Source organism: Crinia signifera, chromosome 19 (assembly GCF_055691185.1).
Source record: "Crinia signifera chromosome 19, ASM5569118v1, whole genome shotgun sequence".
Taxonomy (NCBI): Eukaryota; Metazoa; Chordata; class Amphibia; order Anura; family Myobatrachidae; genus Crinia; species Crinia signifera.
Genome location: NC_139226.1, coordinates 64,188,322 through 64,260,410, shown reverse-complemented (window position 1 = coordinate 64,260,410; position 72,089 = coordinate 64,188,322). Strand labels below are relative to the sequence as shown.

At 43.8% G+C, this 72,089-nt stretch overlaps 1 protein-coding gene across 1 annotated transcript; it reads right to left on the bottom strand.

Moving 5' to 3' along the window:
- Nucleotides 1-45,909: 45,909 nt before the first annotated feature.
- On the bottom strand, nucleotides 45,910-48,283 carry LOC146041553 (uncharacterized). Its single transcript, XM_083161509.1, has 3 exons — nucleotides 48,133-48,283; nucleotides 46,585-46,991; nucleotides 45,910-46,500 (listed from the first exon to the last, which is right to left on the bottom strand). The coding sequence occupies exons 1-3, from the start codon at nucleotides 48,281-48,283 to the stop codon at nucleotides 45,910-45,912; spliced, it is 1,149 nt and encodes a 382-aa protein (XP_083017635.1).
- Nucleotides 48,284-72,089: the final 23,806 nt, after the last annotated feature.

Below are 72,089 nucleotides of genomic sequence, written 5' to 3'. Positions count from 1 at the left end.
TATTTTTTGGTCACATGTGAGGCATTGCCGTACTCGGGAGAAATTGGGGCACAGATTTTGGGGTGCTTTTTCTCCTTCATACCTTCTGAAAATGAAAAATTTTGAGCCAGAACTGCATTTTTGTGTAAAAAAATGTAATTTTTCATTTTCACTGCCCAGTTGTATCAAAATTGGTAAAACCCCTGGGGGTTTGAAATGTACACTATACCCCTAGATGAATTCCCTGAGGGGTTTAGTTTGCAAAATGGGGTCACTTGTGGGGGGATTCCACTGTATTGGTGCTTTGGGGGTCTTGCTAATGCGACATAGCACCCACCAACATTCCACCAGAATCTGTGCTGCAAAATCCAAATATCACTCCTTCGCTTCTGAGTCCTGCCACTTTTTGGTCACACATGAGGCATTGCCGTACTTGGGAGAAATTGGGGCACAGATTTTGGGGTGCTTTTTCTCCTTCATACCTTCTGAAAATGAAAAATTTTGAGCCAGAACTGCATTTTTGTGTAAAAAAATGTAATTTTTCATTTTCACTGCCCAGTTGTATCAAAATTGGTGAAACCCCTGGGGGGTTTGAAATGTACACTATACCCCTAGATGAATTCCCTGAGGGGTGTAGTTTGCAAAATGGGGTCACTTGTGGGGGGGTTCCACTGTATTGGTGCTTTGGGGGTCTTGCTAATGCGACATAGCACCCACCAACATTCCACCAGAATCTGTGCTGCAAAATCCAAATATCACTCCTTCCCTTCTGAGTCCTGCCACTTTTTGGTCACACATGAGGCATTGCCGTACTCGGGAGAAATTGGGGCACAGATTTTGGGGTGCTTTTTCTCCTTCATACCTTCTGAAAATGAAAAATTTTGAGCCAGAACTGCATTTTTGTGTAAAAAAATGTAATTTTTCATTTTCACTGCCCAGTTGTATCAAAATTGGTGAAACCCCTGGGGGGTTTGAAATGTACACTATACCCCTAGATGAATTCCCTGAGGGGTGTAGTTTGCAAAATGGGGTCACTTGTGGGGGGTTTCCACTGTATTGGTGCTTGGGGGGTCTTGCTATTGCGACATAGCACCCACCAACATTCCACCAGAATCTGAGCTGCAAAATCCAAAAATCACTCCTTCCCTTCTGAGTCCTGCCATGCACCCAAATGGTATTTTTTGGTCACATGTGAGGCATTGCCGTACTCGGGAGAAATTGGGGCACAGATTTTGGGGTGCTTTGTCGCCTTCATTCCTTGTGAAAATGAAAAATTTTGAGCCAGAACTGCATTTTTGTGTAAAAAATGTAATTTTTCATTTGCACAGCCCAGTTGTACCACAATTGGTGAAACCCCTGGGGGTTTGAAATGTACACTATACCCCTAGATGAATTCCCTGAGGGGTGTAGTTTGCAAAATGGGGTCACTTGTGGGGGGGTTCCACTGTATTGGTGCTTGGGGGGTCTTGCTAATGCGACATAGCACCCACCAACATTCCACCAGAATCTGAGCTGCAAAATCCAAAAATCACTCCTTCCCTTCTGAGTCCTGCCATGCACCCAAATGGTATTTTTTGGTCACATGTGAGGCATTGCCGTACTCGGGAGAAATTGGGGCACAGATTTTGGTGTGCTTTGTCTCCTTCATTCCTTGTGAAAATGAAAAATTTTGAGCCAGAACTGCATTTTTGTGTAAAAAATTTAATTTTTCATTTTCACTGCCCAGTTGTACCACAATTGGAGAAACCCCTGGGGGTTTGAAATGTACACTATACCCCTAGATGAATTCCCTGAGGGGTGTAGTTTGCAAAATGGGGTCACTTGTGGGGGGGGTTCCACTGTATTGGTGCTTGGGGGGTCTTGCTAATGCGACATAGCACCCACCAACATTCCACCAGAATCTGAGCTGCAAAATCCAAAAATCACTCCTTCCCTTCTGAGTCCTGCCATGCACCCAAATGGTATTTTTTGGTCACATGTGAGGCATTGCCGTACTCGGGAGAAATTGGGGCACAGATTTTGGGGTGCTTTGTCTCCTTCATTCCTTGTGAAAATGAAAAATTTTGAGCCAGAACTGCATTTTTGTGTAAAAAATGTAATTTTTCATTTGCACAGCCCAGTTGTACCACAATTGGTGAAACCCCTGGGGGTTTGAAATGTACACTATACCCCTAGATGAATTCCCTGAGGGGTGTAGTTTGCAAAATGGGGTCACTTGTGGGGGGGTTCCACTGTATTGGTGCTTGGGGGGTCTTGCTAATGCGACATAGCACCCACCAACATTCCACCAGAATCTGAGCTGCAAAATCCAAAAATCACTCCTTCCCTTCTGAGTCCTGCCATGCACCCAAATGGTATTTTTTGGTCACATGTGAGGCATTGCCGTACTCGGGAGAAATTGGGGCACAGATTTTGGTGTGCTTTGTCTCCTTCATTCCTTGTGAAAATGAAAAATTTTGAGCCAGAACTGCATTTTTGTGTAAAAAATTTAATTTTTCATTTTCACTGCCCAGTTGTACCACAATTGGAGAAACCCCTGGGGGTTTGAAATGTACACTATACCCCTAGATGAATTCCCTGAGGGGTGTAGTTTGCAAAATGGGGTCACTTGTGGGGGGGTTCCACTGTATTGGTGCTTGGGGGGTCTTGCTAATGCGACATAGCACCCACCAACATTCCACCAGAATCTGAGCTGCAAAATCCAAAAATCACTCCTTCCCTTCTGAGTCCTGCCATGCACCCAAATGGTATTTTTTGGTCACATGTGAGGCATTGCCGTACTCGGGAGAAATTGGGGCACAGATTTTGGGGTGCTTTGTCTCCTTCATTCCTTGTGAAAATGAAAAATTTTGAGCCAGAACTGCATTTTTGTGTAAAAAATTTAATTTTTCATTTTCACTGCCCAGTTGTACCACAATTGGTGAAACCCCTGGGGGTTTGAAATGTACACTATACCCCTAGATGAATTCCCTGAGGGGTGTAGTTTGCAAAATGGGGTCACTTGTGGGGGGGGGGTTCCACTGTATTGGTGCTTGGGGGGTCTTGCTAATGCGACATAGCACCCACCAACATTCCACCAGAATCTGAGCTGCAAAATCCAAAAATCACTCCTTCCCTTCTGAGTCCTGCCATGCACCCAAATGGTATTTTTTGGTCACATGTGAGGCATTGCCGTACTCTGGAGAAATTGGGGCACAGATTTTGCGGTGCTTTGTCTCCTTCATTCCTTGTGAAAATGAAAAATTTTGAGCCAGAACTGCATTTTTGTGTAAAAAATTTAATTTTTCATTTGCACAGCCCAGTTGTATCAAAATTGGTGAAACCCCTGGGGGTTTGAAATGTACACTATACCCCTAGATGAATTCCCTGAGGGGTGTAGTTTGCAAAATGGGGTCACTTGTGGGGGGGTTCCACTGTATTGGTGCTTGGGGGGTCTTGCTAATGCGACATAGCACCCACCAACATTCCACCAGAATCTGAGCTGCAAAATCCAAAAATCACTCCTTCCCTTCTGAGTCCTGCCATGCACCCAAATGGTATTTTTTGGTCACATGTGAGGCATTGCCGTACTCTGGAGAAATTGGGGCACAGATTTTGCGGTGCTTTGTCTCCTTCATTCCTTGTGAAAATGAAAAATTTTGAGCCAGAACTGCATTTTTGTGTAAAAAATTTAATTTTTCATTTTCACTGCCCAGTTGTACCACAATTGGTGAAACCCCTGGGGGTTTGAAATGTACACTATACCCCTAGATGAGTTCCCTGAGGGGTGTAGTTTGCAAAATGGGGTCACTTGTGGGGGGGTTCCACTGTATTGGTGCTTGGGGGGTCTTGCTAATGCGACATAGCACCCACCAACATTCCACCAGAATCTGAGCTGCAAAATCCAAAAATCACTCCTTCCCTTCTGAGTCCTGCCATGCACCCAAATGGTATTTTTTGGTCACATGTGAGGCATTGCCGTACTCGGGAGAAATTGGGGCACAGATTTCGGGGTGCTTTGTCTCCTTCATTCCTTGTGAAAATGAAAAATTTTGAGCCAGAACTGCATTTTTGTGTAAAAAATTTAATTTTTCATTTTCACTGCCCAGTTGTACCACAATTGGTGAAACCCCTGGGGGTTTGAAATGTACACTATACCCCTAGATGAATTCCCTGAGGGGTGTAGTTTGCAAAATGGGGTCACTTGTGGGGGGGTTCCTAACTTTTAGCATCTTATGGTGCCTAGAAACCTACATGGTGCCTAAAAAATAATCTCATAAAAAGGAGGCTCCAAAATCAAGTAGGTGCTCCTTCTATTATGAAGCCTGTGGTTTGGTCAACGTGCACACTAGGGCCACATATAGGATATTTATGAAAACAAAAGAATTGGGGGAATCAATTTTCAGTCACATTTCTCTAGTAAAATCTACTGTGTTCCTTAGAAAAATGTATTAAAATTGCAAACCTGAAAAAAAAATGAAATTTTGAAATTTCACCTACACTTTGTTTTAATTCCTGTGAAACACCTAAAGGGTTAACAAACTTCCAAAATGCTGTTTTGAATACTGTGAGGGGTGCAGTTTTTGAAATGGCATCATTTATGGGGGTGTCTCACATACAAGTCCCTCAAAGTCACATCAGAACTGAACTGGTCCCTAAAAAAATCAGTGTTTGAAATTTTCTTGAAAATTTGAAAATTTGCTATTCATATTGTAAGCCTCCTAGTGTCCAAAAAAATTAAAAGGAAGTTGAAATAATGATGGAAACATAAAGTAGACATATGGTCTATGTTAGTTATTAACTATTTTGAGTGGTATGATTATTTGTCTCACAAGCAGAAAATTTAACATTTTGCAAATTGCTAAATTTTCCATTTTTTTACGACATTTTGGTATTTTTCACAAAAAAACACAGACTGTATCGACCCAAATTTACCACTAATTTGAAGTACAATGTGTCACGAGAAAACAATCTCAAAATCACTGGGATAAGTAAAAGCAAAAAAAAGTTATCCCCACTTAAGTGATACATGTCAGATTTGAAAAAAAGGGCTCTGTCAGGAAGGCAAAAACATGCTGTGTCAGGAAGGGGTTAAGCACACTCCATTATCCAACCCTCATTATCCAACCCTCCCCTGTATAAAACACCACCTACCTCCCTGGAAGTAATTTACAAGGGACCCTTCATACAGCTCAGTGCCCCCTTCCACACGTTAGAGTTCTCCCTCCCACCACCTGTGCAGTAAAGGAGTAATTAGCAGAAGTTACTGCTCCAGGTCCTACATGTTGAATGGAAGATAGCACACCCCCTGCCACCCGTGGGACATCAAAGCTGCTGCTGATAGCACCCCCCACCCCTAGGAGGGGAGAATGGGTAAGGGCCCCAGTGCATTGCTTTGCCCAGGGGCCCACACTGCTGTTAAGACGGCCCTGGCCATGGCCTACTCTGCAGTTGCAGTATTGGGATAGGGAATGTCCCACACATAAACTGCACACAGGCCCACTCCGCCTCTGCTAGTATCCCCCTGTAGTCTCATCCCCAATGGTATTAGATTTTCTCGACAGCACTGCAGAGGAATGTTAAACAAGTATATAAGAAAAAATGTAAGTCAGTTGCCATTCTAAGCATATATAATATGAACTGTGTAACCCAATTATTCTCTATTTTGCATCTCACTCGCAAGAGACAGGATGGTATCATACGCTGGTGAGGCTAATGTTACATTCAATTTGGGTGAATGTTTTTTGCATGTAAATGTTGTTGACATGTTGAACATACGTCTCCTGGGTTCACAGACTCAGATGACTTCACACCTTCTATATTTTATCTTATCCCGCTATCGAGTGATGATTTCTGCCATGTGAATCCCTGTCAAATACTGGCTGTGAGCGAAACATAAGTTCCTTTTACAGACACATTGCAAAGTGATGACAGAGAGATCTCTATTCACCCCATTGGGAAAGGCAAGGTGTGAGAAGACATTCCAGTTCTGACACATCTTCACTGAGAAATGTTGACCTCCAGCATCTGTCTGGCTAATAGGCAAGACTGGCAGGAGGAAATAAATAAACTGTTTGGGTATCTACGGCTTTTGCTAGGTTCTCTCAGGTTCTGGGCAGACAATTGTGCTCCCAAACTTCATTGCCCTAAAAGTTGCTCATGCAAGTTGCAGAAAAGAATTTGTCTTGTAAATGAATGCCATTTTCAAAAAAGCATCTTAGTTTGGCCAGTACCCCACACCTTCGACATACTCTGCCCTAAAATACTGAAACTAAGAATATATTCTTGAACAATTTAACATAGTAGGGGCCAAGTGATAAAATGGAGAGTGATAAGCAGCCAGCCAAGCAGCTCCTACCTGCCATGTTACAGGCTGGGTTTGAAAAATATCAGACAGGAGCTGATTAGCTGGCTGTTTATCACTCTCCATTTTATCACTTTTGAAGCTTAGTGCATCTGGCCTAACTGAACTGAAAGTGATCAAAGTGAAAATTCAGAATTTGATACATTTTTAAAGACATTGGGCATAATTTAGACTTCACTGCAGGGCACATTTGTTCTCAAAATAGGCAAAAACCTGCTGCACTGCAGGTGGGGCAAGTGTAACATAATAATATTAACAATGATAATTAAATTTATATAGTGCTCTTTCTCCAATAGGACTCAAGACGCTAAACCGATACAGTACAGGAACAATTAAGGACAGAAACGCTTTACATAGACTACAGTTAGCATGTAGATATTAAGGGAATTACAGAAATGCTTGAATAAACAGGAAAGTCTTGAGTCTATTTTTGAAGGATTCTAGAGTGGGGGCCTCTTGAACTGTGTGAAAAGTGAGTTCCATAGAGTCAGAGCTGCATGGCTAAAAGTTTGATCCCCATATGAATTACAGTAGATTCTAGGTATTGCTAATAGTCTTTGATTTACAGGTTGCAGTATTTGGGTGGGACAGTATGGGATCAGAAGCTGCTTTAGGTACATTGGGCCTTGGTCATATATGGGTTGTAAACTCAGTAAGTTAATCTTGAAGATGATTCACCATCTTATAGGCAGCCAGTGGAGGGAGAAGAGAATGGGAGTTATGTGGCTAGAATGGTAGAGGGCATTGCAGTAATCTAATCGAGATGATACAAATTACTTTTGGCTGATCTTTAGAGGAAATTAAATGTTTCATGTTTGCTATGTTTCTCAGATGAAAGAATGAATATTTGATTGTGGCTGATTATCTGATGTGCAAGTGTCATTCATGCCTCTATCCAGGACAAAGCCAAGATTCTGCACATGATCACAGTTTTGTAACTCTGTACCCCCAAATGTCAGTCTAGTTGGATGACTATGCTACAGTCTTGTCCTTTGATGTTGAGGCCCTATGATAAGGACTTCTGTTTTATCAGGATGTAGTGTCTGCCAACTGGTACTCATCCAGTCCCGGAGCCCAGCTAGACACCATTTAGGGTTGTTTTTGGGTTCTCAGTGCCTGGCACAAAAGACAATTACAGTTGTGTATCATCTGCATAGCAGTGGTTGACCAGGCCATGGCCCCTAATTATTTTACCCTGTGGCAACATGCACACATGGTCACCACATGGCAGTGGAAGTGATGGTGATGAGTATACTCCAGATGACACTTTCTGTGACCTGAAAGAGATAAATTATTTGAACCAGCTTAGTACTGTGCCATCCAGTCCACATACATTTTTACAGGCGCTCAGAGATCTGCAGGATCAGCAGTATCTCTGACTCTTGCCATCAGAAGATCGTTTAGCACATATACTAGGGCTATTTCATAGTTATGTTTTCTCCTAAATCCTGATTGGAATGGACGACACATATTGTGAGTTGTCAGGTGGGTTTCCAGTCAATTTGCAACCATTTTGTCAATGACCTTTCCTAGAAAAAGAAAGATTGATACCATCTGTAGTTGGTAATGCAGCTGGGATCTAAATTAGTTTTTTAAAGAAGAGGTCTAACAATTCCTTTAGGATGTTGAGGATAAATTCCTGCCTGCAAAAGAGAATTAAACAATTTTTGCAAAGACAGGGCCAGTGGTACCCATGCAACCTATTGGGAGCTAAGTTGAGGCAAGATCCAAGTCACAGGTAGTGAGCTGCATAATCAGGGCAATTCAGCAATGTTCTTTATGTCCATTGGGTCAAAGCTGGTCCATGAGGATAGGTGGTTTACATTTTCAGGCTTGGTAGTTTGGCACTCCTTTGATGGCACTGTGGAGAGTCGAGCCCTGGCGGTGGATATTTTATCTGCAAAGAATTTTGTGAACTCGTTGCATCTTGCCTGGAAGAGTCTTTGATCAGGCTGCAGGCATACCAGCTTGCAAAGCATTTCCACTGTGTGGAAAAGTTGAGCAGGGCTATTTTTTGCTGCCGTGATCTCATTTGGCAGGAACTCTGATCTCTTATGGGTTATTGTCTATTGATATTCTTCAATATGTTTTGTTAGTTTTGTCTTTTATGTCCTTCAAAAGGTTAGACTTCCTCCATTGTCTTTCCATTCTATGGCCAGTATTCAATGAGAAAAATTTGCCTTGTTTTATGGCGAGTTTGTGCTGTTTTCACGTTGGAAGGAGCATTTTTCTCTCCAAAAGTGAACCACCCTATTCAATGTGATATTTTCACCGTCTTTTTAAGTGATTTTCGCCGTGTCTCTCTATATAGCAATTCTCCATCTTTTCATGGAGAACTGGAATGTGAACTTTTAAACTAAAAAGTTTTTTTTTTTAATTTTGGTGTAAAAAAATCAGGATTTTTTTTTGTGAAGGGGCATGTTATTTTTATTCATGTGCTTATATCACATGAATATATATTTAATAAAAAAATATATATTTTTGTAATTTTTTTTTTTTTTACACAGAGCAGCCAGCAGGGGGCCGGAGCTCTCGAGCCGCTCATTAGATATTCATATATTCACTGTATCCGATCATTACATATGCACGATCGGGTGCAGTGAATACTGGGTCCCCCGCTGGCTATAGGGGGGCAGCTTGTGCTGCCTGGGTCCCGGGGAGCCCACCTCCCCTCCACATATGTTCTGGGGCAGCCAGGGAGACTTTAATCTCCCTGGCTGCCACCGTCCCCCGGCTCCCTGCCAGCTCCCTGCCGCGGACGCTCGTCTGCTGCAGGGGTTAAGACTCGCCGCGAGTGGCGGCGAGTCTTAACCATATTGAATAGTGGGAGCAGGAGAGGCAGCGAGCCCTCCGGAACAGGGCGAGTGCATGGCGAGAGAAAAAATCTCTCGCCATGCACACGGAGAATTTTTCACGTTGAATACTGCCCTATGACCTCTTTTCTTGAGCTTGTTGTTGTCAAACCAGGGGGCTTGACAATGTGGTTTGCGATGTTGCATACCTCCCAACTTTCTTGTCCCCGGACCCGGGACACTGCTGATGCGCGCCGAAGGCGCGTTGGAAATTTCGGGGGGGGGGGTGACCTAATTCTGGGGGCGTGGCCTATACTCGCAGCTCCCCCGCGAGGCCACCACCCATTTTGCCGCTATGTGGGCATGACCCAGAGGCTCTGTGAGCCTCTAGCCATGCCCCCAGCCCCCTGGCTGCGGGAATAGATGCTGTGGGCATGCGAACAGCGTTTATTCCCCGCTGCTTAGCAGCCGACAGGGGGGACTCCCAACAGCCCCCCTCACCGCTGGACACTGCCGCCCGCGGGTGGGACAGCGGGACAGGCCCTAATAATCGGGACTGTCCCGCTGAAATAGGGACTGTTGGGAGGTATGCTGTTGTATAAGCACAGGGGGAGGTATGCTGTTGTATAAGCACAGGGGCTATAATATCAATTGTGGCCATCATATCCCTATTATAGTAATGGACTTAGTAACATGGATCTTTACAAGCTGCTAGTATTGCAGAGTGATCCAGATTTGTGTTAGTTGCCGTCGGCAGTCACATCAGGTTGCTATGGCAACCCAGATGCGGCCACAATGCTGGAGCTAACTTTGGTCTGGTCAGGCCACCATCCTGCTCTGACATCAGACCAGGAAATGTGTGGGCGGCGGCAGGGTATTTCAGGGAGGCTTTTGCTGCAAACAGGTGCTGCTGATATTTCCTGCTTTCACTTAGGTGTCAGAATTGTCTGTAGTCAGTTAGCCTTATCCTGTGTGATTATTCCTGTGTGATTAATTAGTCAGCCTGTACTTAGTTGAAATCTTGTCTAGTCAGTCAGTTAGCAGTATTAGAGAAGCAATTTGTGAGACTTTAGTCAGATAGTCAGCCAGTTTATCTGTGTACAAATTGTTAGACTAATCCTGCTAGTCTGTTCTCTGAGAGGGATTTTCAGCCTGAGACTAGAACGCTGAACTGTAACAGCTGCAGAGAGTTCCAGCCTTTACCTGTATGTGAGCTTTGGAGTGGTGTGTTCTCCCTGCCATTACTCCTTAGGCTGGTTTCACACACTCCGGCTCCTGCCGGACGGTGAAATCCCGCACGGCCAGGGAGCCGTGCCGCACACATTAGTTGTGAATGGACACTATTGTGTCCATTCACACGGGACGGCCACTGCCCGGCCGCACGGCTGCAGCCGGATCCCACCACTGGAAGGGACGGATGCCGGGCTGTGGCCATCCCTTCCATGATAAACTAGTGTGTGCGGCACGGCTCCCTGGCCGTGCGGGATTTCACCGTCCGGCAGGAGCCGGAGTGTGTGAAACTAGCCTTAGTGTCAGTACAGGTAAGCCTGCAGCTGAGCGATTCAGTGGAGCTGGTGGTTCTGCCGACAGTCGGTTCTGATACTTCCAGTCGGTCTCATCAAATCTGGTAACACACTACTCCATCTGGTGTGTTCCAGATTATATACTGTGTAAAACACCACACATTTATTTGGTAGGGATCTGTATACATCAGGGTGATTATTTCATCTTTGTCATCTCTGGTGTAGTATCAGATTCACTACTTATACCATCCTACGTATTGTTTACGAGATCAGTAATATTACCTACATCTCTGTACCAGGTACATCATTTGCTATCTCTAGGTACATCATTTGTGTGTCATCTTTTACGTATTGTTACGTGTGGCCAGTTGTGAGTAAACAACCTTGTCTCATCCATGCAGGTTACAGTACTGTATCTGTCAAACCAGCTAGCTCCCTGCTAACAATTTGCTGCAAGAGCCTGTGGCGTCGTAATGCTCCTTGAGGTGCAGAGAGAGTTAGATTTGGGTAGGGGTCGTTCAAACTGAAAACTAAATTGCATTGTAAAAACGAAACAAGAATTACTATGCTTTATAATACCTCATATCATATGTGATATAATATATATTAATTACCACTTGCTCTTTAACTATTAACCAAGAGGCTAATTTCTTAATTATTATTTATTTAACATTCAATGTCTTAAAAGACCCACACACACTCGCTGATGCCGACAGGGAAAGAAGCAACAACGAGGGGGCGTCAGGGGGAGCCTCATGAGTACATGTTCAGACAAGGGAGGGGGTCATTAACAATGCACTGGAGCATGCATTGTTAATGATGTTACGTGTACACACTGGACGATATAGTAATAGATATCGCTCTGAAGGGACCTTCTGGGCAATATCTTTTACTATCTTGTCTAGTGCGCATGGGGCTTAACTCTCTCTGCACCTGTTACATCTGCCCCACCTGCAGTGCACATGGTTATGCCCATTCTGAGAACAAATTTGTTCTGCGATCAGGTCTGAATTAGGCCCATTGGGCCTTATCTAATGACCAGTACAGGAAAAGTCAGAGTCCATTCAGTCTGTCCCACACCTGTTCTGTCTGTCTCCTAAACCTTTATCCTCTGCACTGAAACCCTGCATTTACTAATGCTTATGCTTCCATCAACCACTGTACTTCCCTCCACTCCAGCCTCCCCTTGCTCCAATATATATACCTGATGGCTGGTCGGCCAATCCATGTATAAGAAGCACCAGAATTATCCTAAGTCATCTACAGATTTGTTGTCATCAGCGGCGTAACTATCATTTCGGCGCCCCCCCCCCCCCCCCCGCCGATAATAAAACACGCCCCCCCTCACCCCACCACCACTCCAGACGCCCATGCCCCCCCATCCCCCGCATACTTACCTGTATTCGCTGCGCTGGTCCCGGCTCCCATCCTGGCTTCATTCTGATATGAAACACGGACCATCACAAAATGGCCGCCCCCATACAGCAGACAGTTTCAGAGAACTGGCTGCTATATGAGGGCGGACATTTTATGATAGCCCGTCGCAATAGCAGAATGAAGCCAGGGGAGAAGGGACCACCGCAGCGAATATAGGTAACGCTGTGGGGGATGGGGCATTACAATAGCACCGCAGCCCCCCGGCGCTCGCACTTACCCAGAGCCTCCCCACGACCGCGGGGGCTGCGGTGCTGTAGTTACGCCACTGGTTGTCATACATCTAGCCTCAATACATCGTGCACTGCAAGATACCTGGCTGAATAAGTCAGCAGTTCCAGTGCAACTCTGCTATCATAAGATGCACAGACAGACCTTGCTGAATAAAATGATATGTGGCATGCCTATATTCTGTGTGTGACTGCAGCGGTATCTGCATAAAAATGGCTTGTTTTCCTGGAAAACATATGTAACGTAGCAATTTGTATGCAGATACACCCACAATGGTGTGCTTTTGTGAATCCGGCTGGAGGTCATGTGAGCCGTCAGGTTTTGAGTGAGGCTTTTTGTCGTTTTGCAGGTCGGATATATTTCTTGCTTCTTTTTGTTGCCTTATTTTTTCAGTGCTCTTTATATCTAATCGGCCTAGTTTTTTCCATCTCTTAATACAATTGTCTCTCTCTATGGGCCTGATTCACACATGGATGAAAATGTTGTTCATGCCCATGTTTTATTGTGTTAAACAAGAGATGCACAGCCAAACTCTTCTTCTTTTATCCGGAGCAGCTGTAAACGTTATTGTCATACAGTGCTTTCAACTTTACTGTTGACAACTGGTGTGGCACAGAAATGAACTAGTGTGTGGCACAGAAGGTTTGTGTAGGGGCATAGCCAAAACCTTGTGGGCCCCATAGTAAAGGTTTCCCTGTCCCAACACTTCCAGAGAGACATGTAACAAATAACCATGGGTCCGGTTCAGACATGTTCGCACGGGTCTGAAATCGGCCTTGTTATTGATGGTGGGGTGGTCTGCGCATGTGTGTATTTGTGCATGTGCCTACCCACTGTGCGAACACCTTTGGCAATTATCGCACTCACATGGGCAGGAGAGGGAGGAGGGTGGGCAGGGGGTGGCATCAGGGGAACTCCCAGCATTTTATGGGCATCCGCATGAAAATGCTGGGCATTCCTCTAGGAACGCAGGCGTTGCATTCCCTGACCGGGGTGGGTGGCTGAGATCATGCTAGCAAGGGGATCCGGGCAGCGGGGGCAACATGTGTTGGGAGAGGGTGTGAGGGCATTCAACAGGGGTGCTTACCTGTTCGCTAGACTTCATGTATATGCAGCCTAGCGAACAGGTCTGAATCAGGCCCCATTTGTCTAATTCTGGTTGCAGTTTTTCAAGGATTTACAAAACTACAACCCGGGGTGGTAGCATGCAGGGGGCCACCGAGCATAGGGCAAACGTAGGGTACAGACCTACGATTCAAATGTTCAATTATGTATGCATAACTTTTGTGCGAGCACTTGACTATAAACTACCTGCAACCCTCTGGTGCACAGCCTAGCTGCACAGCCATATGCGGGCAGCCATTTTTGGGTTTCAGCAGCTGTGTGTGACATCACACCCCCTCCTTTTTAATGTTACTTTTATTTAGTAACTATTATTTTTTGTATATTGTGCAGAAGAGTTTTTGTGCAATTTGTATTTGATAGTTATTCATTGTCATACATGACATATACAGTGTTTATTCTGCTGTAGCTGTTGGTACTTTCCCATGGAATCATTACAAACAATAAGTAATGATGATGACGATGAGTGAGTCCTTACAGTGAGCACTAGTAGCGCTAAAATGAGCAGTAGTCATCAAGCGTAGCTTCATTCCCATAACAATCAGCAGATACATCATCATCATCATCACAAGGACAATATACAATTATCATTGTCAGTATTATTTTTGGAAGCGCCATTTGCTTTGTCTGGTCCTGCATATTTCTCCCAAAGGAGACTATGATGCTTTTCCATATGTTGGATCAGCACCAACATTCCGAGCTTTGTTCCCTGGTGGCCTGCACTGACCCTTTGTGCACATACTGGGTTCTTGGCCATTGTTGTGCTATTCTTGTAACTGAAAGCATTTCCAAATGAATGATTTTTGGCTTGCACCAATGTCTGGTCTTCTACATAATGTTTGCTTTATATTTTGTGAATTAGGGACTTTCATTTACTTTTTTCAAAGTGGCAGGTGCTGTACAACTAGCAACTTTTCAGTATTATTAACTAGAAAATGATAACGTATTCTTCTATAGTAGCATAGGTAAAACATCATGGACTAACATCCTCCAGGACTTGGAGAACCACAAGACCCAGCATGCGGGGCATTAAAGGGCACAGAGACCGGCCTGTGTGTCTTATCACAGGCCACTCTCATCTGTAGCTACTGCTGCTGCTGCTGATACAGAATCCCTTGTGGTTCTCCAAGTCCCTGCATGTAGGGGAGGCTTGATGAGACTTATAATTCCACTGCACAAACCAAGGTTAAGTGTTCTATCTTATTTTTACACACCAACATCCACCAATAAGGGAAGCTGGGGACATCCTGGGGGGGGGGGTGAAGCCTGGGGTAGGGGGGCTTTATGGGGGGATCCCAACTCCCCCAGGCATCCCGTCCAGGTCTGACTATGTAGTAGGCATGGTTCAGCCGGGGGGCCTTGTATAAAAAGTGTCCCCCGGCTGTGGCATGTCACCGCTGACTGTTGGAGCCCGGTGCTGGTTCCAAAATATAGGGGCCCCCCAGTCTTCTTATCCCTATATATTTGGAACCAGGACCGGTCCATCCAAAACATGCAATTTTTACTGAGAATTTTTACATGTGCAGTTTTTCGTAAAGGTGCAATTTTGGAAGTTTTTTGCATAAAAATAAATGTTAGAAACTCGTACCTTACTGTTGCGCACCGCCGCCCGGGCTGTGAGGCACCCGGACGGATAGCGGATGCTGTACGCTGTGACGCAGCCGGGGACGTTGCCCGGCAGCGTCTCAAGCCTCCTTCTGACGGGGAGCGTCGGGACGTTGCTAGGCAACGTTCCCGAGCGTCCGTCCAGCGGCAGGGGACACGCGCGCGCCTGACGTCAGTCAGGCGGCGCGAAAGTTCAAATAAAAAGCCGGCGTCTGCTGGGCACAGACGCCGGTTATAGCTGCTAGCTTAGTTAACCTTAAGCTTTCTGCCCCGCTTTGCAGATTACTCTGCACTCCGGTCCCCTGGGCTTCCCAGCCCACTGCCCTCGTCCTGTTCCCCTTGCTTCCTGTGTCTGCTTCCTCAGTCTTCCGTGGAGCGTCCTGTCCAGGAATCCTGTCTGCAGCCAAAAGACCTGCTTCATCCTGAGCCTGCGTCTGGCCCACTGTCTTTATCTCTCGTGGGTCACGTAAGTGCTCCAGTGGAGCCTCGGTCTTATTCTGTGTTTCCAGTGGCCCGCCGTGGCCGTGCCCCTCCGTGGGCTCTTTCTCCTTTTCTTCCATCCATCTCCAGCGGCCCGCCGTGGCCGTACCCCTCCGTGGGTTCACCCTCTTTTTCTTTCTCATCTCCAGTGTCCCGCCGTGGTCTATCTCCTCTGTGGGTATATTCTTTTTATCTTTCTTTAGTATCCTTCTAGTAGGGAGTGCCCTCTAGTTCTAGCCTGGTTTTGAGGAGTCGCCGTACCTGGGGCTTAGCCTGCTGGGGACTCCTCTTCCCTTTCTCTTGTGTCTGTGACTTGGTCGCATCCCGGTTTGGCCCGGTGCCGGCAGTCAGGGGTTATCTCCCAGCTAGGTCCGGTAGTTAGCAGTCCTCTTGTGTACCTTTAGGCGATCGTTTACCCCTTGTCAAATCATAAGACCTGGCTGCATCGGGGTCGGAGCGGGCTTAACTTGCTCCTTTGGACGCGGCGGCCACAGGTGAAGCCTAGCTCTGCAGGGGTTTACCATCTGCCTCAGGGACTCAACAGAGTTAGAGTAGCATCCGCTGTGGCCGTCCTAACCGGCGGTCAAGGCTACGGGCTCACGCCTGACCACCTGTCTACATCCGCCTACCGTTTCTCCTTGTGCCATAGTAGGCACCGTAACACCTTACTATATTTGGCCCCACTTTGTCTATTTAAATCTTTTATTATTTCTATGTAACAATACAGTATATCAAATTCTAAAATAAATAAAATCAGAGCAAAATTAGAATTAAATTAAAGCCTATCAATACGGATGGACATTACCAGGGTAGTGAACTTGACTGTCCTTGCTAGGGGTTAATATACCTGCTTTTTGGCCCAATGGACAGCATGATGCCGGCACTTACAGTTTTTTCTAATTGCAAATACTGTACACACATCAGCATTACTGTAGCCTGCAGTATCCCAGTGTTAGATGGTCTGGCAGCTCTGCACATGTCGCAAGCCTGCAGAAATAATGTTGCCTTGTTTCCCACTTCCTCCCACTAGCCTATCCCTCCTCCTCCTAACCTCTTTCGCTCCTCCTATCCTGCCTACCCTACCCCTTCATCCGTTCCCATCCGTTCCTACTTATCCTATTGTTTTTCGTTCGTCCACTCACCTCCTTTTAGTCTGTTAACTCTTATGAGTAGGACCCTTCTTCCTCATGTACTCACCCTACCTCATTACCTCACCAGTGCTCCTGTCCTGTTCTTCCCTTCCTCTACTTCATATTCAATCTCCTCGACAATTTCCACACCTACTTCAGAACTGATGCTGATTTTAGTTCTACCAGCTATACCCCTATTTATGCTTTATTTTATCAACACACCCTGTACGTTACCTGGTAATTAGTTTTTTTGTTTGCTATGTACGGCGCTGCGGACACTTTGTGGCGCCTTATAAATAAACAAACTATTACTATTAACTTATGTTAATAGTGATGCCTTCTTCTGTTCCTTTTCCTAGTCCATAATGTCAGTTGTTTTGTCTCCTCCGCATGGGGTCATTTTGTTGAGGACATTCCTATTCAGTTAAAACCTTATTGGCAGCTGCATAGGGGGCTCCCTTCTCTACTCAGACCTGGGACCTAACTGACGGCGACCCTGCTGGGAAGGATCCAACTGGATTCCTTAGTGGAACTTTGCAAAGATAACAAAGAGACTTCTATTAGGCTATACCATCTACAAATGCTATTGCCTTTTACATCCAAGCTCTGGAAAGTTTAGCTTTCTGTAGCTTGATGCATATGGAAAATGTGGTCAAAACGAAGAAAACAGCATTTTTTGAGGTTTAACCATAGAGTACAGTATATACTTTTGATATGATTACTGCTGTACAGTTATAACTGTAACAGGTAATTGGTGTTCATTGAGCACTGATCAACTGCCATTATACAGACTGTTGCATCGTCCCTAAAAACAGTGGGAAGAGGGCGCAACATAGGAGGGTGCACTCAAAAAATGGAGATGGCAGGGTATGTATGGGCTTGCTGCTCCTCAGAGGAGGCGATGTTCCTGTGCACACAGGCCCCACCTAGCATTAATACACTCATGGCCTGTTGTATCTTATATTACGTTGTTAAATAATACATTATAAAAAAGATTATCACTTAACTGAAATCCTTATACAGCAGCCCACAGTCTGGGGTACTTAAACTAAAACAGGGTGATAGCAAGTGTGGGTTCTCCCAGCCATAGGCGCTGATTCCGTGGGTGCTCCTATATATATATATATATATATATATATATATGTTACAACATCTCACTCACACTAATTTGAAGATGAGTGCTTCAGCTGACCTGGGTTCACCGTCACCGAGGATGACATTGCTGTCATGTAAGTTATAGTAATGGTGGACACCAGAGTGAAATACAATACTTGTATCAAGAAATGTATTATACATCTCGCATTAAGCCATCTTATTCCAAATCTCAGCACAGATACTGATCAACATCAAATCAGGAGCTACCAAATATGGTCTTTAATCTGGCTGTATAATAAATCCACCAGGTGTGCAGTCATCTATTACTGTAACTAATGGCCTCTAGACCCGATGCAAAATATGAGCTGGTTTCTCTAAATGGTTTTGTCTCCACCCTTTTTTTTCAACATGATAAACAACACAGACTTCAGAACATTGGTTGGCCAAGATATAATTATCGTAGTTCTGGCATTATATCAGAGTACTGATCAGGGGCGGATTGGGGACTAAAAGTGGCCCTGGAAAATATCTGAAAGTGGCCTCATGTGGCGGAGCCAGCATAACAATAGGCGGCGCCACAACCAGCAGCACTGGGCCGAATATTTACTGCAGTTTATGGGGCGAAGGAGGTGGGGTGGGAGGAGGTGGGGCCGCATCCATCAGCGGGGCCCTGTGCGGCATTGCTGCCACTGATACATTGCCTTCAGGGGTGGCTCCAGAAAAAAATTACAGGGGGACACCATAACAGGGAAGGGAGGGGGGGGGGTTTATGCATGTTCCCAGAACAGTTGGCAAAGGGTGGCTACAGGGAGAGACATAGGGAGCTAGGGAAGGGAAGGTGGACGGAGGGATGGGAGTGAGAGTGGGTGAGAGGTACAGGAGATGGGGAGAGGGAAGAAGAGTCAGTGAGGCACAGAGAGCGAGGGGAGAGTGAGATGGAGGGGAGAGAAGAGGTTAGTGGAAGAGAGAGAGGGGGAGAGAAATAGGCCGGGAGAGAGGGGACGGGGATGGTGTGAGAGACAAAGAATAAGTGAGAGACATAAAAATAGGGGAGAGATAGGGAAGACAGAGAGAATGTAAAGAACGAGAGGGTGCATGAGAGAGGAGAGTAAGTGAGATTTGGTGAGAGAGGTTACAAGAGAAGAGGGGGTAGGTGAAAGGAGGAGAGAGGGGGGCAGAGGGACTGAGTGAGGGGAAAATGAGTCACAGGTATAATAGGGGGAGGGGAAGTCAGAGAGAGGAGGGATAGTGAGAAAAGGAAGAGAGAGAGAAAGTGAGAGGGGGTGCATGAGAGGGGTAAGTAATGGAGAGGGGGTAAGAATGGTGGAAAAAGAAAGAGAGGTAGAGAAGGAGAGGGGGTGGTAGAGAAGGCAGAGCAGAAGCAGGCAGGTGTTTGAAAGTTACAAAAAATTACTCCTAATTCTTCCTCCCCCTCAAAGTGGCGAGTGTACCTCAGGTAGCTCTACCTCTCTTCAGCGTCGGGCCTCTTGTCTGCGGTCCCCTGGTGCAGAGCCTCAACCTCCTATCTGCGGTGCCGGGCTTTTTCTTGTGATGCCTGGCGCTGGGCCTCCTCTGTCCAATCCACGCTGACAGGCTTCCTCTCCGCCATCCACAGCAACAGGCCTCCTCCTGATCCACGGTGCTGGTAAAAGAGGGCTGCATCTCCTTGTTAGAGGAGGAGACTGGGTTGTAGAGGAGGAGACGGGGGTTAGAGGAGGAGAGGGGGTGGTAAAAGAGGAGAGGAGATGGTAAAAGAGGAGGAGAGGGGGTTGTATAGGAGAGGGGTAGAGAGGGGGTGTAGGGGAGGAAACAGGGGTTAGAGGAGAATACATGGGGTGGTAGAGGAGAGGGGGTTTAGAAGAGGAGGAGAAGGGGGGTGGTAGAGGAGGAGAGGGGTGGTGTAGGGAGATGGGATGGTGTAGGGGGAGTGGCGATGATATGAGGAGATGGGGTGGTAAAGGAGGATGAGAAGGGGGTGGTAGAGTAGGAGGAGAAGGGGGTGGTAAAGGAGGAGGAGAAGGGAGTGGTAGAGTAGGAGGAGAGGGGGGTGGTAGAGAAAGGAGAGTATGCAGGTGTTACATAAATTACTTTGCGTCTCCTAATCCTTCCGAGTGAAAAGATGGGTCGATTCAGACACGTTATTTTGGATCCAAATTCGGCCCTATCCCTGATGGTCGGAGTCTGCACAAGTGCAAGGCGCGAGCATGCGCAGACCCTGGGAGCCTATGAGAGGGGGGGGGGGGGCTGCAACAGGCATCACTGTATCTCTACACACGCCCAGCAGAGGTATACATGTGCTGAACCAAACCTCTCTACCTCCCCTCACAATGCGGGGTACCCCTGTCACTAATGCTTTCGGAAGCTGGAGTATCTGTAATTAGCATCGACGGCAGTGTCTCCCATAATCAGTGCAGCAACGACAGCGGGTCCCTGTCATTAGCGCCGGCGGCAGCGGGGGTTCCTTAATAAGCAACGGCAGTAAGTACCTGTCACAAGCGCAGACCCGTTATTAATGCAGGCGGCAGTGTGTCCTATCTTTAGCACTGCAGCCGCAGGTACCAGTCATTAGCGGCAGTGGGGGTACCTGTCATCAGGGGCATAAGTAGCACTTTTTGGACCCCATAGAAAAATTTTCAAGGGGCCCCCCTTACACTTAATAGGCATTCTCTACATACATACACTACTGCTCTCATTCATATATACATGCACTGCCGTTCTCATTCATACATACATACACTGCCACTTTCATTCATACATACATGAGCTTATACATACATACACTACTGCTCTCATTCATACACACATGCACTATCCCTATCATTCATACATGCACTGCCATTCTCATTCATACATACAATGCTGCTCTCATTCATACACACATGCACTGTGCTCTTATACATACATACATACATACATACATACACTACTGCTCTCATTCATACATACATGCACTGCCATTCTCATTCATGCATACATGCACTGTCGCTCTTATACATACATACACTACTGCTCTCATTCATACATACACGCACTGCCGCTCTCATTCATACATACATGCACTGCCATTCTCATTCATACACACATGCACTGCCCCTATCATTCATACATACACTGCTGTTCTCATTCGTACAAACATGCACTGTTGCTCTTATACATACATACATGCACTGCCCCTATCATTCATACATACATGCACTGCCGCTCTTATACATACATACATACATACATACATACACTACTGCTCTCATTCATACATACATGCACTGTCGTTCTCATTCATACATATATACACTCGATCTCTCATTCATACATACACTACCGCTCTCATTCATATATATACATGCACTGCCCCTATCATTCATATTGTACATACACTGACCCATTTATACAGACATACATTCTGACACTCTCTCTCTCTCTCTCATTCATACATACATACACTACCATGCTCAATCATACAAATATGTACTGATGCTCTCATTCATTCGTACATGTACTGCCGCACTCCTTCATACATATTTGCACTGCCGCTCTGATTCATACATACATACTTAAACCGCCACCTCATTCATGCATACAGGTACTGCCGCTTTGATTCATACATACATACTTACACCGCCACTCACATTCATGCATACATGTACTGCCGCTCTGATTCATACATACTTACACCGCCACTCTCATTCATGCATACATGTACTGCCGCTCTGATTCATACATACATGCTTACACCACCACTCTCATTCATGCATACATGTACTGCCGCTCTGATACAGACATAAATACATGCAGGGACAGCCTCATTCATACATGCACTGTCACTCTCATTGAACTATACATACACGCACTGACTGCCTCATTCATACATACAATGAGATTTTTTTTTCTTATCCAACTTTGTGACTTTATTGATGGGTCGGCCACTTTATACTCCTAGATATCACTAAACTGTGTACAATTAGGAACTGAACATTATAGGAGAGCGAGAAAGAAAAATTAAACAAAGCAGACCTGTCTGGAATAGCAAATGTCATAGTTAGCATAGTGTTCTCTCGGCGCTCATAACGTAGTAGGGATGGCCATCGGCACATCCCCCATCGATGGCTTCTAGAGCAGGAACCATCGATGGCTATAAACCATTCTACCTCACACCATCGATAGTTCCTGCCATTGCTTAGCCGCGCAGAGCAACGGGAAGGGTTGCTGCGGGCAGCATGCCCGGCCAGGATCCGCACGCATGCGCAGAAGAAACTTTAGCCATCAATCCAGTTTCATTTTCTTTTCCGGCAGGGCGGGCCGCCTGCAGCGATGCAGCTGGATGCAATGAAGCTGCGCTCGCAGTGCGCATGTGCCCCCAACTTTTATCATCGGAAGCCATCCATCGATGGCATAAAACTATTCGACCATCCACTATCGATGCCCAAAACATCGAGCACTAGGTCCCAACCATCGATGTTTTTGGAACATTGATAGTCGATGGCCATCCTTACGCGGTGTACACAAGAGCATAATCTTCAGGTGGATCGAGTTAGAAGTTACATCTATACAGACTAACCTTTAAAAGTTTAATTTTCCCTCCTCGTCTGTGAATCTGTTTTAGGGGCCCATTTATCAAGCAATATGTGCGGTTAAATCCCCGAAAACTGATGTTTTCGGGGGTTAATCGCAAATATTAAGTATCCCCTAAATGTATGAAAGGGGGACCGCAGCAAGAATATCTCATCCCTGCTGCGATCCCCCCCTGCACTGCTGCCGGCCGCATCCCCCATAGGTTTGTATGGGGGATGCGAAGCTGCCCGATGTATCAACATCGGGCAGCCCGGTATCGCACCCCTGGGCTATCGCCATTCTGATATGGCGATAACCCATTATAGCCTATGGCTGCGGGATCGCAGTGCTGAGCGGGGCAGTGTGGTCAGAGGGGTCGGCGGGGGTCAGCGCATTCTGGGTCAGGGCTTCGCAGGGACGGGCTCCTTTCGGAGCCCTGTCCCTGCGCCCTGGTAATAATACATCCAGGCGGTATAATTCAACACCGCAATGCGATGCCCGGCGATGTCATCACGCCGGCATCGCTGTATATTGATAAATCCGCCCCTTAAAGCCTTTCAGTTGCTGGAGAGGGCGAGACATATATATATATATATATATACATATATATATATATATAATATATACATATGTACATATATACATACATATATATACATATATAATATATACATACATATATATATACATATATAATATATACATACATATATACATATATGTATATCTCTTGTCCAGCAGGAAAGGAAATCTAATACCTCGCAATCACTCTGAGGCACCCAGCAACATTGAAAAAGCCTTCGGTATTTACCGCTGAGTGGGTGGGTTGATGTGCTGCTGGCTGCTGCTGACATCCCCGGCCGGCCACAGCACATGTAGATGCTGACATCCCCGGCGCGGCTGCTGATATCCACGGCCGGCCCCAGCACATGATGTAGATGAGTTGCTGACATCCCCGGAACCGCTGCTGACAATCCCGGCCAGCGCTGCAGCTGAGCCTGACATCCCCACGAGGCCGCGCTGCTGCTAGAGGAGGGGGCGGGGCAGCGGCGACTCTTGAAAGCGGGCGGGAGGAGGCTGGGACTCATTCAGCAGCAGGGCTGCTGCTGAATTAAAAATTACACGGGGGGTACTGTATTTCGGCGGCGGCCTCACTATGATCGGCCTCCCGGGAATCTTCCCGGTAGACATAATGGCCAATCCGCCCCTGGTACTGATAAAAAATAGTTTCCCCTACTTACATTATGCTACACGGTAGTGCTCCTACATAATGACTGTACTAACCTTTTTGTAAATGCTTTCATCGATGGCTTCTCCTTTCTCTTCTGTAGTTTTTCCTAGCAGTGGCTCCGCCTGTCAACAATGGTGGTTCTTCACTACATAAAGTGCTAAGATATCATTGACTTCAGAAACACTTAAAGTCAGAATGCCCCATGGAGCCTGGCCCACCTCTCAAATGTATGGAAGGGATGAGTCACCCTCTTGCCCTTGATACAGAAAAACACAGAGGGCGAAATGTAATAGGGTGGGATTTTTTAGACATGTGTGATTTTTGGTTAAAAACGGCAGAATTTGCAAGTTTTTCAAAAATCGCACATGTAATAGGGTGCGATTCGTGGCAAAAAAATGTCCAAAAATCACCCCTATTACATTTCGCCCAGAGGGTCAGATGTATCAACTTCGAAAAGTGATAAAATGGAGAGTGATAAATAACTAGCCAATCAGCTCCTACCTGTCAATTTTCAAACAGAGCCTGTAACATCACAGATGGGAGCTGATTGGCTGGTTGTTTATCACTCTCCATTTTATCATTTTTTTGAAGCTTGATACATCTGGCACATAATCTTTAATTGTTTATCTGAGTGTTTATTTCTACAAATCTATCAGACCTTCTCTTACGGAAGAACTCCATTCTTAAAATATTTTACTACCTCCAAAGTTAGAGAAGTCAGATGCACCTCTTGGTACACTGTAGCGTTCTGGCAGTTCTCTACCTGTTAATGCTCCTGTTTGCAATGAGCAGATAACATTTCATGCTAACTGAACAAATGAAAACATAAGCCACCAGCCGATTAGAACAGTCTTATCTCCACTATGAATATTTCTTGCCTCTATACTCCCACTCCTCAAACAGCTGCACACTCTATACAACACTATTTTGCAGATCGTTGTAAAAGAAAGATAGAACACATATTATTGACAGACCCTGGGGCTGGGGACTTCAGAGTGTCAGCATATGCAGACAAACTTGAGACCCCTGTTGAGAAGAAATTCATATACAGTATGACAGTCTTATCTTCAACAAGTATGCTTCCTCATGGGACTTCTATATTGATGAGCTGTCCACTATCTGGACATTGGACACACATACACTAAGAGCAGTATTCAACTGCATGGCGAGCGTGGTTCAGCGTGCACCGTTTTGCACACGTCCTGCTTGCGCCATGCTTCCTGTCTGCCACCAGCCTGCCCGTCACCCTAAACAACGGGTCAGAGGTTTGCCACCCCTGACAGCAAATATCAGCTAATCCGGTGCACCAGGTGGAAAGGCGGAGGGAGTTTGCCTTCCTTCAATTGTGCGCTTTTAAAATGGAGTTTCCCACCATGCGAGCTGCAGTGGTGACCCAAATCGGTGTTATTTGCTGCACCCCAGGAGCCAGAATCCAGGAGTGAAGATGACAGTTTTGTTTTTTTGCAGGTGAGCTAATCTGGGGACATGTGTGGCAAGTTTTCAAGTGTTGTGTGTTTTATGTGGTGCAATGTATTTAGCGATGCAGCATGGCTTTTGGGGGTGCAGGGGTGAGGTCGGGGTGCCCCTGTTGGTTCAGGAACACTAAGTCCTGGTGGGTTGGGATCATTTGGTCTACAGCATGATGGTCGACAGTCATTAGGTCGACACGGGAAAATGTCGACATGTTTCTAGGTCGAAAGGTCATTAGTGCAGAAGGTCTTTAGTTCGACTAGTCATTAGACAATATCTAGGTCGACAGTCAAACGGTCGACATGTGATTTTTCAGGTTTTTTACCTGGATGTCAACACAGTCGACATGGACACAGTTTAAAGTGCACCGCATCCCCTCGCATCGCTCGCTTTGCGTCTGGCACGGTGCCTCACTACGCTCGGCACACTATTTTATTCTCCCACACCGCCCTAGTGGATGGTAGGGCATGAAATACCGCCTGTCGGCACATGTCAGCTCAAAAAACAGTGAAAAACCCCATGTTGACCTTTTGACTGTCGACCTAGGCAATGTCGAACTAATGACCTGTTGAACAAATGACCTTTTGACCTAAAAGCATGTCGACCTTTTCATATGTCGACCTTTTCGCGTGTCGACCATCATGCTGTAGACCAAATGACCGTATCCCGTCTGGGTAGGTTTATGCTAACAATGAAGTGCAAAATGTCAGTCAATGGAAGGTGACGTGCAGTAATCCAATGACTTTGAATGTCTGCGTTGTAACTCCAATGCACAATGCATCTTCAATATGGGCCTTATTAGAGTATTCTGTTCAAAGCAGCAACATAAAAGGACCAGAGTCAGAGGTGTACACAGATGTGGCCATGGCTGCATCTCCTGCATATTCATGCTAATTCCGCATCCAATTATGGGCACCTTTACATGTATGTATTGGTTGCAAAATAGAAACACTAACCCCATGGCAGCAGTATCTCCATATGAGTATTGCCTTTCTGGAATCTCATCTTGGATGTCATCTGACCATACCTTACACAAGCCTCTGCAAATACTGTAGTCCATGCTCATTATCTCCCACACTTACTGCAATCGTCTCCATACTGGTCTTACCACTAAGAGACTCTCACCCCTACAATCCATCCTGAATGCAGTTATTGCTGGCTAGAAGTTTATTGTCTGCTGGACCTCTGTGTCAGTTCCATAGGTGGTTACCTGTAGTCTGCGGTATTCAATATAAAACACAACAACATTAACTGTGTACACTAATGTACATCTATTCACTTGTCTTAGAATATACAGTATTCCATCTAGAGATGTGCAGACTCGGATTCCAGAGATCCGAGCCACCACGAGCGTCATCATTCCGAGCCCGGTTCCGAGAAGAGCTCGGAGATTTCCGCCTGACTCGGGTCCGTCCGCGTGGTCAGAACGTCATCTCCCGGCGCCGGATTTCGTGAGGCTTTAAATAGCGGCTGCTGCGCCCGCCATCTTCACTCCAGTCTAGTAGTGGGTTGGGAGAGGGTGTGTTGGTGCTGCTGCTGGGGCTTAAACTTGAGCTTGAACGCAATATTTTTATTCGCTGGGGCTGTCTCTCAGTGCTGCTGTGTAGTCTTACTGTGTACTTGTAGTACTACTGTCTCCTCTGTGCGGTCTACCTCTGGTGTGCTGTGCTGTAATTATTTTATTCGCTGGGGCTGTCTCCCTCAGTGCTGCTGTGTACTCTGTTCTCCTCTCTGCTTAGGGTGGGCTCTCCCTAGCAAGGAGGACAGTCTAACTGTGTACTTGTAGTACTACTGTCTCCTCTGTGCTGGGGCCTACCTCTGGTGCTGTGCTGTAATATATATTATATGAATAATTAATTATATTATATATAGTCCACTGGTGCTGCCTGCACTGAATCTGCCAGTATTATTTAGTTACTCAGTCCACTGTTGCCACTGGCAGTGCTACTGCCTACCTAGTGTACCTACCTAGTACATACTAGGCTGCTACAGGTATATCTAATTTAATTAAAAAATAATACTTGTGCTGTGTGGGACTGTAAAAAATTATTCCATGACGTGTGCCACTGAGTGCCACTGCCAAGCAGTACCTAATAATAAAATTAATTATTATAAATTCTGCTGGTGCACTGCATAAAGCTACTGGTGGTGTGTAATATAACTACCTTTTGTGGTGACCACTGGCAGTGCTACTGCCTGCCTGCCTACCTACCTAGTAGTTTATTTTCTCTACCTACTAGGCTGCTATATTATTAATACTTAATTAATTGAATTATATATAGTCCACTGGTGCTGCCTGCACTGAATACTGTGAATAGAGGTTGCCAGTATTATTTACTCAGTCCACTGTTGCCACTGGCAGTGTTACTGCCTAAGTGTACCTACCTAGTAATACAACTACATACTAGGCTGCTATATCTAATTTAATTAAAAAATATAACTTGTGCTGTGTGGGACTGTAAAAAATAATTCCATGCTGCTGGTGCACTGACGTGTACCACTGAGTGCCACTGCCAAGCAGTACCTAATAATACAATTAATTATTATAAATTCTGCTGGTGCACAATACTAGTATTGCTGACGTATCTACCTGTCTTGTGCCTAGTACTGCCATATCTACCTGTCTGGTGCCTAGTACTGCCATATCTACCGTCTGGTCTGGGGCTCACTGCCTAATACTGGCGTATCTACCTGTCTGGTCTGGGGCTCACTGCCTAATACTGCCGCATCTACCTGTCTGGTCTGGGGCCCACTGCCTAATACTGCCGTATCTACCTGTCTGGTCTGGCGCTCACTGCCTAATACTGCCGTATCTACCGTCTGTTTTGGGGCTCACTGCCTAATACTGGCATATCTATCGTCTGGTCTGGGGCTCACTGCCTAATACTGCCATATCTACCTGTCTGGTCTGGCGCTCACTGCCTAATACTGCCGTATCTACCTGTGTGGTCTGGCGCTCACTGCCTAATACTGCCGTATCTACCTGTCTGGTCTGGGACTCACTGCCTAATACTGCCGTATCTACCGTCTGTTTTGGGGCCCAATGCCTAGTACTGCCGTATCTACCGCTGCAGTGCCACTCTTACATGAGCCACGTGTTTGTGCCGCACACTTGTGTGGCTTAGCATAGTTATCCAGCTACCTCCGTGCAACCTTTTGCCCTAAAAACAATAATGTGAGGTGTTCAGAATAGACTGGAAATGAGTGGAAATTAATGTTATTGAAGTTTAAGATAGCGTAGGAGCAAAAAAAACACCCAAATTTTGTGATTTTAGCAGTTTTTATGCTTTTTTAACAAAAAAATCAGAACCCAAAACCCCAAAAATCCAAACACAAAACACTTAGGAGGTGTTTTGCCAAAACCCATTAGAACCCAAAACCTCAAGGTAATCAGAACCCAAAATCCAAAAAGTGGCCGGTGCACATCCCTAATTCCATCCGAACCTCTTCACAAGATCTACATCTCTCATCTGTTCTAATTATTCTCTCGCTTTCATGTTTGTAGGATTTTCTTCAGGCTGCACCTACTCTGTGGAATACTCTCCCATGCACAATAAGGCTCTCTACTCTCCAAACCTTCAAAGGTTCCCTGAACACTTACATCTTCAGGCAACACGCCTACATAACTACATAACCTTTATTAACTTTCATAACTAATTACATCCCCCTGTAGAGGTATGGGTCATTACGTAGACCAAACAAAGGTCGACATGCATTAGATCAACAACTGAAGGTCAAAATAGGCCTGAGGACGACACATGAAAAAGGGCGACATGGCTTTAGGTCGACATACGCATTAGGTCAACATTGGGAAGTTCGACAGTCAAAAGGTTGATATGCCCTTGCATGGCTCGCTACGCTCGACACACTATTATATTCTCCCTCCATGCCCTAGTGGATGGTAGGGGAACAAATATTGCCTGTCAGCACATTTCAGGTTTGAAAAAAAGCAAAAGAAAAACATCGGCCAACTGCATGAATATCATAGTGCAATACCGTTTAGCACTGTTGTGGGTCATCCCTGGTCATTGTGACAGCCGACCAACAAATCCCTTGTATAATTGTCTGTACCTTCTTCAATTCTACTTAAAAAAATAAATTGTTGCAGGTGTACATTAGAAAAAACCTATGGGATTATCACCAGATAATATACTATGAGTAAGGAAACATATTTTATGAACACACATGAAAGAAATCTTGCCATGATTCCCTCACTAGATGCAAGTGTGAGGATACGACCCACTATTGAATACACTTAAACGAAACCTTGATGAAATTAGCTTGTTCCCCGCTCATGTAAGTGAGGTATTCCATCTCATTACTAATTGAAACTTCAGCCAAACTGACATGTATTTTCCCAACAACCATAAAGAAACCTTGATGAGATTACTTCACTTGACTTGTATCAAGTATAATATCTAAAAATACATTATTCCATTAACAGATTTATTAAACAGAGGCCTTGATTAAAATGTATGCATTTTAAACAAATCATACTAAACATTGGTTTACATTTTTTTTCCAATGATGAGGACGACCAATCAGAATATCGAGGTCCAAAGTCTGAGTTACATAGTTACATAGTAGGTAAGGCTGAAAAAAGACTTGCGTCCATCTAGTTCAACCTGGTATAGATATCCATTGCTGATTTGGTAGGTTCTGGTATTTTACAGACAAATTATATTTCTTATTTGTACCCATGGATGGTTTTCTCCAGTAAATGTTTGTCCAACTTTGCCTTGAACGCATTTAATGAGCCAGCCGTTACCACCTCTCTGGGAAGAGAGTTCCAGAGTTTGACTGTTCTGACCGTAAAGAAATTCTTTCTACTAGCTGAATGAAATCTTTTTTCTTCTAATCTATACTCATGCCCTCGCATCCTAGATTCCTTTCTAGTAGAAAAGAGGGTGTAAGACAGTTCCTTATATTGGCCCTTGATATACTTGTACATGTTGAGCATGTCCCCCCTTAAACGTCTCTTTTCTAATATAAATAGGCCCAAATTGCTTAATCTCTCCCCGTAGCTTAAATTTTCCATTTCCTCTAATAAGCTTTGTTGCTCGCCTTTGGACTTTTTCTAATTCTATGATGTCCTTTTTATAGTGTGGGGCCCAGAACTGTACTCCGTACTCTAGGTGAGGTCTCACCAATGCTTTATATAGTGGCATAATTACCCTTGAGTCCCTAGTTTCCATTCCCCTCTTAATACATGCCAGAATTTTGTTGGCCTTTTTTGTAGCTACATTACAATGGGCACTACATCCTAGTTTGCTGTCTATTTGGACTCCTAGATCCTTTTCAAGTATGAAATTACCCAGTTCCTCTCCGCTAAGGTTGTAACTTGCACACTGGTTGTGTCTCCCAAGGTGCATAACCTTACATTTATCTACATTGAACCTCATCTTCCATTTTTTTGCCCACTCATCTAAAATTGCAAGATCATTTTGAAGCATGGTGACATCTTCTGATGATTTGATGACTTTGCTAAGTTTTGTATCGTCCGCAAAGATGGTTACATTGCTGAGTAACCCTATCCCAATATCGTTAATAAAAATGTTAAACAAAATGGGCCCCAAAACAGAACCCTGGGGCACTCGGTATCATATCTGATATGGCACCATTCACAACCACTCTTTGTTCTCTATTACATAGCCAATTCCCTACCCATCTGCAGATATTTTCACCCAATCCTAGGTTCTCCATTTTATTAATCAATCTCTTGTGTGGGACAGTATCAAATGCTTTAGCGAAATCTAGGAAAATCACATCTACAGCATTTCCATTATCGAGGTTTTTGCTAACCTCTTCATAGAACCCTAGTAGATTAGTTTGGCATGAACGATTTTTCACGAACCCATGTTGGTTAGTACTGAGTAGACGGTGATGATCTAAATATTCCTGGATACCATCCCTTAAAAATCCTTCAAATAGTTTACCCACAATTGATGTTAAACTAACGGGTCTGTAATTAGCGGGATCTTCCTTTTTTGAATATTGGCACTACCTTTGCTTATCTCCAATCTTTTGGTACTATACCTGACGATAGTGACTTGCTAAAGATATAATGTAGGGGGGTAGCTAGTTCATCCCTTAATTCCATTAATACCCTCGGATGAATCCCATCTGGCCCTGGTGATTTATTTGTTTTGAGTTTGCTTAGCCTCAGTATTATTTCCTTCGGCGTGAAATCCACAATGAGATCTGGCTTATTTGTCCCGTTTGTGGTAAATGTTCGTTCCACAGTCTGCTCTCCCTTAGTAAATACTGATGAGAAGAACTCATTTACCAGTTTTGCTTTTCCCTTGTCCTCAGTAACACTTTTTTCACTAGTATCAGTTAGTGGGCCTATGTTTTCCTTAATTAAACGTTTACTATTTATGTATTTAAAAAACTTCTTTGGGTTGGTTTTGCTTTCAGTGGCTATGCACTCTTCATATAATATTTTAGCTGCTTTGATTACCCCTTTACAAGTTTTGTTTGATTCTTTGTATTTTGCGAACGCCTCCTCATTCAAGTTATTTTTATAGAATTTAAAGGCTCTGGTTTTATTGTTGATAGCTGACCTTACTTCTTTGTCCAACCATGGTGGCTTTTTTTTTGTTGAATTTACCTTTAGTTACTTTAGGAATGTATTCAATAGTTAGTGAATCAAACACCTTTTTTAGAGTATCCCACATTTCCTCTGCATTTTTTCCCTCCATAACCGTTTCCCACCCAATTCCTGTTAGGGCTTCCCTGAATAATTCAAAGTTCGCTTTTCTGAAGTTTAGTATTTTTGCAGATCCTTTTGGACTGATACTGGAGACATACTTTATTTGTACTAAATCTACAAGTGACATATGCAACAAAATATTAAACTGCAGCCAAACCATTCATTATTGCATGTACCAGCTACAGATTGGCTGGGTCACCAGCATACAAGAGGTGGGAGAACCAACACTGCCACACGTTGCAGCAATTTTCCACAAAACAGCCTCACATGAGCACCTTCCTTCCTTTCTATGTATTTGGCATAGTAATTGTTTGTCTCAGTGAAGCTCTGCAATGAGATCTGCTTATGCCAAACAACCAAATGATTCCAAGTTCAAGTTCCTCTGAGGTGACCTATGGGCCAATGAATACCGAGGGCGATGATGATATTTAGCTGCTTTCACACTCAATGTGCAGCTCAGCACCACCTGTTACCTGATTTCTTCCGCTAATCAGTATGATATTTGACTCCTTTTATAGGCGACACCGATATGACAGCACAGCGTCTTTGTACATCTTAAGAAGCTAATGAGGGCTCTTTTGCTTCGTAATGAATAGCTGTCTTTTTTTGGTAGCTCTTGTTTTACAGGACAATCATTACAAAAAAGAGAAAGTATATTTTATAATGATAATAAGTAGAGACAGGATTATATGCAACATAAAAAGCTTGAAATATGCATGCAAATATGCATGAAAAATACTTAAAATATGCATGAAAAGTGTTAAAATATACTACATTAAATAATAAAAAAACTAATTTTGAACTTATTTATTTAAAAATCAGCATACAATTAGTTGCAGTAAACCTCAAAAATAGGCCCACAGCATCTGCAGATGTCTAGTGCTGTACACAGGATTTGTTTTCTTCCTGGATGCTACAGCAGACTGCATCGTCCAAAGCTCTTCTTGCATCAACTACACGGACCCTCATCTCCAGCGTCGATGGATCAAATGTCAGCATAGCGTGTGAGGGCGGCGCAGTGGAAGGCTTCCTCCCTGCACCGCATACTCACTGTGACACAGCATTTCCTCCACGCCACGTGATGTCACAACCCTTCTGCCCACCTCCTCTGCTGCAGAAGTCTGTCTCTTGGTGTAAAGTCCCAGGCCAGGGGCAGGCAAAGGTTCAGGAGCTTCGTAATGGCATCCGCCCTGACTGACTTTTATCGACATGGATTGGCAGCCTAGATAAGTGTTAGACATATCGTACATCCAAGGTTCCCCACACTGCGCACATATTGCCCCAGCCTGCACACTCTACCACTACCTGGCCAGCAGCAGCAGGGCAAAGCAGTGCTGTGACTCGCGGGTGGAACGGGGGCAGGGCCTAAAATATGCACCATCACAAGATTTTAGGTAAAATATGCAATAACCAGTGAGAATGGGCAAAATATGCAAATGCATATGCAAATATGCAAATGCATATGATCCTGTCTCTAATAATAAGGAAGAGAAACTTGTGAGATAATAAAAATAATAAGTACAAGCATCCTTACATCATGTGGTATCATCATGTTTTTTCTTTGTGCATTTTACCAAAAATGTTTCACTTTTGTATTTTGACAATTTGTTTTCTCTTCTCATTACATTAAATGTATTTCTATATAGAACATTAAGGTATTATTATGTCTGTTCTCATTTTGTTGTATGTTGTTACCTCCTACAGTAGTTATCATACAGATTGTACAGTACTGATACAGTGGGAATTATTTCTCTACCATGTAGTAATAACAAAGATCAATACTGTTCATTGGTAGCTACATTTACATAGTTACATAGTAGGTAAGGCTGAAAAAAGACTTGCGTCCATCTAGTTCAACCTGGTATAGATATCCATTGCTGATTTGGTAGGTTCTGGTATTTTACAGACAAATTATATTTCTTATTTGTACCCATGGATGTTTTTCTCCAGTAAATGTTTGTCCAACTTTGCCTTGAACGCATTTAATGAGCCAGCCGTTACCACCTCTCTGGGAAGAGAGTTCCAGAGTTTGACTGTTCTGACTGTAAAGAAATTCTTTCTACTAGCTGAATGAAATCTTTTTTCTTCTAATCTATACTCATGCCCTCGCGTCCTAGATTCCTTTCTAGTAGAAAATAGGGTGTGTGACAGTTCCTTATATTGGCCCTTGATATACTTGTACATGTTGAGCATGTCCCCCCTTAAACGTCTCTTTTCTAATGTAAATAGTCCCAAATTGCTTAATCTCTCCCCGTAGCTTAAATTCTCCATTCCCCTAATAAGCTTTGTTGCTCGCCTTTGGACTTTTTCTAATTCTATGATGTCCTTTTTATAGTGTGGGGCCCAGAACTGTACTCCGTACTCTAGGTGAGGTCTCACCAATGCTTTATATAGTGGCATAATTACCCTTGAGTCCCTAGTTTACATTCCCCTCTTAATACATGCCAGAATTTTGTTGGCCTTTTTTGTAGCTACATTACAATGGGCACTACATCCTAGATTGCTGTCTATTTGGACTCCTAGATCCTTTTCAAGTATGGAATTACCCAGTTCCTCTCCGCTAAGGTTGTAACTTGCACACTGGTTGTGTCTCCCAAGGTGCATAACCTTACATTTATCTACATTGAACCTCATCTTCCATTTTTTTGCCCACTTATCTAGAATTGCAAGATAATTTTGCATTTTAAAGCATGGTGACATCTTCTGGTGATTTGATGACTTTGCTAAGTTTTGTATCGTCCGCAAAGATGGATACATTGCTGAGTAACCCTATCCCAATATCGTTAATAAAAATGTTAAACAAAATGGGCCCCAAAACCGAACCCTGGGGCACTCCACTTAGTACCGGTATCATATCTGATACGGCACCATTCACAACCACTCTTTGTTCTCTATTACATAGCCAATTCCCTACCCATCTGCAGATATTTTCACCCAATCCTAGGTTCTCCATTTTATTAATCAATCTCTTGTGTGGGACAGTATCAAATGCTTTAGCGAAATCTAGGAAAATCACATCTACAGCATTTCCATTATCAAGGTTTTTGCTAACCTCTTCATAGAACCCTAGTAGATTAGTTTGGCATGAACGATTTTTCACGAACCCATGTTGGTTAGTACTGAGTAGATGGTGATGATCTAAATATTCCTGGATACCATCCCTTAAAAATCCTTCAAATAGTTTACCCACAATTGATGTTAAACTAAAGGGTCTGTAATTAGTGGGATCTTCCTTTTTTCCTTTTTTAAATATTGGCACTACCTCTGTTATTCTCCAATCTTTTGGTACTATACCTGACGATAGTGACTTGCTAAAGATATAATGTAGGGGGGTAGCTAGTTCATCCCTTAATTCCATTAATACCCTCGGATGAATCCCATCTGGCCCTGGTGATTTATTTGTTTTGACTTAGCCTCAGTATTATTTCCTTTGGCGTGAAATCCACAATGAGATCTGGCTTATTTGTCCCGTTTGTGGTAAATGTTCGTTCCACAGTCTGCTCTCCCTTAGTAAATACTGATGAGAAGAACTCATTTAACAGTTTTGCTTTTCCCTTGTCCTCAGTAACACTTTTTCCACTAGTATCAGTTAGTGGGCCTATGTTTTCCTTAATTAAACGTTTACTATTTATGTATTTAAAAAACTTCTTTGGGTTGGTTTTGCTTTCAGTGGCTATGCACTCTTCATATAATATTTTAGCTGCTTTGATTACACCCCTTTACAAGTTTTGTTTGATTCTTTGTATTTTGCGAACGCCTCCTCATTCAAGTTATTTTTATAGAGTTTAAAGGCTCTGGTTTTATTGTTGATAGCTGACCTTACTTCTTTGTCCAACCATGGTGGCTTTTTTTTGTTGAATTTACCTTTAGTTACTTTAGGAATGTATTCAATAGTTAGTGAATCAAACACCTTTTTTAGAGTATCCCACATTTCCTCTGCATTTTTTCCCTCCATAACCGTTTCCCACCCAATTCCTGTTAGGGCTTCCCTGAATAATTCAAAGTTCGCTTTTCTGAAGTTTAGTATTTTTGCAGATCCTTTTTGATGTAATTTACTGAAGTTGATTTCCAGTGAAACCATATTGTAATCACTATTCCCTAATTGTTCAATTACTTTTGTGTTTGAAACTAAGTCTGTGTTATTTGTTAATACTAAGTCCAAGAGCGCCTCATCACGAGTTGGAGTTTCTACCGTTTGTGTAATAAACTGGTCTTTAAGTAAGCTTAAGAACCCATTGCTTCTTGCTGATTTACCTGTTTCGTTTTCCCAATCAATGTCGGGTAAATTAAAATCCCCCATAATTAATACCTGACCCTGATTTGATGCTTGTTTGATTTGGTTTAAAAGAAGAGACTCTTCCCTTTCACTTATATTTGGTGGTCTATAGCATACCCCTATTATAAATTTGTTTTTTGGTTTCTTATTATTGTCGGTTATCTCTGCCCACACTGTCTCCGAGTTGTCGTCTTCCAGGTCTGTGCTCATATTTTTCTCACATGATGTTAAGTTATTATTACATATAGGCACACCCCCCCCGCCCCTTCTATTTTCCCTGTCTTTCCTGTAGAGTGTATATCCCTCCATGTTTAATGCCCAGTCATGCGACTCATTACACCATGTTTCTGTAATACCAATGATGTCGTAGTCATCCCTACTGATCACCGTTTCAAGCTCCCCAATTTTACTCACTAAGCTTCTTGCATTAGCCAGTAAGCATTTTAATTTATGTTTATTTTTAGATATGGCTCTAATATTGTGATTAGTTTCACCCCAGGACCCATTTGAATTCTTTACTAGCTTCCTCTTTCCCCTCTCCCCTTCAATAGACTCTCTACAGGCCTCCCCACCATGCACACTGCCTGCCCTCTCCATAGTTCCGGGAATTCTTCCTCTGTCATTCCCTCCTTCCCGTATATTTTATATTACTTGGCAAAGGTGACTATTATAAATTGAGGACCAGTGGTATTAACTATAAATTTTGCTCCCCCAAGCCAAAATTGTTTCAGGCGCCCCCCCAATAATGCCCCATACACATTACGCCACACACCATAATGCCACTTACACTATACACCACACAACCTAATGCCCCTTACACTAAATGTCACACCGTAATGCCCCTCACATTATACGCCACACACTGTAATACCCTTCACACTATACGCTGCACACCACAGTGCCACTTACACTATATGCCACACATCATAATGCCACTTACACATTACGCCAAGCAGCAATGTGACCCCGTACACATTATGCCACACACCGCAATGCCCTGTACACATTACATCACATTCTGTAATGCCCCTCACACATTATATACATAGATATATTCACACTGTTACTACCACCCTCTTAGATGAGGGTAATGTGGAGGTAGAAACACAGAAACATAGAATTTGACTGCAGATAGGAACCACTTGGCCCATCTAGTCTGCCCCTTTTTTTAAACATGTTCCCTCAAACCATATTTGATCCTTATGTCTTTGTAAGGATATCAATATGCCTATCCCAAGCATGTTTAAATTGTTCTACTGTATTTGCTTCTACCACCCCTGATGGGTAGGTAGTATACATAACATTAACTACTTTTCGATACAATTCAAATGTAGCAGGATATTTTTGCGATGTAGAGGCAATACAATACATGGACTATAATTAGAACATAGCATTTTTTAATACAGACTTGTCCATGATGTAGAGCAGTGATTATCAACCCCCCCCCCCCAAGCAGAGATACAGCACATACTCGCAAAAAAATCCTAGTATACGCAAGTATACATGGCCAATAAAGTTGATACGCCACACACTATTCTAAATCTAAATAAACCTGTCCCTGCAGCAACTTTAGCACAGAGTTGAGGCCCTCACTAGTGGCCCTCATGCCACCCTAAAGCAGCACTGGCTGAGTGACTGTGTGCTTCAGCATAATATAGCCAGTCCCTGAGTGTGCACTGCACACACTCTGTTTCCAAACAGGCAGGCTGTGGTGCAGCTACATTATTAAGCCCTATTAGCACTGGAAGCCAGGCAAGACACAGTAGGAAGAGAGGCTTTGACAAGTAGGGCCCCGATTAGGTCTTGGTCAGAAGTTGAAGTTGACATCACGTTACGAATTTCTCTTAACTATTCACAACCAGAATAGTCAATCAGGCGCAAATGAGGGGAGTATTATGTGCAAATTTAGAATAGGACGTTAATCTATATATGGGCTGCTCTCAAATAACAACCAGAAAAGTTGATAAAATAGAAGCTAAACAGAAAAATATATACAAAGACAGAGAAGTTACGAATTTCCGGTTGATATTGGACATGGCTGTTGCAGCACTGCCTGCAAATCCACTTAATTTCTGGAAATAAATTCAGGACTGGACCCCAACTCACACTTCAAGGGTGAAAAGCAGCATCCAATGGCAAATGGGTAGGCTTTTTGTGGTCAGCAGGTTTGGTTGTACCATAACACAGTGACAGCTGCATTTCTATTTATAAATTGGGAAAAGGCATACACCGTGTAAGACGACTGTAGAGGAGGCCCCTTTATCTATTAGAGAGGACTCCTTGCTGGTAAAACCACAAACAATTCAGGTTTCAAACCCAGTGCAGCCTGAATGAGAAGATGTACTGGTTGTGAATGGAGGCCTTTACCTGCTGCATTCATCCTCAAAACTCATCTTTCCTACGTATATCACAGAACATGTAACTAGGTAAGCACAATTTGATATCCAGGAGGATTTACACACATATGCCTTGTCGCGGAAGTCGCTGGGACGGGCATTTTTGTTGGAATTACTGTGCAGGGCTGTGGCGGTGATGGAATTCCCCTACCATTAGAGGTGGTTCCACCCCACCCAAACACACACACACACACACACCCACTACAGTGGGGCACAAAAGTTGCTGTCCAAATACTTTTTTGCACCACTGTACATTTGGGTGGAGGGTGTACGTCGTATAGATATCTACCATATATTGCAGTGTAAAAATAAAGCAGCAAGTATTTGCCCTGAATAGAATAATTCACCCAAATTTAACTCTCACAACGTTACATCTTTTCCCACCAGCAGTGCACGTGGTTTTGTCCATTAGCAAAACAAATCTGCTTTGCAGAGCAACCTGAATGAATCCTACAATACACAAGTCACACAGACATAAAAGAAAGCCTTCAAAACACAGTACGCACAATGTAGTGTTGGTGCAGCTATTTTGGATAATAACTTCCACTGGTTGTGTATTCCACCCTAAGGTACCAGGTTAAGCAGCCATCTTTGGCGGACTGCGTAGGATTACCCTGGGTGAAATAGGTCACCCCTAGAAGAAATTACACAAAATGGGGTTATTGCAGTGCAAAGTAGTGTCCCAACAAGACGCTCAAGGTCCATGTATTTTTCATCCCATCCACAAGTGCACCAGGCATGTTGGGCGCACTACGAAGGTTACACTGGAAGATGAACCATGAACCATACACGGGCCCAATGCATATAATGGAAAGTGGATTGCTTGTGTAGTTAAAACATGGGTGCTGTGTGTGGGCCCGACCTGGGGTTAGGGGCCCATGTGATCCATTCACATTGCACCCATTATAGAAATACCTATGAGAGATATAAGTCCAAATATGTTCAAATTAAAGATATTTTGTTTACTTATAAACCACAATAAATTGTCATAAAAAACATTATTGGTAAAAAAAACATTAATTATAAATAAATCAGTCCTGGTACAGATAGATAAGTTTGACCGTTTTCTGGTTCATCCACTACCAAGCAGCTTCTTCTCTATTTTTACACTTTTTTCTTACACGATTTGGTCCATTTTCACCCAATTTCGACGGATTAGACAGCGTAATCTAGTGTAAACTGCCAAATTGTATGTGTTTCACATCTGCCCCGGGTACATCAGTTCGTAGCTGGAGAACTTTAGTGTTGCACTATATTGTATGTAAAAGGACCGCATGCGATCCTGCCATCCAGAAAAACTGCCGGGTCACTTGCCAGGGTGCCTCGGCCAAGTACGGTATATGAGTTAAGATTTCCCCTTTCTACCTAGACCTGCGATTTTTTTATCCTTAGCTTTAAAAGTAACCTTTTAGGGATTAACCACTTTCTCATAGGCCAGCACATTATATAATTACCCCCTTCAGACTAAAATTTATGAGCCAGCCCCTAGAGTGGCCCCCCAAGGAACTGCATCTCAACTTTTCTTTTATTATTAATGCCATCTTCCTCCATTTAAGCAAGAGAGAGCATTTGAGTTTGACACATTGTTGAGATGGCGAGATATTTGGGCACCTTTTAAGATTCACCAGATGTCACAATCTCTGACAAGTGAGTGATTTGCCAACTGATCCTCGTAATTCTTACTTCATGTGACATCTGAGCTGATAGCTTATCCACGAGAAGCTGTTTACATTTCTTTACCTCTATGTTTGTTGGAAACAAAGACATTGAACGTTCCTAAACTTGGGATAAAGCATGGTTGTTAAAAGTGCTCAGGTTTCATTGAGTAAATAAAGAACTTGATCCACTAGGCTAAGGGCTATGGGTCATGTATTAGGTGCACAGTAATTAGGTCGACAGTCAATAGTTTGACAATTATGGTTGAAAGTCAGACACATGAAAAAGTCGACATGCATTAGGTCGAAATGGCGAAAAGGTCGACACTAGCAATATGTCAAAATGGAAAATGTCGACATGTTTTCATGTACATGAACACCGTATAAGTTTACCGCATGCACGGTAAAAGTGTACCGGTGCCTTGCTGCGCTCGGCAAACTATTATATTCTCTCTCTGTTCATGAGGATAGTTGAGTATGAAAAACCGTCTTTTTGAAGAAAAAAAAAAACATGAAAAAATCATGACCTTTTCCATGTCAACCAATTGCTTATATTGATTTTCTTGCTGAAGAAACAAAGAAGACTGGAAACGTGACTTAATCAATTTGGCATGAACAGGACCAGCCACCGTATCAGATGGAAGGCTAGAAACATCAAAGACAGCAAGGTATCTTTTGAGAGCATGGTTATGTAAAGTGTTACAGGTGTCACGTTAGTGGTTTTTTGGGGACTTGCCTGAAAGTTTTGATTTCTGAAAATTGAAATTCGGAAGCTGTCGTTTTTGCAGGATTTATGTAGCGCTTGTGCATCAATAGTAGGGATGCCAGTAACTAGTGAAACAGGTTGATGTGACCCAGGGCAGGGGTTCGGAGGCTAACATGACGGGTGGTCTTGAGACTTAAGAATATATCCAGAGAATGACCAGATGAGTATACCGGAACTGGAGACTGAGGAATACTGATTTATCTGTCCAAACTGTCTGGTGTAAATGAAAATCTTGTAAGTATTGGAGTAAATTACTATCAACCATTTACTCCCAAATGCTGGAAAACAGGTAATGTCATTCAGACAAATTGATATAACCAATTTGATCTAACAGATTTGATCAAACAATCGTTGTTGTCCATTATCCAGCGCAGGGGTTCCCAATCTTTTTCAAATGACGGCACCCTAGATTATCAGAACTTTTCCACGGCACCCCTAGGCCCAAAAAAACATATATAAAATGAAGTAGATTGTGTTTATATGTGCTTCTTAGGTTCAGTTATTATTATTATTATTAACAGTTTCTTATATAGCGCATACAAATTCCGCAGCGCTTTACAGAGCATAGTTATGAGCAAACACAAAACAAATTACAGTACAAGACAGTTTAGGACAAGTACATGGTTAATACAGATAGTTGCATCAGGGGACAGGACACTGAAGCAATTATCAGGGTGGCAGTGGTTTATATATTCTAAGAAAGGCACATGAGGAGAGAGGGCCCTGCTCGTGAGAGCTTACATTCTAAAAGGAGAGGGTTAGACAGACAGGGGTGACACAGAAGGGAAAGAGGTGAGCATAAACAGGTTAGGATGAGAGATGGTCAGGTTTTATGCAGGAGGGTCAGAAGAGGTCAGCTTAGTGTTTGATATTTTAAGTCTAAAATAGCGCTGGGTCATCCAAGAGTAGACAGCAGAGAGAGAGTTGGAGATATGAGTTAGGATGGAAGGAGAGCGATCAGGAAACGAGGGGTAGATTTTAGTATTTTCGGCATAGTGGAAGTCGAGTGAACAAATAAGTTCACCCAGAGAGGACATGTAGAGATAGAGAAGAGGGCCAAGAATAAAATAATCAGGGACACCTACTCTCAATGGAACAGCAAGAGAGGTAAAGTCATTAAAGGTACAGCTGGGCATTTTCAAAACTGACAGTGCAAGTACAAGCATAAAGAGTGATATTCAAAAAGTTTTAGCAGATCAAGAAATGGTGATATCACAGCTGAATAGGCAGATTAAGCAGCCAGGAGTAGTATGATGTGAGAATGAAGTGAGCTCACTCAAAGCAGTCTCTTGGTTTTCTGGGTTGCTGGTGTCTTTCTGAGTCACTTTGATACGAAGATGTTAAGTTGGTTGGCAGTTTAAGTCCAGAATAAGTCCAAGTTTTAATCTATGTAACTGTTTTTGCCCTACTTAAAAATATTCCTACTTTAAAATATGACAAACTAACAATAGTCAGCTTGCAATAGTCAGCCAGGCTGAGGTCAGCCTTGTGTTCACAATATATACTAAAAGCTGTTTCTAAGTTAATTGATTGAGACCCCACCCAGCCAGAGCCCCTCTTCCACTAGCAATAAAACTAAGATAACAGTTATGTGGTAAAGGGCAGGATTTGCTTCTGATTGTACACATATTTTACGTTTGGCAGCCACCAGCACTGGTTTTGTCTGTAAATAATTGATCATAAATCATTTTAATTGGTCCTGGACCACCAACCTGGGGCGCCCCTTCAAGTGTCTCGAGGCACCCCAGGGAGCCACGGCACACAGTTTGGGAACCACTGATCCAGCGTTTGGGTGTAAATGGTTCATTGTCAGATGCTTTCATTCATTTGTTCGTACCAGATAGATTAGACAGAAATTATTTGAGATACAAGGGTTACATAGTTACATAGTAGATACGGCTGAATAAAGACCTGCGTCCATCTAGTTCAACCTAAACCTGCATCCATCTAGTTTAACCTAAACCCGTGTCCATTTAGTTCAACACCCCTTCTTTTTTTGTTGCTGCTAGGCAAAGCAGTAAATTTACAGGCGCCGTATCCAGATATCTAGGTATCTGTTGTTTCCATTAGACAGAAACTATAGCTGTGTACCCAACTTTATAGGGGGAGATGTTATTGTGCACTGGCCAAAACCACATGGCACTAACACCAAAAAACTCTGAACAGACCCTTCATGATTTTCAACCCCAGGCCCAAGTGTCCTTCATCTGACTCTAAAGGTGCGTACCCACGGTACGATTCATGTTTCGTCCGATATCGTATGCGATGTCACGGGAACGCACTATAGGCTAAAAACCATCAGATTTGGACTGAAAATAATGTACGATCTGCAAACGATATGGTATACGATCTGACGTCACAGCTACTTGGCTAGATCCTGGACGATCACAGTGTTTGCATAATGGGCAGGGATTTAAAAAAAATAACAAACCCCTCATTGGCAGCCTGTAGAAGTGGGTGTTTGCAGGGTTGTATAAAGGCTCAGCAGCCATTTTACAATTATTGCATTTGTGCAGAGTGACTAGTTTGTATTCCCTCATCAGGTTATTGCAGCTAGTGTGCTAATCAACCTTTTCCAAGGTCAATAATGGATACTTTTCATTGCAATATGCTGGCAGCATATGCAGGAGCTGCTGTGATAGCAGAAAGGGAGAGCTCTAATGATGAGAGAGGAAAAGGCCCCAATAGGGCAAGGCGATCCTGCTGGACCAAGCATTGGCTTTTACAGAGGGAAACTCTCTCTCATATGCCACTACTTGTCCAGATTCGTGAAAACAACCCAGTAGACTACCGTAACTACCTGCGGATGGATGACAGTACATTCCAGGAACTGCTGGGACTGGTGAGGCCCTATATCCAAAGACAGGATACCACCATGCGGAGGGCAATACCTGCAGAGGACAGGCTGATCGTCACTCTGCGTTTCCTGGCAACAGGTAGATCCCTAGCGGATCTGAAGTTTGGGTCCTTGATTTCTCCTCAGGCTTTGGGCCGTATAATTCCTGAAACCTGCAGGGCCCTATATGCTGTCCTCAAGCCACAATACTTGAAGGTAAGGACAATTTAAAAGTCACATTAGTTGTAAATATGTATTCACAGCATCCTCCGTAGAGTATATGTTAATGCACATGGTCCCATTGTGTTCCCACTTAATTGCTTTATTTGAAGTGTCCTTTGTTCTCTATGTGTGCTCCCCGCATGCTCTGAAAGCAGCAGCAGACATATACCTAGAGAAATGAGCACACACCAAATACATTGTTTAATTTTGTAAAATCTGAATTAAACCAGACACCGCTTAAGATTGCTGACCACCCCAGCGACAAGGCTTACGGAGACGAGGAGGGGGAGAGTTGGGGTGGGGTGGCCCGTAACTGTGTGGTGGCTTTTTTATGGGGCAGGAGAAATCTGCCCAGGTTGGTTTGTTGTAACCCAGTAAAACACAACAAGCATGGGCTTAATACAGGCCTGGCCAACCGCTGCCTCTCAAGATGTTGTGCAACTACAAATCACATCATGCCTTGCCACAGTTCAGCAATAAAGAAAGGTAGTGTTTAAACTGTGGCAAGGCATGGTCGCATTTGTAGTTTGGCAACATCTGTCCATCCTTAATATATATCATACATGGTTTGCAAAGTATAATTATGTGTAGAAGTGTGTACTGCCAATCAATTGTCCTCCTTGGGAAGGCTCAATTGTGAGCATCAACAATGAAATATGCTATAAAGTGATGTAAATATAAACCTCAAATGAAAATCATTTTTCTTCAACCTTTTTTTCTAGTTTCCTACTACCCGTGAGGAATGGCAGGGTATTGCGGCCGATTTTGAGACCAGATGGAACTTTCCAAACTGCGGAGGGGCCATCGATGGGAAGCATGTCCGCATTACACAGCCACCCAAATCTGGTTCCTTGTACTATAACTATAAAGGGTTTTTTAGTGTAGTACTGCTGGCGATAGTGGACGCCAATTATGAATTTGTTTATGTGGATGTGGGTAAAAATGGCAGGGCATCAGATGGAGGTTCACTGAAAGACACTCTTTTTTACCAGCACCTTGCCACAAAGCGCCTCAACCTCCCTTCTAGTGATGATTGCCAAAATGGACTAAATTTTGTTTTCCTAGCTGACGAGGCATTCGCACTCCATGAGCACATCATGCGTCCCTATCCTCAGAGAGTGCTTAATCAGGAGCGTCGTATTTTTAATTACAGGCTTTGCAGGGCGCGACGCACTGTGGAAAATGCCTTCGGCATAATGAGCAACAAGTTCAGGATTTTCCACAGTGCAATCAATATGCGCATCGACAAAATCCAATGGATAGTGCTTGCATGTTGTGCGCTGCATAATTTTTTGAGGCGCAAATCAAGACACGAATTACCTGTAGTGTCAGAACCGGAACCAGCACAGCAGTCTCAGGACATCGATGGGTGGACCTCCCTTAATGCAAACCCACTGGCACATGGGTCATCACAGCGTGCAAAGCAGGTCAGAGACCAATACCTGGCCTACTTCAATGGAGAGGGTGCATTGGACTGGCAGCTTCAAGCAATTGCCTGATACTGAACCTGCTATTTGTACATATTTGTTTAAGATACATTACTTTGACTGCAATGTCCAAAAAATTTGCATGTGTTGTATTTTTGGAACAAATGCTATGTTTCAAGTATTAAATAAGTTTATTGTATGTTACCCAAATGTATATTGTTTTTATTGAAAACCCAACTGTGATAGCTGAATGGTAGTGTACACAGATTGTGACGTACTTATCAACACCTTTGGGGAAAGCAGTAATTTATGAGAACAACAAAGTTTTGCAGAAAACAATATTTATTGCCCTTTCCACAAAAAATTGCAACCAGGCAATGTAGATTTTTTCTTTACAAAATAAAATGTGGTCCTTTCCACAAAAAATTGCAACCAGGCAATGTAGATTTTTTCTTTACCAAAAAAAATGAGGTATGATTTGTTTGCGGATCATAAAAACTATACTTAAAAGTAATGTGTTACAACAACTTTCCATCAAGCCACATATCACTACTTCCTAACGGCTCAGCATTAACTTCTAGATATCAGGAACAGAGATATCTTAACTACCCAAAGGGACTGCATATATTATAACATTTACAACTTGAACAGATCAGGCTCACAAAGGAGAGTGGCCTGTGCACCCACCCATACAGAGGGGGTACCACTCGGGCCGGGAGTGGAAGTTTGATATTGGGGCTGTGATGAGGTAGCACTTGGGCTGCAATACAAGGGTGGGCTTGTATGTTCAATAAAACTTGGTGGTGGGTATGATGTGCGAGATGGGTATTGGTTAGGGGGAGGACGTTGGCCTTGCTGCGTTGTATATGATGCTGATGATGCAAGGTTAATATCACGCCTTAATTCGCCACTGCGACCCCGTATCATCAGATCATATACAATCCTCTTGAAATGGATGCGCTGGTCTGGTACCATTGCCTCCAATTCCTGTGCAACATGTGTACCAAAAGCATTGAATTCATTGGGTAACTTATGCAGAACCTCCTCTGCACTTTGGAGAAACCGCTCGGCACGGTTTGGTGCTGAACTTGAGGAAGCTCTAGACTTGATTGTGGTGAGGGTCCTCTTGGGTCTTGACGGAGGTGTGCTTTCCACCACCACAGCAGTCTGCTCGGCTTCGGTTTGTTGGGTGTTGGGTGGCTCTGTCTCCGCATCCGAAAGAGTGACCTTGAATGTGCACAAAAATAAACTGTCAATAACAAATTACATCAAGCTAAATAACACAGTAAATAATATTATGTATACACTCACCACGTTGCTATTATCTGTTTCCTCCTCTGGCAATAGCCCTGGAGAGACTTCCATCATTGAACACTGTGACTGACTTAGGGGGTCTTGATCCTGTAGGAAATGGAGCTGATCATAGTACCATAAAGATGGTTTTTCAATCTCCTCTACCCCGGCTCCAGAGCGTTTGGAATCCTCATATTTCTTGCGTTCTTTTAAGTATACTGTACGGAAATTTTGAATCTTCTTTTTCACAAACTTTATGTCGGCAGAAGCATTTATGCCTTTGACGTATGTCAGCATTTCCTGCAGTGCCTTGTTGCGTTTCTCCTTATTAGCATAATTTTTGTCCTTGACCCGCCACAGACACTCATTCGCCTCATACATGTCCAGAAATCCTGTCCAAAATTCCTGGTTTGGGGTTGCCATTTCTTTAAAAAAAAAAAAAAAAAAATTAATATCAACACAACACTGACATCACATATACTGTAATAAAGCACTTTGTTCACGCAGCTCTCCATCCCCTGTGATAATGCAGCCTCACCCTCCATCCCCTGTGATAATGCAGCCTCAGCCTCCATCCCCTGTGATAATGCAGCGTCACCCTCCATCCCCTTCATGCAGCCAGGTCTCCCATCCCCAACCAAGCACCATTTTCATGCAGGCACCCCCACCTACCCCTTGATGTATGCAGGCGACCCCTCCCAACCAAGCACCATTTTCATGCAGGCTCCCCCATCTACCCCTTGATGTATGCAGGCGACCCCTCCCTACCAAGCACCATTTTCTTGCAGGCTCCCCCATCTACCCCTTGATGTATGCAGGCGACCCCTCCCTACCAAGCACCATTTTCTTGCAGGCTCCCCCACCTACCCCTTGATGTATGCAGGCGACCCCTCCCTACCAAGCACCATTTTCTTGCAGGCTCCCCCATCTACCCCTTGATGTATGCAGGCGACCCCTCCCTACCAAGCACCATTTTCATGCACGCACCCACACCTACCCCTTGATGTATGCAGGCGACCCCTCCCAACCAAGCACCCTTTTCATGCACGCACCCACACCTACCCCTTGATGTATGCAGGCGACCCCTCCCAAACGAGCACCATTTTCTTGCACGCACCCACACCGCAGCTGAAACACCCATGACAAAATGTACTTGCTTTTTGTGCCTGTCTCCAGCTCCTCGTGCCTCCTCTGGGTGTGTGCGTGCGTTGTGCTTTTTTCCCCTTGCTCCAGCTCCTCGGGCCTCCTCTGGGTGCGTGTGCGCCGCGGAATGGCTGATGGGGAGTGTCTGGGCAGTGTCCAGGAAGTGGCCAGGGCGTGCCGCTGATGACGCGCATTGCTTGCTAGAAAGCATACGATACAGTGTGCCGTACGATATGCACTGTATCTTATGCTTTCTAGCCAAAATTCAGTTGCATGCTCACCCGACCAGCTCCCTCCCAGACGACCGGCGGGAGCGCGCATCGTACGTCGGATAGTGCGTACACACGGTAAGATATAGTGCACTATCTAGCATGCTATTCGAAACCAGCTAGATAGTGTGCTAGATTTTGCACTATATCTTACCGTGGGTACGCACCTTAACCTTAGCAGCATTGGTTTCCAGTCCCCATTCACTAGTCTGACTTGTCCTAAGGACAAGTCGTACCAAATTCCCCTTGAGCTCCCGCGGCAGCTCCTCAGGAGGCTCACTTATGATTTCCACTAGATGTGCCATTTTTACATGTGATAAATCGCATGTGACTTATAACATATAAAACTCCTGGGGAGCTGCAGCAGTGGCAGGGGACACCTGGATGGCCGCTGATTGGCTGAGATAATTCACTCAGCCAATCAGTGGCCGACCAGTCTTTTCAAAGTGTTTTTTAAAATTCTGCTGCCGCTTCCCACCCCGCCTCCCCGCACCTGCCACTTACTGCTGTTTGGCACCTGCCATTGTCTTTCCCAACGCTCACTGCTGCCTGGCATCTGCTGCTGCTCATTGCTGTCTGCCCGCCACTTCCCGTTGCTCATAGGTGTATGCACTGCTTCACCTATGGAATCAGACCCAATACATTGTGGGTGCTGATGGGTCCAATCCAATAGATTTTATGTGCAGGTGGTTCAATTTTCAGGGTCCGACCCATCGCATCGGATGGGATGGGATTTCAAACACATCCGATTTGGGCTGATTTCTCAACCCAGTGCGTCGGGTTCAGGTGAAATCAGTCCAAATCGTACTAGTGTATGGGCACCTTAACTCTCTCAGAATGCTCAGCATCTCTGCTTCTGACTCTTCGCTTTACCAATGTCTTTCTCACTGCCTCATGGCAAAATAAGGGATTGTTCTTCGAATAAAAAATTGGAAATGATAGCAGTATTGCTCAGGAAGAATGCCATCTGAGCAATGCCATCTTGACTTATAGTGTATGCTCATAAGAAATCTGCCCAAAATTCGAAGACACCGTTCCTGTGCTGGTGCATCTGGAGACAGGTAAAGTAATTTGCCCAGCTGCCCTGATTGTAAATTTCATACACCCAGAGCATCCAGTCAGCATTCCCTATCCATCTACTAGTCTGCAACCAGACAGTGAATGGTTGTCAGCATGCTGATTGATAGATGGCTGGAGCTATCCACCAATCAGGTTGCTGCATGTGGAAAGAAAGCATATGGCCACAGGGGGGGCAATTTCTGATTTTCTTTTTTTTTCATTGATTCCCAGGAATGAGTTAATAGATGCTGCAGTACACTGCTTTGCGCAATGTTGTACAAGACAGCCTTACATCTGAGTGAGTGACGCTAACAAGACTTACTAACTCCCAATTATAACTGAACTGCATGCATTTACACTGACTGCCCACAGGTTACTTCTCAGTGGCAGGCTCATTCTTTCTAGTTAATAACAAGTGTGGGTGGGCTAACTGCTGAGTGATACAATTTACTAAGTGATACCATGTGGTGAAGTAAACACTCTTCTTATAAACACAACGAGGGTGTTTAGACAAAGTAGCAGATAATGTGAGTTGTGCGTAAGCAGAGATCCTTCTATTTTCAGATGGCCCTCCTACACTAAGGATATAGCTGAAGATGACAGCAATCTCCCGTCAGCAATCTCACTGTCGACATATTAATTGTCGTTAAGATGTCGTTAAGATGACTGCATTCACCAAGTCATACTTGCCTACCTGACCCTCTCCTTCAGGGAGAAAATGCTCTGTTCCTGGGCTTCCCTGGTAATGTATGATTGCCTTCACATGTGGGGAGCTAGGTAATTGATAAGAAAGGTGTGTCCCCACAGATGATGGCAATCATACATTACCAGGAAAGTCCAGGAACAGAGCATTTTCGCCCTGAAGGAGAGGGTCAGGTAGGCAACCCTGATATACAGGTGACTCTATCGGCATATTGGGCCTTATTCTAGTTTGCTATTTCTGACAAAATCCTTCTTAGATGGACAAAACCATGTGCACTGCAGGGATGGGGTGGGGGGGGGGGGGCAGATGTAAAATGTGAGGACAGAATTAGATTTGGGTGAGTCATTTTGTTTCTGTGGAGGGTAAATACTGGCTGGTGTCGCCATCGCTATCCCCTGGAAAGATAAGTCCTGCTCCTTCTGTAGTTCTGTGCAAACAATACAGCTGAATGCACACGACTCTCAATCAGTTCCTAAATACCTGTTGCAATTTTTTGTATACATTTAACTGTACAATGTATTCTATACTGTGTGGATCAAGGTAATCACAAACTTCTATTTAGACATTTACACAACATTAGGGTGTTAGGTTCCAGAAGTAACCACTCCCTTAGCAAAGTTTTCTTAGCCTTTTCAACAAGCCTATCAGATGTCAGGTTATGTTACAGCCCACTGGATTTTTTGGAGACAGCATGTGAGATCAAGGCGAGAAAACATACTGTAGTGCTTGCAAAGTGTCACCATTCATATAACAAGAAATTGATGTGCTATCATTAACTCACTGTTGCCACGGAGCAGAGCTGGAGGTATATAACAAGTTCTAATTTACAATCTTTAGTGGACAGATTGCTTAGTAGATTGTTGGGTTTCATACCATTTCCAAGTGCACTGCTGACTTCCATTTCCAAGTACACTCTAAATCCTTGACTTATTAATAAGGGCTAACCAGTCAGAATGGCAACAATAACTATGTCAACGTTCATAATGTCGTCACTGTGCCAAAACATCAACATGGCTCAAACGGTCGGCAGGTTGACTGTCGACAGGTTAAACATTTAAAATTTTGAAATGTCACCATTTGAAATATTGACATTCTGAGGATGCCAACTTTTAAGTGATAGTGGGAGGGTTGGGGTTAGGCTGTGGAGCGTTGGTGGTCTTCAGGTAGACATTAGAATTAGGGATAAGTCAAAGCCAAAACATGAGTACCGAAACTAGGAAGAAGGACAGGTTGTGGCTGTGGTACATCTAAGACACAACCTCCACAATTTTACTTGAGGGTCTGGAAAGTTTGTATTTTGCCTATGGTAAAAAAAACGCCTTATGGGCCCCACACACTGGGTGACATTCCGGCATTTTTTGAGCGATTTTACTAAATCACTCAGAAAATGCCATGTAGCGCACACATCGATTTAAATATGCGGCCCCGCTGCCCAAGGTTCAGAACGGCCTGGCCAGATAATTAAGAGCAGTCGCCCAGAAGCTCCTGCTCATCTCCCACTTGTGTGGCATGAGCAGATGAGCAGGGCCTTCTGAGCGACTGAAGATGTCGGAGGATGCTGCCGAAGGACGCTGACGCTGCCCTGAAGCCAGAAAACTACCAGAACCCACCATGTGAGAGGACACAATGCTGAAAGACTCCGGACTTGATAAGTATCCAGGTTTTTTCAACAATGCACCACCAATGTTTAAAATATTGTGGGGAGGAGAAGCACACTAGCGACCAACAATTACACTTTTTTTTTTTTTTTTTTTTGGGGGGGGGGGGGGGGGGGGGGGAGTTTTAGAAACACTAGCCACAGACACTTAACAATTTTGGGGTGGAGGGGAGGTTGCAGCACCATACCACCGACGTTTATTTGTTTGGGGGAGGGAGGAACATTCATTTATAAGGCCACTGGCCACCAATGATTTATTAACAGTCAGCCTGGCACCCACTGACCTTGGGCTTCAGCAAGGGGTGGTGGTGCCCATGAGGGGGGGGGGGGCATTTATTGGGTTGGTTCCCACTCCCCCAGGGACCCTGCCTGGGCTGACCAGTCACAGAGGTAATGCTTTCGCCGCGGGACCCAGAGCCGGCCCTAGGCATAGGCAAACTAGGCAAATGCCTAGGGCGTTTGGAATGCATTGGGGCACCAGCAGCTTCTGCTGATTAAAATTATATGCAGCATTCCTATATTATGTGTGTGAGTGAGGCTGTATCTGCATATGAAATAATGTATTCATGGAAATCACTGTAACATAGCATTCCGTATGCAGGTACTGCCACATTCGCACACAGAATATAGGCATGCCGCATATCATTTTAATCATCAGAAGCTCCTTATGTGTCATGGTCACATAACAATGCAAAGACAAATTTTTAGCAAAAAAAGGCACCCAACGTTAGCAGAACTGGCCAGGAGCTGCATGGCCTATTGAGACAAGATGTATGAGGAAACATCTGTGTCCAAGCAGAGGCAGAGGTCACAGTGTTAGCGGCTGTGTGAGTGCTGTCTGCGGGTGGGTTGGTTGTGCAATAGTGTTTGGCATATGTGTAAGGCGGGGCATTATGTGTATCATGTATTTGTGCATTAATAATGTGCGACATATGTGTAACAGGCATTATGTGTGTCATGTGTAAAAGGGCGTTAATAATGTGCAACATATGTGTAATGGGCATTATGTGGTCATTATGTGTATGAAGGGCATTAATAAAGGTTGGCATAATGTGTAAGGGGCATTATGTTTATAAGGACATTAATAATGTGCGTCATGTGTAAGGGGCATTACTGTGTGGTATTATCAGGGGTGCAGAGAGAAAGGGGTAGGGGGTTCTAATTACCCAGGCCAAATTCTGATGGAAGGGCCCAGTGGGGGCCCGGGCCCCCTCCCCTTAAGTGACAGCAGCAGCTGTAGCTCTTCTCCTCTGCCCAGCACACACTGCTTTGTGCTGGGTTGCAGTGTGGCCATAAAGGTGCTTAAAATACAATATTTTCTCAGGATTTTTTTCTAAGGGTATAATGTGAATAATGTGAGGAGTAATGTATATAAGGTAAAGTGGTACTGTGTGATGTAACGTTAATAAGGGACACCATCACATGATATAATGTGAATAAAGTTGCACTACTGTGTGGCATAATTTGAATTGGGGGTACCATTGTGTGGCCATACCCCTTCCCAGCAAGAACACACTCCTGTTTGGGCTGCGCACCGAATGTGTGCACTGTTTCTATTTAAAATATTGCCGGTAGGAGCACCAAAATGATGACTGCTATGATTAGGGTTGATGGTGCTGGGAAAGGGGAGCAGGGTCAGAGGTGGAACTAGTGGCGGTGCTAGGGGGCACCAGCCAAAACCTTGCCTAGGGCGTCATTTAGGCTAGGGCCGGCTCTGGCGGGACCTTATATAATTAGTGTCCACCGGCTGTGGCATTACCCTGATGTTTGAGCCCGGTACTGGTTTCCAAATATGGGGGGGACCCCACACAATTTTTTACATTATTTATTTATTTTTTTATTATTTAAATGCAAGGCTTTTAAAATGACCCCTCCCCATTCACTATTTTTATTCCGCTTTCTGTGGAATAAATGAATATGAATATCTGGCAGAAATCTCTCCGTGTGTAGGGCCCTTTACACATCAATGCATACTACCATAAACAACACTGCTATGTAACTAGAATTGCAATAAAAGTCATGCAGGACAGATCTTGCAATAAGAGCTGTTCTTTTTGATACAAGCACCTCTGAGTTTATGACTTGGGAATCCTTTTGCGCATTTGCAGAATGATGCACGTGACACAGGAAACTCTGGGTGGGATCCAATTGTATCACTTCCAGAAAGAATATTAAAAGAAGCCCGTAAGCTTCTATTATACAATGTCTACCATATCACATTCTTGAGCTTGGTATATATGGGAAATTTTCATTTTATACATCCAGAAGGAGAACAGAGAGGACCAGGATGTGAAAAGAACCACGTTCAGTCTGCAGCACATCATTTGATACAAGCAGTATATAAACAAAAGTCAGTTAGCTGTAAGATTATTTTGGACTGGAACATGTATATCAGTATTCTAGTTGACATATTCAAATGTGTTACGATGAAAACAATATACAGTATGAATATCGGTACTTGTTTCCTAGCACGGCCACAACGATTTGGATCTCGGGCATCGCAGGTAAAAAAATTGCGTCGGTCGCATCGCATGCGGGCATAAAAATCGCATGCGATGCGACCAACGCGATGCCCGCGATTTTCCAAAGGGAACAATGTAAAATGCCTCAATTTACCCAAATAAACATAGGGAACAATGTTAAATGGGCCAGAGACCCCCAAAAAAACCCCTGAACAGTGAAATGGCCCCCCAAAAAATTGTTAACGCCACCCCACAAACAACGTGAACCCGAAGCGTGGCGAGCGCAGCGGTACGCGTCCTCCGACCTTTTCATACCCCCACTATCCACGTCGGCGTGGAGTTGAGAATATAAAGTGTGGCGAGCGCAGCGAGCCACCGAGCCCGAAGCGTGGCGAGCGCAGCGAGGCCCGCGAGGGGACGCGGATACCTTCACTGGTATCCGCGTCCCCTCGCGGGCTTCACAGGTATCCGCTTCCCCTCGCGGGGCTCGCCACGCTTCGGGCTCGGTGGCTCGCTGCGCTCGCCACACTTTCTATTCTCAACTCCACGCCGACGTGGATAGTGGGGGTATGAAAAGGTCGGAGGATGCGTACCGCCGCCCCTCGCGGGCTCGCTGCGCTCGCCATGCTTCGGGTTCACGTTGATCGTGGGGTGGCGTTAACAATTTTTGGGGGGCCATTTCACTGTTCAGGGGTTTTTTTTGGGGTCTCTGGTCCATTTAACATTGTTCCCTATGTTTATTTGGGTAAATTGAGGCATTTTACATTGTTCCCTATGGAAAATCGGGGGCATCGCATGCTTTTTTTGGCCGCATGCGATGCGACCGACGCAATTTTCCCTTTTTCAATGCATTTCAATGGCAAATCGCGGGCATCGCGTCGGTCGCATCGCATACCATTATAAATGACCCGCGATGCCCGCGATTGTGGCCGTGCTAGGAAACAAGTACCTGAATATCTGTATACTGTACACTGCATACACTGGCATAGTGCATTGGTAACAACTCTGATCTTTGTGGTGCAACAGGGCCACCCCCACAGCCACTAATATAATGCATACCTCCCAACTTTTGAAGTTGGGAGGTCGGGACGTCCGCGCGGCGAAAAGGGGGCGTGGCCTCAAGAAAAGGGGGCGTGGCCTCACGGGGTGACGCGAACTCCGGCCACGCCCCGTTTTCGCCGCTCGTCGGCGCTGAATAGACGCTGTGCGCATTTGCACAGCGTCTATTCTCGGCAAGCTGGGGGGGCTCCCAACTGTCCCCCCCACCGCGGGACAATGGCGGCCCCAGGCGGGACGCGGGAACATCCCCGAATATCGGGACGTTCCCGCGGAAAGCGTGACAGTTGGGAGGTATGTATAATGTAATAGGATCTGTCTTGCACCCATGGCCAATTTCTTCTTGGCAAATGATGCAAACAAATAGGACGATAAATAGTAAAGTAATATATTTGTCAGAGTGGGAATGTTATCTTACTGCAGGTTCCAAACTCATAACAGAAATGAGGCTGAAGACAGATGTAAATTAGAGGGTGGCAACTTACAGAGCATAGCACAGATAATAAAATGAGTGCTACATGTATCTGAGAATGTACACGCTATGTACTATACATGAAGCAAACATGTATACTGTCCACATGTAGGAAGCCTAGCATTCAGTGCTGCCCACCTTCAGACAACTGGTACAATCTGCATGAGGTTTTGACTATATAGTCAAAATCTCATCAGAATCGCATGCAGATCGCATGGGTTTTACCCTTGCGATCCCGATGCAATCCTAATGCACGTTCACGTATCGCAAGCAGAAAGTCTTGGCTGCCTTGACTAAATAGTGCAGGGGGGAGAGAGCCCACAAGAGACGGGGGAGAGAGAGTACAAGAGAGATGGGGGAGGGGGGGTGGTGGTGAGACAGGGCTAAAGATAGAGTGCACCAGGGAGAGAAACTGTGCAAATAGAGAGGGGACTGTCAGAGAGAGTGTCGTGGAAAGACAGGGCTAGAGAGAGAAGGTATCAGGAGGGAAAGAGGGCACAGGTATAGAGATGGTGGGAAACTGTCAGAGAGGGAGGAATAGGGGATCCGTGGGTAAAGAAGTAGGGATCAAGACTAGGGGCAGAGACAGATAAAGAGGTGAGATAGAGTTGGGGTGAGATATTGGGTTGAGAGAAAGAGCAGTGGCAGGGGAGAAAAGAGAGAGGAATGATAGACAACACCAACCCCCCCCCACCCCCCGATTGTGGATGGCGCTATGCACCTTCCATTTCACCCCTCCTTCTAGTAAAGGTGCCACTGTGTACTTCCTCAACAGCCCCCCCCCCCTCCATAGTAAAGGTGCTGCCGTGTACCTCCCCAACCTGCCAGGTCGCCAGTCCACACAAACGTGTCCCCGCTCCACCTGGTTTCCGCACTGCTGCGCTGAGTCTCCACTGCACACCTCCGGGTCCCCACACTGCTGTGCCTGTCTGTACTGCACACTGCCGGGTCTCCACACTGCTGCGCCTGTCTCCAATGCACATCGCCAAGTCTTCACTTGCACACCACCATGCTGGTTCTCATGTAATCAGCACCGCAAATGGACAGACAGGTCAGTCGCTCTACTATTTCGCACCAAAGCTGACTGGTCACTAGAGTGTGGACCACTTCCTCCAGCTCTGAATTTTAATTCTGCTGCCAGCCCCTTTATTCCATAATACAGAGAAGACTTGGGGCATGGACACTAAAATTAAAAGGGTGCAGGGGATTGCTAGCTTGGCCTCGGGTCCCCCCCACCTACAGGGCCCCACAGCAACTGCACCCTCCATTGTTATGCCACTGTCTGCACTATATAGTCAAAGTTGTATGCGGATCGCTTGCATTCCGTGCGATACGATCCCAATGCAATACACAGCATTAGTCTATAGTCCCTATTTATTAATAAATTGCCAAGCAGCGTATAAAATGAACATTCCTTATTTCCACGTCTCATTGATTTAGAATGTTATTTCGGGGAAGTTTACTAAGGAACCATTAATGGCATATGGGCTCCAACAAGAGCCTGTTCATGTGATTAATAAAATGCAAAGTGATACAGATCTTTTAGTCTCTATTAATAAAAAAAAACAAGCCATAATATTTTTCAGAATTTAAAAGAATGTTTCAGTCTTTTCTTTTATCACAGCGGAAAAAAAAATTCATATAAAAAATACAGTTTTAAAAATACATTAAAAAGTCACAAATGCAGGAAAAAAACAGCAAAAAATTGGATAGAGCGCACTGTACTTTTTAGGATGATCTATTCATGTTACCACATAGACCACTACATGTGGGAGAGGTTATTCCTGTGGATCCCCGCATTGTCCCCGCACAGTTCTTAGGCAGAAACACCCTATTCCCATCTCCACACCCTAATAAAATCAGTTGTCATGAAATTTATGCAGCATGTAAAATCAGAAGATTTAGCAAAAGATCTGCAGGAACGCGCAACCGACCTCAATCGACCGATTTGCGTCCGATTATCGTCAAAAAAATTGTTCTAGTGTTTGGGCACCTTAAAGTGTTCAGAGTTGTTAAATACCTCTAGGAATGTTTTCTCCATTGAAAACTATTGGGATGGTTGCTAGTGGCAACCTACTGGATGCACTTAAATTTGTCTTAAGCCCCCATAAACTACGTAGACATAACTAAAGCTAAAAATCTCTTCAGATTTCCCTTGAACTCTCCCAGGAATCTGATCTGGCCCTGGGCTAATGTATCACTAAAGTAGCGCACGCAGGGGGGTTTCTGAGTACCCAGAAACCCCCCCATGAGTCTAAGTCTAGTCTGAAAGCTGAGGGTCCCCTCTTTCCATGGGTACTAGAATTTTAAAAATCGGCCCTTGGGAACTGGAGATATCTGACTTCAAAACAGTGGTCCCCATCCAAGCCTGTTAATTGCTCTTCCCAGTCAGATATTTCAGGTTCTGTCTGACTTAGAGTTTTTATGAGGGTATATTCCAAAAGCTGGGACTCTCCCCCCGATTTGCGTCCGATTATCGTCAAAAAAATTGTTCTAGTGTTTGGGCACCTTAAAGTGTTCAGAGTTGTTAAATACCTCTAGGAATGTTTTCTCCATTGAAAACTATTGGGATGGTTGCTAGTGGCAACCTACTGGATGCACTTAAATTTGTCTTAAGCCCCCATAAACTACGTAGACATAACTAAAGCTAAAAATCTCTTCAGATTTCCCTTGAACTCTCCCAGGAATCTGATCTGGCCCTGGGCTAATGTATCACTCCAGTAGCGCACGCAGGGGGGTTTCTGAGTACCCAGAAACCCCCCCATGAGTCTAAGTCTAGTCTGAAAGCTGAGGGTCCCCTCTTTCCATGGGTACTAGAATTTTAAAAATCGGCCCTTGGGAACTGGAGATATCTGACTTCAAAACAGTGGTCCCCATCCAAGCCTGTTAATTGCTCTTCCCAGTCAGATATTTCAGGTTCTGTCTGACTTAGAGTTTTTATGAGGGTATATTCCAAAAGCTGGGACTCTCCCCCTTTGATGGACACTAGAAGCTTGTCTCTACTGTTCCCAGAACCAGAGATATGAGCCTTACAGCAGCTGGTTACTGCTCCAGCTCCACGCACCTGGTATGTAGTTTTATATACTCATTGGCAGATTGCTCTGCCTCCTGAACTCTGATCCCATAGTCCCCAATAAAATTTGGTAGGTGGAATTCTCTAGTTTTTAATTCCATTAAAATCTAAAAAATCTATTTCTGGGAACTGGAGATATCTGCAGTCAAGCAAGCTGTCCTCCCACCAGAAAATTATGAATAATAAGCCCACTCCACTATACACCCCTCCTCTGCATATTAAACATCCTCTACCACCCTGGAAGTTAGGTATCAGGGCCGCTAAATTCAGCCCAATGCCCCCTTCTACCACCCCATCTCCCACCATATGTGCAGTAAAGGGGTAGTTAGTGGAAATTACTGATCCAGGCCCTACATGCTGAGCGGTTGATTTAATACCCCCTACCACCCGCAGGACATTAAAGCTTCCCCCACCCCTACCGCTGGAGGATCGGTAGGGGCCCCAATACATTGCTATGCCCAGGGGTCTACACTGCTGGTATGTATGTATATGTGTGTGTGTCTGTATTATTTTAATATTATTATTATTTATATACATTTGGTCTAGCTATAATACTTTAACTGACCCGGCATATACTGGGTCACCTAAGTGTCCATCTCCTTGCTTTGCTCCGCCCCTCTGGAAACCCCCTTCTGAAAATCCTGCCTTTGCCACTGCACTCTATTCACTTCTGATACATATGGTCAGACCTATGATAGACCCCTGGACAGCTTCAGATCAGATGGATGTTTGGTGCAGCACCAAGGATTTTTTCATCAGATGGATCTGAGACTCAGCCACACATCTGATCTGAGGAAGCTCAGATTTGGCCTTTTTTGTCAGATTGGTCTGTCAGATCCATCTAAATCTGACGAAACCAGGCCAAATCTGACTAGAGCATGGGGCCTTTAAACATGTGGAAATAGCCATTGCAAGTTTTAAGGTCAGAATATAGTTGGTAAGTAGGCCCCTATATGGGATATGGTTAAGATCCCACGTGGCCAGAAGACCAATGCCAGAATCCCAACTGTCTGCATCTCAAACATAAGTAAGTTAGATGGTTTAGCGTTTGCACTAGTCTGGGGCTTAGGGTTAGGAGGGATAGCTGTGCACTTAGAAGGTGGATTAGTGTTAGGCTACTGGGCAGAAGAGTTAGTGGCTGCCAGAGACAGAGGGTTAAGGGAGGGCCGGGAGAAAACAGGATCCATGTCAGGATTTTCTAAACCGGTATCCCCACCACCGGATATCCATATGTATTCCCCCTGTATGCCTATATGGGTCATTTTAGTGAATACATTCTTTATTAACTAGAAAGTCTCTGTCACAAGTCAGTGCTGTTTATTTTCATTGCCTATCCTTGGGTATGACGCAAACCTGGCTGTGGATATTGTGGATAGTGTAGAACAAGCCATATTAATAAAGACAGTTATGATGGCGTAAAAAGATAACACAATGTAAATACTTGTGCTCAGCAAGATAATTTATTTATCTCTAAATATTTGTCACATATCACAGAAACAGAGATCAACTCTGGTTATATAAAACCATAAAATCATGGCTGAAAAGCACTTAGTGAGTGAATGCAATGCTTTGAACAAAATTGTCAGCAATAAATATATAAATATATATATATATATATATAAATATATATATATATATATATATATATATATATATATATTATACTATACAGAAATAAGGCTTCCTAGTTGGAACTAGCCCTTTCACCTTGAACACCACATAATTAGATGGCACTTCTTATTTTTTTCCTAGAGGTTGTTCTAGTTAGGAAAGTCTATTTTTACACTACATTTCAGATATAATGTAATTTATTTGTGGAAGTTAGATCATAACAAAAAAGTTCATCATGATTGCTAATTGGAGACAATCTAACATTTTTCCATGGCAGGAATTGATTTTGCATGGAGATATAATTCCATGGGAGAACCGGTCATCCGAGATCTGCATCTCCCTCCCAACTCTCAGTCTCACACTGTACAGTAACAGCAGCTGATTCCTCTGCCTTACTTATACTGTAGTGAGACTTTAAACAAAGTCAGATCCTATACCCTCTACTGCCCTGTACTATTAAGGCCAGGACATAGAGCCATTCCATGAAGAGGTTTAGGGAACTTTATGGAACATCTTAGGAATTTGGCAACTCGTCTCAGAGGTCAGGTGACATTTATCAACGTCTCCCATGAGAGGAGAGACTGTCTTTAAAGAGACCAGCAGAACTTTCAAGAGTGAGTTTGTGCCTGGACCCAAGAAGAGGGTGACACAATCATGCCTGAACCAGCAAAACCGGGTAGGACAGTCTCTCCTCTGTTTATTGCTGTTTAAATTGAGAACATTTCAGGAAGGTAGAGAACATAATCTAGGAATCCTAATAACTCTGTGTGCATTACCTTTTACTAGAATTCCATTCTCAGCAAACAGGAAATTCAGAGTGCACACAGACATTGATATATGGTATGCACAATGGAAAGCAGACAGATACCTTTATATGCAATACAGTGGTGAGGATGAAGTGATCATCAGTGAAGTATAGGTGAGATACTGTAGTATAGTGTTACTTAGATGTACACCTGGGCTTAACATACTACAATCTAGAGTCCCAAATTGATAAGAACAGTATACAATTTTACAAACCAATATTTGGATTTAAAATCCAAATTCCAAACTCTGGGAAAATCCAAATCTGGATTTTTTGGTTCATTGCGGATCCACATAATTAGGGTGTTTTCGGATTTCTGGAGAACCGCACTGCACCTCTAGTAATGTAATAATGTTACAGTACTCTCCATTATCGATACCCACGTAATCAATGTCTATTCTTTATTTTTTGGGGATATCATCTAATTGCTGCTTACATTAATATAGAACTTAAAATCAGAAGGAACAATTTTTTAGGTACTCTAGGATGTACTTGTGGGCTCATAACTTTTCCCTATTTATTTGCAAAAATTTTGGAAAAGGAATTACACTACATAGATCTAAAATATGCTCCATGTAATTACTAATTACTGCATGAAAAAAGAAAGAGCAAATACCTGTGTACCTGAACAAACCATGTTGCAATGCAAGGCAAGCATAATGCTTACTTTATTATGCATGTAGGGTAGATACTAGATGCTTTTGCATGTAGCTTACAAATACTAGACAACTTTATTGTACATTACAATTTACTGTAGATTTGCCAATTTGGACATACTGTACCACTCTAAATTGCTCTGCATTTTAAATCTTGGCATTTTAAGTATGCCATACCTGCAGTGGAATATGTTTTTTTCCAAGGTTCATAGTAACTTGCTTTTTTCGTACAAATAATAGTTTTTACTTTCATCATTCACATTGCTGTGGGGGTTATTCTGATTCACTTGGAGAGGCACAATCACTCTCTAATGGACAAAACCATATGCACTGCAGGTGGGGCTGATGTAACATGTGCAGAGAGAGTTAGATTTGGGTGTTTTATGGTTTCTGTGCAGGTTAAATACTGGCTGCTTTATTTTTACACTGCAATATAGATAATTTTGAAGTACACCCCCCACCCAAATCTAACTCTCTCTGCACATGTTACATCAGCCCCACCTGCAGTGCATATGGTTTTGTCCATTAGAGAGTGATTGTGCCTTTCCGAGTGAATCAGAATAACCCCCTGTGTGAGGACTAACCTCTGCCATATACATTAATACAAAATATAAAAGTTGGAATTTTGTGCAAACTTTTTTATTTACTTTTAAGAGTTCCTGTAAATATTTGAGGTGGCATATTTATTTTTTTATATTATTTTGGATTAGCAGTTTTGTCTGAAATGTTTGCAATTCAGACAATCCAGATTTGGAACTCAAAATATATTTCCAAACTAATTACAAGCCTTGGCATTTAAGATAGAAAAAAATTGGATATACAAGTAGTATAATGTAATTTAGTTCCACTTACCAAGGTAAGTGATGCAAGTTTGTTAATAAAGATCACCCCTTTTATATTCTGTACACTAATTTGTTTTTAAATTAAGTGATCCATTACAATGTGCATATTAAATGATTATCTTATTTTTTATATACCTTTAATTGAATCTCTTTTCTGAGTGATCAAAAATGATATAAATAAATTAATTAGTATATGGCCATGCAGATCATACAATTATATATATGAGATACAGTGTAACATAGGGAACCCTCTGACATATGTACTGTAGGGTGATTCAAATTCATTCGGTCCCCGGCAAATTCTCAACGGGGACTGATGTTTACACACTACGCATGCGCATATTCGCATGTTAAGGGTTTGTATGTGGGCACCTTTAGCAACTTGCATAGTCCTCGTGGCGTTCGCGCCCGGGGAGGGATGAACGCCACAACAAATTTTGCCATGAAAAGTTTGCAAATCTAACTGACTTAGATTTGCAATCAGGGTAAAAACATTCGATGGTCCCAACCATCGAATGATTTCGACCCCGTACACTACCCTGCGAATGGGTGTTTATGCAAAACAGCCATTCACAAAGTGGCGAGGATGTGTAGACCATAGAATGACCCCATTTAGAACACAGTCAAAATTAAATGAAAACAATAATGAATTAAAACTTCAATTGACTACCCAAGGTGACACATTACAATTCATTTATAAATAGAGAATACATTTAGCAATAGTTATCGGTATTACAAACAGTAATTAGAGTTGGTTTCAGTATGTGATACTGATTTCTACATCAAACATTCAGAGTATATTAATATCTGTCTATGAGTGATAGGTGCTAAGACGAGGAAATCTAAACTGTCTGAAAAGCCTGTGCCGCCTTTGGTATTTTGGTTCTGATGTATTATTTTCCATTACCATTTTCCAAGATCTAATTGGAACATATTCTTGGTTCAAGTATCATAACATTTTCTGGACTTTTATGCTGATCTGTCGTATCATACTGTACATTGTGTACTTTGCATTGCCAAACTAATTTTTTTAATGCAATGTTATAAAATGTTACTGCCATAATTAATAAACAATTTGTCAGATGTATGCATTACCATAAATAAACATAGGTCACGTGCTTCTAAGCAGTACAGTAACCAATAGTATAGAAATCATAATAGCCCATAAAAAAGTCCAATATAAAAAATGGTATAATAAAAACAATAATGAGTGTTTCTAAATAAAGAGGGTACAAAGGCATTAGAAGGGATGGGACACAGATATGAGGGAAAATTAGGAGAAGACAAGAAGCTCTGACCACGTTGGAGAAGGATGAATGAGTTGGTTACTGGAGACAATGGCCAAAATGTGGTGTGTTCATAGAATAAGTCTCATAAGGATGGAGCAATGCTTGGGGAGTGCTGCATAAAGGGAAGCATTCAATCTGGGATTCCGAATGTCAAAACATCCCACAGTCGGAATCCCGGGCTGTTTTCTCTCTGCTCAACAGATACTTGACAGATGAAATTCAATGTTCCGCCTGTCGAGTGTCAAAAAGTGGGCGTGTCAATGAAAACGGCCACGGATTGTCGAGAAACGGCCATGAATTCGACAGTCCATGGACAGGATTGTATAGGCGGCAGGTGCTATTTCCAATGACATAGCAGTTTAACAATACAAATTTTTATCCTGTAAGAGTCAGGATATTTTTGATGATGTTTGTTCAGCTGTCCGAGTATAAGGAGACAGCATATATTGCTATATTATTTATGGATATTCATTTTATTTGTAGAAATATACTTACCTGCATGGTCATTTACTAGCTCAGGAATAATATATAGCTGAGAGTTTAACCCAAGGATGCTACTGTATATTCTGCTGTAATGGAACTTAAGCGAAAGGGTTTGTCCAGCTTCTTACTACTGTAGGTATCCTACAGTATATTTACTTTATAAAGGCACTGTACTGAACATTGAAAATAATAGGGTAAAAAGCAGAGTCTTAATATGCATAGGCAGTATAGGCAGATGCTTAGGGACATGGGGAGGACCTAGTGCATAGTTGCCTATGCTCCTGCATTTTGTGGTAGAGATTTCTGGTGTATACTGGACCAACTGGATTCCACTCAGTGTTGGTGTCTAGTATGTATAAGAGGTACTTGCAGCAGTGTGCTTCTTCAGGCACTGTGCTTCTCCAGCCATCATATTGTGCTATGTATGTATAAAGTGTTATCATTTATTTATTAAATGTTTCTTATATAGTGCAGCAAATTCCATTGCACTTTACAATTGGAGATCACAAGCTGCCAGCACCTAGAGACTCACACAGGATGTACTAAAGAAAATGAGCCCCTTCCAGTGGGACTGTGCTGTGTAGAGTTAGTGCCAGCTCTATCTGGTGTAACCCAATAGAAGTCTATGGGCTCCTCTCCGAAGTGCTGTTGTGTGAGTGATCTCACATGGATTCCCCCCAGCTGCCAACAGCTCTCCAGGAAAAAAACCCAGAAGTCCAGCCACAGGGATCATAAAGGGCAGCTTATTGGGAGAGTTGCCCTTTGCATTGCAGTACATTCCGACACTCATCATCACAATGCTCATTGCATTCTGTATGTACTGACATATGGGGGCAGGATGTACTGCCGGTGCTTGGTAAATCCCACCCTCATTGATTGAGGGGCCTTACTCTCCTATTTATGACTCAGTTCTACCTAATAAAGAATACAATATAATTGTATATTGTGTAAAAGTTATACACTGTAGACCAGTCTGCATTGCCCTCTAGAGATGTCCAGCCAATCAGATTTTATGTTATGCTTACAGTGGAGGCCTTGAATGGAACATGGCACTTTCCTCAATTGCATGCTGCCCTTCATGCGCACGTTCTAGTAAAAATTAGAATCTCCCTGAAACTAGTTTTCAAAAGGATGCGAGTATGGCCTAGGACCTTGATGGCTAACCATGACACTCCAGATGGTTTTAAACTACACATCTAAGCATGCTGTGCTCAGTTTTGCTGTTTTGACCATGCTAAATCTGATGCAGAGCATGCTGGGATGTGTAGTTCAATAACAGCTGGAGTGTCAAGGTTAGCCATCAAGGTTCTAGGAGCATCTGAAAAAGCCTAGTGGCACCTGGGCAGGCTGGAGATCTAAGCTTCTGGCTGACATTGGTTGGCAGCAGAGCAGTAGCAGCAGAAAGCCAGTACAGCCCAGTGCCAATCAGACAGCTCCTGCAGCTTCCATCAGTGTTATGCTGGTTTGAGTGTGGAGGAGAGAAGTAGAGGTAAGACAGCAGAGTCAAATTATAAGAGCTTGTTAAAGACATAGGTTTGAGATTGAATTGCTGGACCCATAAAGAGAGTTGATGGCTGGAGACACAAGGCAGAGAGATATCATGACTGGAGATACTGACACTCTCTGCCTCCCCAGTCATCCACTGTCGCAATGTCACACCCACTTGGTGAAATCCATCTTGTATAAAACACATTGAAACATTACTATTATTAATATTATTTTCTGTACTCCAAAATACTAAAAAGACTTTAATTTGATTTAAAAAAAATGCTTGCATTTCTCAACCATTAATAAAAAGTGCAAAAAAATTATTCATTTTCCACCTTTAAAAAAAATCCAATACTTTTCTTATGGCAGCGAATAACCTGTCACCCTTTTTATGTCCAGTATAGTTTCCACACTTTTTGATGCACTTCATCAAGGTCACATTTTGTAGAGAAGTATCACAACCTTGCTGTAACTACTGCCAATTGCCATTTCTAATTGAATCTTGCATTTTTTCCCCAGGCGTAGGCATCCATGCGATGTATGCGAGTTTCATAAAACAATGTTGTTGCACAAACACACACCTAATTCACCCCAATATGTAAAAATTAATTGCTACGGGCTTGTTATGCTCACTGTTCTACCAGGGGCGGATTGGACCACCGGGAAACCGGGCCATTTCCCGGTGGGCCGGCCCCTAATAGTCACTAAAAGGCCGCTCACCCCATTGGCGGGGCCGCAGACCGCCATCTCTGCGGTTAACGGGCGGCCGTGGCCGCAGCACTGTGCCCCAAACAAATATGGCTGCGGGCAGCCTCGGCTATTACAGAAATAAAAATGGCCGCGGGAGTGCTGGTGCGCATGTGCGACCGCACGCAGCTGCTCCCGCGGTTCTGTGTGTGGCAAGCACTCACTGTGAGGATGGCTGCGCAGGGAGGCTCTCTCCCTGCTGTACATCCCCGGCCGCTTCTGTCCTCAGACTCTGTAGCTGCCGGCTGCCAGTACACTGTCACACTACATTAGAGGCAGCAGCGCCGGCAGCACAGAGCTCTCTCCCTGGCTTCCAACCCACTTTCATGTGTCATCATCAGTCATGACAGCAGGGACTGGAAAGGGGGCGGAGCAACACGGAGTTGAGGGGCGGGGCTACACGAGTGGAAGGGGGCGGAGCTACACGGGAGCACACATCTAATGAAAGGAAGAAGTAGATGAAGTGCCAGCCAGCTTGATTTTAAGGTAACTAAAGTGTGAGAGAGAGGTTCATACTGTGAGGCATATGTATAATGGACATCACGGTGTGGGGCATATGTATAATGGACATCACGGTGTGGGCATATGTATAATGGGCATCGGTGTGCGGCATATGTATAATGGGCATCACGGCGTGTGGCATATGTATAATGGAGCATCACGGTGTGGCATATGTATAATGGGCATCACAGTGTGCGGCATATGTATAATGGGCATCACGGCGTGTGGCATATGTATAATGGAGTATCACGGTGTGTGGCATATGTATAATGGACATCTCTGTGTGGGGCATATGTATAATGGACATCACGGTGTGGGGCATATGTATAATGGACATCACGGTGTGGGCATATGTATAATGGGCATCAGGGTGTGCGGCATATGTATAATGGGCATCACAGCGTGTGGCATATGTATAATGGAGCATCACGGTGTGGCATATGTATAATGGGCATCACAGTGTGCGGCATATGTATAATGGGCATCACGGCGTGTGGCATATGTATAATGGAGTATCACGGTGTGTGGCATATGTATAATGGACATCACGGTGTGAGGCATATGTATAATGGGCATCACGTGTGTGTGGCATATGTATAATGGGCATCACGGTGTGCGGCACAAGTATAATGGGCATCACGGTGTGCGGCATATGTATAATGGCATCAGGGTGTGCGGCATATGTATAATGGCATCAGGGTGTGCGGCATATGTATAATGGGCATCACGGTGTGCGACATATGTATAATGGCATCTGGGTGTGCGGCATATGTATAATGGACATCACGGTGTGGGGCATATGTATAATGGACATCACGGTGTGGGCATATGTATAATGGAGCATCACGGTGTGGGGCATATGTATAATGGAGCATCACGGTGTGCGGCATATGTATAATGGGCATCACGGTGTGCGGCATATGTATAATGGGCATCACGGTGTGTGACATGTATAATGGCATCACGGTGTGTGGCATATGTATAATGGAGCATCACGGTGTGCGGCATATGTATAATGGAGTATCACGGTGTGTGGCATATGTATAATGGGGCATCACGGTGTGCGGCACAAGTATAATGGGCATCACGGTGTGCAGCATATGTATAATGGCATCAGGGTGTGCGGCATATGTATAATGGGCATCACGGTGTGAGGCATATGTGTAATGGGCATCACGGTGTGTGGCATATGTGTAATGGGCATCACGGTGTGTGGCATATGTATAATGGGCATCACGGTGTGTGGCATATGTATAATGGGCATCACGGTGTGAGGCATATGTATAATGGCATCACGGTGTGTGGCATATGTATAATGGGCATCACGGTGTGCGGCATATGTATAATGGCATCAGGGTGTGCGGCATATGTATAATGGGCATCACGGTGTGAGGCATATGTATAATGGGCATCACGGTGTGAGGCATATGTATAATGGGCATCACGGTGTGCGGCATATGTATAATGGGCATCACGGTGTGCGGCATATGTATAATGGGCATCATGGTGTGCGGCATATGTATAATGGCATCAGGGTGTGCGGCATATCTATAATGGCATCAGGGTGTGCGGCATATCTATAATGGGCATCAGGGTGTGCGGCATATGTATAATGGGCATCACGGTGTGCGGCATATGTATAATGGCATCAGGATGTGTGGCATATGTATAATGGGCATCACGGTGTATGGCATATCTATAATGGGCATCACTGTCTCCTCCACCACTTTGTGACTCCCCTCCCTGCATCCCCTGCCACTCTGCATCCCCCCTCCTACCCTGCATCCTGTGCCACCATGCCCCCTCACACTCTGCGTCCTGTGCCACCCTGTGTAAGTCCTCACTCCCTTCGTTCTCAGCCACTCTGCATCTCCCCTCCCAGCATTCTACGGCACCCTCCATCCCCCCCTCCCTCCCTGCATCCTCTTCCACCCTGCCACTCTACTGTGTTGGGAGACCCCCTGTCACCCCCCCCCCCCATCTCTATCTCCCCAGCCCCACAGGCTGTAGAATAAACGCTGTACGCATGCGCCTATTCTGCAGCCTGAGGGGCTGGGGACATAGCCAGCAGCTAAGAGAGCCACTAGCCATGCCAGAAAAATGCACAGCGGCAAAAATTGGGCGTGGCCTTGTTGGAATAGGCCACACCCCCATATTGATAGGCCACACCCCCTAAAAATTCGGACGCGCCTCCGGCGCGCAACAACACTCCACCCCCCCCCCCCCCCTCTTAGGGCTGCTTCAAGATTTTTCCCGGGCTGGTTTTAATTCCCAATCCGCCCCTGTGTTCTACATATAATGTAACTAGGTCACTAATGATCTACTGTAGCAAATGTCTTGTTAAGCTTCACAGTGCACTATCATTTACATTCCTCACTGCATTCCCCCGCAATGAGGAATTCCTGCACCAAAGAAGAAAAAGTCTTGCAAATTTTGGGTGCTAGTGATATATTTAGGCTGATAGTATTTTAATCTGCTTAATTAAAATTAGTGATGTGTAGTTCAATTCTCCAGAAATCGGAAACCACACAAATTTTGTGAATTCGATCTTAAGCTGGTCATACATCTACAGATGGATTGTCTGATCTGGCTGGTTGGAATAAAAACCTGGTAATGGATCAGAGTAGATGACAGTTGACCGTTTGCTTTGAAATCCTGGAAAACTGCCAAACTGTCATTCAGATACTACCAGGTTTTTGTTTCAACCAGCCCGATCTGACAATCAATCTGTAGATGTATGGTCAGCTTTATTCGTCATTAGACGAACAGTATGGAATTTGGATTTTAAATCTGATTTTTGCTTTTTGGATTGCATACAATGCAAGATTTTCGCTGTTTTTTTTTTAAATCCCAAACCAAACCAAAACCCTTATTGTTATTATTATAATTCCATTTATAAGGCGCCACAAGTGTTTCGCAGCGCCGTACAAAGGAACGCAATTATGAACCTCTTTTAAAAAATATTTTAACCAATTTTTTATGAAGCCCCCGAGACTGTCCCCATAGTGTGAACCCAGTTCTCTTGTCAGAGGGGGAATGGAATAGCTTTCAGGAAACCCTTGCTCATGAATGTGATTTTATAACTCCAGGGCCAAAATATCAGAGAAATCAGACACTATAGTGACCGATATGTTGAAAGACAACAAAAAATATAAATAGTAAAAATATTCTCAACAATACCATACCACTACATTAGATAATATGCACTCCCATTCTTTCTATCACATGTCCAGATCAATTACACATTTTGTAATGACAATTGCACTGGGACATTTTTGGAAGCGATTTGGTTACAATAATTATGGCACTAAGAAGAAAGACATTCTCTTAGAAGAACATACGATACCTTTATATAAATCCTTTCCTCATTAGCTTGATGATTGATTGTGGCAATGTCACGCACTTATCTCCAGATTTTGTCTTATAAAGGTTTACCCTAAAAAAACAGAAATAACCATTACAGTCATAATTGTTCTAATTGGGTTATCTCATGCCTAGAATATAACACATTATCACAGCATTCCTCTGCCGAGCCTCCATTTACTGCTCATGCATTGTGAAATTCTGCACCATGGACATCTGCCTGATCTATAATGTATCTCTTAATCTTTTTTTATTTTGCTGCCAAAGCTTGAGGAGGCTACAGTTTGTTTATGATGGCTTAAACCATCCATTACCACTGAAGTTAACAACTATGTTTTCATCATTGACATACAGTAACATGATGGTAATTCTACACACAAGACTTTCTCAAGAGGCTTATAATATAAAGTAATTATGGAGCTGTAAATCGGGACAAAATAATTTCACCTCATTTTGAATTGTTTGTTTAAAAACAATTATTATAGATGGGCAAATCTTCAACAGACACATGGCACAAGTACAACTGGTTAATGTTGCCACTGAAGATTTTATAATAGTAAGGAGTTTCCACCTTCTTACAATGGGCCTCATTTAGGGGGGTATTCAACTCGGGATACCGATTGTCGGAACTTCCCAACAGTCGGAATCCTACCCATTTCTGTTGGATCTAACGCGACAATCGTAATTCAATGTTCCAAGTGTTGGAAAGTCCATAAATTGGCGGAAACGCGTCCACTTCTGACAAAACAGATCAGACTTTAAAAAAGTCAGATCTGATAGCACTCAATGCTATCGATAATGGCAGAATTGAATAGGTGAGTGACGATATTTACTCTTGTTAAAACTTTTGCATAGCAGGGGAAAAACATAAAATATGTGGATTGGGTAACCTACATTTACAGTTTTAAAAACTAAATCAGCCCAGTGTATGTGTATATATACCAGTGTTTGTGTGTGTATATATATATATATATATATATATATATATATATATATGCGTGTGTGTGTGTGTGGCATGCTGCAAATATGTGTTATTCAGTACTACTGGGCAGTTACTTAACTACCTATCTGAATACTGTTTATGTCCAATACTGTTATTGATATGTGCTAATGGACTTCACATTAACAGGTTATTAAACTTCAATAGTGAAGTGATGCTCATTAGTCATGCACATCAAGATGGTCTTGCAATCATGAAATACAGGTTTACAATTACATGGTTGGTTCTTATTCTTAGCAGTTGGATAGACATCACACCCCTCCCCCCCCCCCCACCATATGTAATTCAAAGTAGTTACATAGAATACATGTGCAGCTATTCTTACTTATAAGATAAGAGGCTGATGAAGAAATAAGAAGATGATTTATTACAAGTTAAATGTATTATGCTAAATTAAACATTTCCAAAAGTCCATGTAAATCTAAATCCCCCTTCAGGATATAAACATACTGTGTATACAACATATGCCTGATTCTCGAATCCAATTAGAGCAAAGCTGTTATCAAAATAGCATTTGTTACCTTACACATTTTATTGGGTACTTCTTTACTTTCACGGCGCCAGCATGGCGCCGCGCGTACTTCCGGGTTACGCTCGCCACTAACTAAGTAAAATAAACTAAGTTAACGCCATGCCAACATGGATAGTTCATACCTCCACTATCCATGTTGGCATGGAGTTGATTTTAATTAGCGTGGCGAGCGTAGCGAGCCACCGAGCCCGCAGCGTGGGCGAGCGAAGCGAGCCCCGCAAGGGGACTCTGACGCGCGGCGCCATGCTGGCGCCGTGAAAGTACAGAAGTACCTTTTATTGTATTTTTTTATGATTATTACCCTTTTAGCAA

Coding starts and splice junctions, on each gene's coding strand:
- LOC146041553 (XM_083161509.1), bottom strand. CDS start 48,283: ATGGCACATCTAGTGGAAATCATAAGTGAGCCTCCTGAGGAGCTGCCG. Junction 46,992..48,132: donor GGTTAAGGTGCGTACCCACG/GTAAGATATAGT, acceptor TTTTTTTTAAAG/AAATGGCAACCCCAAACCAG. Junction 46,501..46,584: donor AAACAGATAATAGCAACGTG/GTGAGTGTATAC, acceptor TGCACATTCAAG/GTCACTCTTTCGGATGCGGA.